Source organism: Calliphora vicina, chromosome 5, assembly GCF_958450345.1.
Source record: "Calliphora vicina chromosome 5, idCalVici1.1, whole genome shotgun sequence".
Classification (NCBI taxonomy): Eukaryota; Metazoa; Arthropoda; class Insecta; order Diptera; family Calliphoridae; genus Calliphora; species Calliphora vicina.
Window position 1 is genome coordinate 82752628 of NC_088784.1, and position 72089 is coordinate 82824716.

The 72089-nt window shown below is 29.0% G+C and overlaps 3 protein-coding genes and 1 pseudogene across 3 annotated transcripts; all 4 read left to right on the forward strand.

Annotated features, from left to right (window-relative positions):
* The first annotated feature begins 23757 nt into the window (after positions 1 to 23757).
* Positions 23758 to 25481, forward strand: LOC135960544 (UDP-glucosyltransferase 2-like). The gene is made up of 2 exons (XM_065511853.1): positions 23758 to 24048; positions 24109 to 25481. The coding sequence occupies exons 1-2, from the start codon at positions 23811 to 23813 to the stop codon at positions 25410 to 25412; spliced, it is 1542 nt and encodes a 513-aa protein (XP_065367925.1). The 5' UTR covers positions 23758 to 23810; the 3' UTR covers positions 25413 to 25481.
* Positions 25482 to 29634: 4153 nt separating this feature from the next.
* LOC135960819 (UDP-glucosyltransferase 2-like) lies at positions 29635 to 31343 on the forward strand. The gene is made up of 2 exons (XM_065512216.1): positions 29635 to 29928; positions 29991 to 31343. Exons 1-2 carry the CDS (start codon positions 29691 to 29693, stop codon positions 31292 to 31294), a joined length of 1542 nt encoding a protein of 513 aa, XP_065368288.1. The 5' UTR covers positions 29635 to 29690; the 3' UTR covers positions 31295 to 31343.
* A 3329-nt stretch (positions 31344 to 34672) lies between these two features.
* On the forward strand, positions 34673 to 36423 carry LOC135960552 (UDP-glucosyltransferase 2-like; annotated as a pseudogene).
* Positions 36424 to 39487: 3064 nt separating this feature from the next.
* LOC135961424 (UDP-glucosyltransferase 2-like) lies at positions 39488 to 41139 on the forward strand. The gene is made up of 2 exons (XM_065512923.1): positions 39488 to 39781; positions 39836 to 41139. Exons 1-2 carry the CDS (start codon positions 39544 to 39546, stop codon positions 41137 to 41139), a joined length of 1542 nt encoding a protein of 513 aa, XP_065368995.1. The 5' UTR covers positions 39488 to 39543.
* The last annotated feature ends 30950 nt before the right edge of the window (positions 41140 to 72089 follow it).

Sequence of the window (72089 nt, forward strand, 5' to 3'; positions counted from 1 at the left end):
GAATAATTGGCTACTTTTTATTTTGAAATTTTAAGTGGGCGTGGCACTACCCATACAAATTAGATAGTTATTATAGAATATCTGTAGAATTATAAGTGTGAAAGCCGCAAAACTTCGCGGAATTTGCTTTGGTACCATTGTGCGCATCTTGGCTGAAAATGGACGGAAATAGATAAATGGACGTGGTACCACCCATACAAAGTTAATAGTTATTTTCGATTTCAATTTTTTATCACTGCATGAAAAATGGGAAAGATCGGAACAGGGGGCGTGGCACCACCCACACAAAGCAAATAGTTATTTTCGAATATATGGAGACCTATAATCGTCAAAGTATCTAAACTTTGTATGAATCAATTTCTTGACACTTTACGAAGTTTTGCTGAAAATGGTTGGGATTGGATTAGTGGGCGTGGCACCAATCATACAAAGTAAATAGTTATTTTCGAATATCTAGAGTGTGTGAATTGTGAATGTCTTCAAACTTTAGATGAATCAATTTCATATCACGATATGAAGTTTAACCAAAAATGGGAAGGATGGGAACTACTGGTGAGTCACCTACCATACAAAGAAAATAGTTGTTTCTAAATATCTTGAGAACTATAATTGCAAGATTCTACAAACTTTGTACGAATAGCTGTTTTATCATTTTACATAGTTTGGCGAAAAATGTTCTTCATCTGGCTATAGATAATACGTATTTCGGGTGATAAGTCAGGTCGATGGAGTCCGACACTGTATATCCAGATCGAGATGCAATATAAAATAGATGTTTTCTAAGTGCCAGCAACGCGGGCCAGGTTTAGCTGGTAAACCTATAAGAGATAACTTAGTGAAATAAATAGCAAATACTTAACCTTTCTTTATAACAAGTTTCGCTCACCGTATTTCTCAGTCTATCTAAATTTCATAAAGCCTATGTCCTCCCATACGATTCGTTCATATATCATTTTACAATCTCAATGGTAGTTTAGAAGATTCAGATTTATTAGACCTTCGCTGTTAGTTTCATCACAGACACTTTAAATCTGTCTTTAATTCATTTTAAAGTTTTTACTACAAACTTTTTTCTCTTTCAAAAAATTGTACCACTGCTACTGACAGGACACATGCAAAGGATTTAAAATAACTTCATAAACATATTAACGATTTAGAAAAAAGTAAAATTGACATTTCAAAAGGAATATTCGGCCGTTTTAAGGCAGCCAGCAATGACAGTTTGATTGTGTATGTGTCAACAAACACACTCATCTCCTTATGCACACCACTACGTATATTCACACGTAAGTACACACAACAACCGACAAATTTATTTAAAAAAGGATTAGCTACAGCTAAATACTTTATTATTTCAAAATAAGCCAGGCATACCATAATGTGGGACATTAAAACACAACTGAACTTAAAGAAGGCACAAACAAATCCAAGGAGTGAAAGGAAGCCCTCAGAACACATGACAAAATATGATTGACAGTATTAACACACTTGATGAAATGTTTTTGTGTTCATCCTTGAACGCAAAAGTGCGTGAATGTGAGTATGTGTCAAAAATTATGCACACATATTCATTCATTCACAAACAAACAAACAGTTCTTTACTTGGAAATAAATGAAGATGGAGACCAAGATGATGAGAGGATGATGGAGATAAGGCAAAGTTTGTGAGTGAATGTCTGTCAGCAATGTACGTGTTTGTGTGTGTTATGTAGGAATATGAATGTAACTGACAATGACATTTAATACATATTTTAAAAGAAGAGCGAAAAAATCTTATTTTGTTTTCCCAGCATGAACACAATATGTGCCACTAAACATGAGCAAGATTTCGGTAAAATAAGTGTAGGCAACTAAATAATTTCTCAATATTGAAAAATTCAATTTCTCTGCTTGTCCTTCATTGCAAAGAAACATGTGTAGGAATTGATAAAGGATTTTATGAATTTTATAAAGAATTTTTATTCAATTAAATTTAAAGTGCTTTAAAATAAAGCTAGCATTTATAGACATAATTTGTGTTGAAAATAATGTTTACTAAAACAAGTAGGAGAGATATATTCAGCTATGCCGAATCTTATATACCCTTCTCTAAATTATATCTTAAAATAGAAATTTTAAATATTTTTATGGTAAACAAAATTATTTTTTTTTGTCAAAATAGTTTTTAATTTTTTTTTTCGAAATTGTTTTTTATTTTTTTTTAAATTTATTAGTGAAAAAAAAGTACGAACAAAATTTTTTTTTAATGAAAACACATTCGGGTAAAAAAATATTTTTCCCGATTTTGACCAATTGTAGATCCAACCCTATATACATGGTAGTAGAGGACTTTGAAATATCTGTCAATATATATCTATATTTTCTATATTAATGACTTAGTAATTCAGATATAATCAAAAATAAGCCAAAAATCGAGGTTGTCTCGGTTTTTTCCTTATATCTCAACTATTTGTGGGTTCATTTTCTCGGACAGACCAGAATATATATATTTTGTGGGGTCGCAACTGAAAAATGTAGAAATTACAAACGTTATAACAAACTTATACCCTTGCCACTCATGGAGATGGGTTTTATAAGACTTATTTGCGAAAGCATCAACATAACTCCCATATTTTTGGTATTTATAAGCTATTTATAATTAAGGACCGATAGTCACAAAATCTTGTAGTAAGATCTGTGCATGTCTTAAACAAATTTGTTTTAAATTATTTTATCAATATCGATATTTATGAGCCCATAATGTATTTTTGGCTGTGGAGCTACCCAGCAAAAAAATTACAAAGTAATGACTTACAAATAGGGGCTTAAATAAGTAATCTATTACAAATTTTATTTAACCCTGCTGTTAGGTTAAGCCCATTGCACTCTCCCACTGAAAAAGTAGCATGTAAATCAAATTCGCGTAAAACGAGGTTCTACTTTAGAACGAAATGCTTTTGTGGGACCAGTAATTTTTTATTTCGCGTAAAACAATACATCACACAGTGGGAGAAAACCCTAATTTAGTGGAATTAAATTCGTATCTTCTAAACGCTTGGCCAAATTAATCTCATTTATATGGAAATATTGCAGGCAAGGGGGTAAGCTAATAAAGTAAAGCAAAATGGGTACTGCTACTTCAGTAGAATGAGCGGGAGAGGCTGCTAAACTGCACTACCTCGGAAGAAATTCTATACTATTTTCAATTGTAAGAAATTATTTTAATATATCTTTCAAAAAATTTAAATTTTATAAGTAATTTTATTTATAGCAAGTAACTATTTAAATCTATAGATTTTGAACATTTACCCTATTGTCGGCATGGGTCGAAATATTCATATAAAATTAAACTTTTTTTAGTTTTATTAATAAGTTTATTTTTAAAAACGAATAACAATTACACTGTGCAACAACCAAAATTGGAATGGAGAAAATCGGGATATATTTGGACCCGCCGTCATCAAAAAACTGGAGTCTGATGAAGTAATGGATCCAACAAAAGTTGCATAACATCTTTCGATAACGGTTCCACTTTTTTATAGCTTGCAGATGAAGTTCGGGACAATGTGGATATAACACAGCGTTAAAACAAATATATTAATATTGACATAAAACGCTTTGCAAATGTTATATTTTTAATCTAAATAAAGCACTACCATATTTAAAAAGACTCATAATTTTATGTCAAATTTGGTATATGGGCATTTGTTTTTAGCAACTTGTAAGTAGTTAGAATTACATAAATTTCATTTTTATATAATGTAATTACCAATAGCACTTCTTATATACAATCTTAAAAAATAAGGAACAAATTTAGAACGAGATTTTACATCTTCCCAACGATAATAATTTCTTAAAAAAATTATATAAATTCACCTCGCACTTTTTCGCTGCTGAATTATTCACCATATGTAGTACATAATATAGCTTTGATAGTGGTAGAAAAATTAGGACTGCATCTCACAGCATTAGTAACTGGCAACCTTCCGAAAATTCAAAAAGTATCTGAAATATCGGAGTCACTTTCTGCTTTAAGCAGTTCTTGTACTTCATCTTTTTTCAAGTTCGCCATGTCGTAAGTAAAACATGTATGTTTTATTAAAAAAACTGCACACAAAGTGAACCAAGCATTTGCAAATATTTGTGTTTCTTTAAAACAAAAATCAAAAAAGGGGAATCCCACAATTATCTATTACATATTTAATCTATGTTTATTAAAAAAAATATTTTTGATCGGATTACTAAGTCATTAATATAGATAATATGGATATCTAATAGGGTATTCAATTAATCGGGTTTCTGGATTAATCGGTTAATCGAGCAAATAATTAATCGGGGTTTAGATTTAATCGGTTAATAATCGGTTAATATTAAATTATTCGATTAACCGAATAATTTCTATTTTAATTTTAAATTGAAAAGAAAAACGCGAATTTTTTATACTTATATAAGCATTTTCTTACTAAAAAGAACAAAAACATAAAAAACAAACAAAACATAATAATTCAACGAAACAATAAATAAAAATATACACATGTGAGTTCCTTTTTTAGATTTTAAGGAGATCTTCTAAAATAATCTTTTAAAAAAGGAATGTAATTTAAATGCTTAAATATTAAACGATTTTTTTTAGTTTTAATTAAACTTGACCTGTAAAAACTACCTCACTGATTGTAGATTTGGAAAAATAGAAAATAGTTTTTTCTAAGCATATTTTTTTAGATTTTGAATACTTTAATAGTATTAAGTTAAGTTCTGATTAAAGACTCGGATTTCCAAAATCCCTTAGTTTCAGTTTCCGTACTATACTTCAAATAACTATTGCTAGAAGGGAATGTTCACGAGTTAAGAAATTAAATTTTAAAAAATAATTCTGTATAAAGTGCAAAAAAAGAGACATTTCGGTTAATCGGTTAATCGACAGAAATTAATCGGTTTATTCGTTATTTGAAAATCGTCAATTTTAAATTATTCGAACAGTTAACCGACAAAAATTAATCGGTTAACCGATTAACGGTTAATCGATTGAATAACCTAATATCTAATGATAGATATTTTAAAGTCCATTGCAACGATGTATATAAAGCTATAGTAAGTTGGACAATTGGTCCATATCGGGAAAAATATTTTTTAACTCATTTTTTTTTTCATCAAAAATTTGTTTGTCATAAATTATTTTTCAAAAAAAAAAAAAATTTTAAAATTTGAAAAAAAATTTGAAAAAATTTGCAAAAAACATTTTAAAAAAAAATTAAAAAACTATTTCGAAAAGAAAAAATTTTAAATAAGTTTCGAAAAAAAATTAAAATTTTGATAACCTAAAAATATTTAACAAAAAATTATTTTTGAAGTGTATCTAATATTCGGCCATTAACCTAACAATCGTAAGTTTTTTCTAACCTAACAGCAGGGTAAAAAAGAAATTAAATTAAAAAAAATATATTTTAAATAAATTTGAGTCAACAGAAATGTAATCATTCAAAGGTATAATGAATTTTAAAATGAATTAATTACGAATTTGGTATAAAAGTACTATATATCAGATTATAAGTCAGGCATTACCAAACTACTTCTAAGTAGTGCTGACGGTATGATGTAGTAATCGAAAAGTAAGTTGTTTAGTAATTGCAAGTCATTTCCAAGTTTTTGCAGGTTACCTTTAAGGGGTGAACGTCATAAAATATTGTGCGTTGCGATCTATGTACTTGGTTGAATTTTGAACCTATAACGATAATTACAAAAGTTTTAAATTTTTATAGTTATTCTCGGAAGTGGATATTATGTTAGAGAAATGTTCAATTATGATCAGATCACAAAATATTGTAGTATAATTGCATACATACAACTGATCGGTGTCAAATTTTAATTCGATATGGATATTTCTAGAATATTTATGTATGTTAATATGTTTTTCATATTATGCGTAGATCTACATAATTTAGTTACGGCCATTTCTGCGGACATGAGAATTATTGAAGTTGAATTACAAAATGATTACGAGGCTTATAAGAGATTTATGCGTATTTAAGTGATTTCAGGAAGTGGACTTTTTATGTGGGGCTATTGTTAAATATGGACCGATGACCGAATTTTTATATACATTATGATTATTTATGTAGAATTTTAACCTGGCAACGATATTTATAAGTATTTAAGTGACTTTATAGTCCACTTCGACTATATATTCTAAAGACATTGATGTTCATAGAGCCATATTACAGGAAGAAATTTTTATGGCTGAGAGAAATGATGGACCGAATTATTTAATTATCACCTCGAAAAAAAGTGGTAAATAAATAGGTAAATTCCAAACTGTTAGTCCGGATAGAATGAAACTTCACATGCTAAAAGATGAAGAATTGTCGAATTTAAATTTTGAACTTGGACCTCATGAATCCACAAAGGGAGCGGCCAGGAGTCCCCAAATTAGGACACATCGGCTACAATGAATATAATATGAAAATGAAAAAAATTCTTGGAATACTTTTGAAAAATATGAAAAAAAAGCTTTTTATTTTTTCTCTATGAATATTTTTTAAATAAGTTTTTCAGTTATATAGATTTTTCTATTGAAAATGGAAAAATAAAAACGAATTTTTAAATTTGTAATCAGTAATCAGTAATCCCACAATTCTCACAAAAGTTTTGAAAAATCCCAAAAATGGAATTTTTTAGTTTTTTGGCTATAATATCCATTCCAGTGGCGGAGTTATCGGAACCATTTACAAAATAATTGAAAACATATTAGGCCATCTAAAGTAGGTTACTTAATTTTTATATCGACTTTGCGCTTTGAGAATTTTTGTCCTAAATTTTAATTTTACATAAAAAATACATGTTTTTTTCAATATTTTATGTAAAGCTGGCTTTTCAAAAGCTGTAAATTCCTTTTACATCTACTTAGAGGTTTTTTAACTTAAAAAAGGAATTTTTTTCCAAAAAAAAAAACTAGCGAAAAATCACAATTTTTAAATTCAAATAAATATTTGGACTCAGTCATTATTTTCCAACAATTATTTTTTTTGTTGACACATTAGTTGTTCGGCCAATAAAGAAAAAGTAAATCAGAAGATATTTGGACCCGTTGTTATCAAAAGATGGGAGTATGTAGCGTAGGAAAAACAGTTGAACATTTAAGAAATGGGATCGTTTAAAAAAAAAACGTTTAGATGTTACAGATTTCCCTATTTTTTTCTATACCACTGTGTGGTGCTGCGTTATCCTTTTGAGGGCAACTTTATTGGCAATAGAGATTAAATAAATAAAAATATGAACATGAAAATGTCTTATAAGAAAATGAGCTAAGCCCGCCTAAAAAAATAATGAATAGAAAATGCGTCTCAAAAAGGACTTATAAGCCGACAATGGACTTTTTCTAAACTCTGTTTAATTATAATATTTCATTATATATAAAAAACTGCATTATCAGATTTCAAAAATGTTTGAAACAAAAATCTTTAGAACGTTGTTTTTTTTGTCTCCTGTGAAATTTGTGAAATTTGACTTGGCACACTTAACTAACAATATGAACAAAGTTAACTGTCAACAACTTTTAAAGAGTCTTCTACAAAATAAGTACTTTAAAAGGCAATACCTTTTAAACATCTTAAATTATTATTCAAAATAACTCAACATTTAAGACATACTTTTATAAAAAAAACATTACATTAAAAAAGTTAATTTAAATAGACAAATTAAACAAGATTTTCGTTGTCCATAAAAATATGAGACTAATCCTAAGTAAAGGTTAGAAAATGTTGGTTTTTATATTGGATGTAAACTAAAATGAAACAAATTACTTTTAAATAACTACTCATCAAAATAATTTCTTAATGCGGTATCATGTGCCCTCGTACTTAAAGGACCTTCACTACAAGAAATGGGTGGTTGATTGTACATGTTTTAAATTCTACACTTTAAAAGGTTTTTCTTCACTTCTTTTGCATTTTCATTTCAATTTGTTGTGTTGCTGCTGCTTTAAATCCATTTAAACATGAAATTAATATAAACTGAAAGAAATGTGTAAAATGTTCAACGAACAGTGGCACGAAAATAAAGGGGGTAGAGCTTTTAAAATAACAAAATGTATTAGTGTCAAATCAGCGTAAATTATAACAAATATTACTTTGAACATTAAGCCATTTACAAGCAAAAAATGGAGATATTTTGCTAATGTGGGCAACAGAGTGTAGAAGGGTATGATGCTTATTATATTTTAAATAATTTGAGAAGAATGAAAGATCTTTCATAGTTGTCTTTATTGGTTGTTGAAAGTATTGCAAATATACAGTAAAATTAACGAGGGTTTTTTAAGAAGGTTTTATTTCTATTAGCGAATTAGAAAAAAATTGTGCCCATTTTCAACACTTGTCAATAGAGACTATTTGTGGTATGTTTAAGCTAGCTAGCTCCTTTCCTTTGGGCCCAGTTTTCAACAGATAAACGGATGGACTTATCTGCTTCATCTTAGAATTTCATAAGCACCCAGAATATATATACTAATGTGTTACAAATGGAATGAAAAAGTCAATATACGCCCATCTTTTGTGATGGTGGATATCAAAAGAACTTGAATATCCCAATAAAATTTGCACCTCTACAATTTATGCGATTTTATTTAAATATTGAGCTAATGTTTTTGAGCATCGACAATCGAAAAAAAATACAAAATAAGGCTGCTTACAATATAAGCAACAGTTAATCAAAATGAAACAGATTTTCTTTTTAAGGTATTTTCTAAGTTTTTGCTCGATTTTTTTTTATTTTGGGGACACATTTTCGTTTCTGGAGATTTGTTTTTTTACATACCTACCTACTTCTATTAAAAATTTATAATAAAATTTAAAATTCCCCAAATTAAATCTTTACAATTTTACAACCCTCGTTTTCCTTTTTTCTGCATCAGCAAAATCAATTTGATTTCCTCTCGATAACATTGTTGTTTTGCTGGGTAAAATGTTGCCATAATTGCTTAAGCATGTCTAAAATTTTCTTTAAACTAAATTATATAAAATTTACCTTTTTTTTTGTTTTATAGTTTATGTTCATAAGAATTTTCTTTGTCCCCCTCACGTAGTTGAATTATTTAAAGTAAAATTACTCCCAATACATGTGTTGGTTTTCACACAAAGTCGGAAAAAATGACTTAATCAACAATACAACATCATGTGTTACATATTATTCTCTGTAACATTATTGAAACATTAGATATTCGTTGAATGGAAACACATGGATTTTATCACATCATAGCGCTACCAATAATAGAAATGAAAAGTAAAGGAAACTATTAGAGACTTGCCAGCCTGCTGTTGCTACTTTAGACACACTATTTAGTGGTAGTTTCTAAATGTGTCCTAATATTTGCTTCTAAGTGCGATTGTATGTTTATGTCTTTATATAATATTTGCTCTAAATATTTGTTAAAATATTAAACGTTTTCATTTCTATTACCACTCTTTTTTTTTGTAACTATTTTTAAAATCCCCCTTTATATTTGTAAGAAAATTTCATTTATACGTTTAAATGTGTAGCTTGTATTTTATAGTAGTTATAATACATAGTAAAATACACCTTTTATTCACAGTGATTTGGAAAAATCTCAGCTGAAGGTTTTTTCACTTCGTTTCCTTTTTTTGGGTTTGTTATTTAAATATTAAAAAGTTAGAGTAGTTAAATTGGGAATTATGCTAAAATAAATAAAGTCATTAAAAAAACTTTAAAACAACAGTATTTTTGTTCTTATCAACAAACATTTTTTAATTAAAAATTTTACATTTTCAAAAATTTTTTAACGAAATTTCAGAAATTTAAAATACATATCTACGTGTTTTTGATTCTAATAAACGCTGAATGAGGATCAAAACTGTAAAATTAAACGGTAGTATCTACTATCAACGCGATTTGAAAAATTTTGTTTTTATTTAATTTAAAATTTCTAGAGTCTTGTTAACCATTTTACATTTGGGATCAAAACTGTCCGAAACAGAACCGTCTACTAAAAATTATTAAATTATAAAATAGATGAGATTAGTTTGTTGGTAACTTGTCTTCCAATTGGGATTCCCGAACTCTGACAGTAGATAGCGGCCATATTGTTCAAAATACATCTGGCGGTCGTTTATTCAGTTCATTTTGTCAAATCACCATAGATGAACATAGCGTTCAGCAGCACGTGCAAATGATAAAATTGTTCTATCCAAGTTTCGTTCGTTTTTCATCAAAAAATCATCTTCAGTGATGAGGAACATCTCAGGATAAATGGGAACTTCTATATACATAATTGGGACAATACCAATTCACATGAGATCTGAGAGTGTCCAATGCATCCCGAGAAAGTCAATATTAGGTGTGGACTTTCAGCTGGGGGCGTCATCGGTCCACAATTCTTTGGGAACTACATTGGCCAAGTCATCACCGTGCTATAGGTCGATGATTACCAACTTTTTTAGATGATATGGATCAAAGACATATTGTTTTAGCATCATGGACATTATGCTCGAGCAATTTTAGGGCATTGTCATCTCACGTGGAGGCGATATGAACTGGCCAACGAGATCATGTGATTTCACACCATTAGACTATTTCTAGTGGGATTTTCATAAGACGCACACCTATGCGAATAAGACACAAAAACTAGCGACCCGCAAATCCAAAACAACCCTTGCCATCGGTCGAATTAGGCGTGAAGGAGCGGGTGTCAAGCAAGTCAAATCTGTCATTAATTCTCACTTAGTTATTGAACATTATAGCGTAAACAGCAAAGTTCTTTTGCTTCCAAAATGTAAAATTTTGTACCAATAAAGCGTCATTTGGGAAGTTTTGCTTTAGTTCTTTAATTCTTTAAGCGGGTACAGTGAAATAACTCCCAAAATGAAATAAATCCCCACGAAAGAATTAAATAACACCCAAACCATTTTTCATACAACTTAGGACTTATTTCATTATGAAACAACTCCTAACGCATTGGGATTTATTTCATAATTTTTGTTGGGTTTTATTTCATTTTATATTGGAAATTTGGAGTTATTTCACTGTATTGGAAGTTATTTCATTTTTGAAGGCCGGCAATGCAAGAAACTTTTCTGAGCGAAGCTAGTTTTTGATACACCCCAGAGGAGAAAGCCTTAGCGCTCGGCCGAAGGCCGGCAATGCAAGACTAATTTTCTGAGTGAAGCCAGTTTTTGACACATCCCAGAGGAGTTCTGAGCGAAGCTAGTTTTTGATACACCCCAGAGGAGAAAGCCTTAGCGCCCGCCCGAAGGCCGTCAATGCAAAACTAATTTTCTGAGTGAAGCCAGTTTTTGACACATCCCAGAGGAGTACATTGCGCTACGCCATAGGCCCGCAACGCAAAAAATGTTTGGTAAGCGAGGAATAATTTCACTTTCGTAGTTCCTTTTTTTAGATTACATAAATAAATTGCTTCTGATTAGGAATTATTTAATTTTTTTTTGGAATTGATTTCATTAGGATTTATTTCGCTTTTTTGGGAATAATATTTTTAAAATTATGAAACCGCCGATTATTGGGAGTAATTTAATTTTACCCTTTGGTAGTTATTTGATTTTTCAAGTTTGGGAATTATTTAATTTTTGATGGGAATTATTTAATTTGGGAGCTATTTCACGGTACCGAAAAAACGTTTGAGCTGCACCTACTACACACCAAATCATATGGTGAATGCATTGCATCGGTATCAACGAGCGAGAGATGGTTTATGGGGTTTAGGAGTGATTATTTTGACACGTAATAAAAAAATCGCCCAGGACCACCAAAAAAATTTAAAGACCAATAATTGGAGGTATTACTACATGAAGATTGTTGTAAGACTAGTGTTTATAAACCGGTTAACCGAAAACCTGGGTTTTCTTCGAAATCTCGGTTTTTTGCGAACCGGTTAATTTAAAATGTTGATTTTCGGTTAACCGTTTATCTGGTTTTTATCACTCGGTTAAATGGTTTTATTGGTCTGATTTGAAACCTAAACTGCTGATTTACAATACAAGTCTCTTTAGATTAATATTTTTAAGAATTACAATGATTCTAAATAGTAGAAAAACTTTTCCGGAATAAATTATACATAATGAAACTATTAAAAATTAAATACCGCATAATTCTAGAAGCTAAGCTAAATCTTAATAATGATTCATTATAAACTTAGTGATGATTTACCAAACGTTAAATTGAATTTGATGTACCTTCCTTCAATAAATTTGATTTCATTAGTGTGTTTTGTTCTTAAAATTTTATTTTATTATTCATTTCGTTAGATTAGTGTACAAAATCCTTCTCAGAAATATTACAGGAGATACAAAAAACGTTCTAAAATCCATGATTTGAAATATTTTTGAAATCTGGTAATGGAGTTTTATTACTTACATATTTGGTATGATTTATAATGACAAATAATCACAGCTAAGAAGTGCGTTTGCATCTTATATGTCGTTTTTTGGGACTTGTAACATTTTCTGTTTCATATCAGAAAGTCGAGGTGATAATAAATATTAAAATTATCAAATATTTAATTAAAAAGTTGATTTAAGACCCAACAAATTCTTGCAAAATCATTGGTGGCAACACAAGCAGCCATTTCAAAACATTTGCGAGCAGCAGGATTCATCCAATTGCATACCATACGCATTGAAGCCGAGATACGATTTTGCATGTCCGAAATGATGCTTGACGCTATAAAAGAAAATAATTTTAGCACCGAATCATCACTTGAGATGAAAAATTTATCCATTGCAATAACACGAAGCGTAAGAGACCGTACGTGAAGCCCGACCAACCAACCGAATCGACACCAAAGCCAAATATCCATTGCGCTAAGGTAATTCTATATATTTGGTGAGAACAAAAGTGTCCTATCTATTATGAGCTGCTGAAATCTAACCAGACCATCACAAGGAACCTGTACCGAATGCAACTCATTTGTTGCCCAGAATATCCTGCCATCATCATACGACAAGCTGTTAAAAAGTTTTTAGAATAAAGTGGTTGGGAAGTTTTGCCTCACCCACTTTATAATCCAGACCGTGCCCCGTCCGACTCCTATTTCTTTGTGCAGAACGCTCTCTCTGGTATACGTTTCACTTTGGAACAGAGTATCCCATATTGGTTTGATTCGTTCTTGACTTTAATAGATAAGCACTTCTTTTAGTTCGGGATCCATATGTTGCCAAAATGATGAAAAAAGGTCATAGCAAACAGTGGTCAATAACACTAGTTTACAAATCAAACATTTTTGTTTGCTCATGGAATGAAACTTATATTTTTGAGAAGAGCTACGGACGCTAGTTAATTGACCATTTTTTGTTTCCCACCTATACGTCAAAATTTTGAGATATATGGGTTTTTATTTTTCACCTGCCCTGAGTACTACTAATGCATACTGTAGTGTACCTAATTGTGGTAATTAAGTATTTACATCGTTTTTGGGTACTCAACACTCTGGAGAAGCTACCAGATACTTTCAGAGTTGTATTATTTGGACAAATTCCAACAAAAATTAACGAGAAAAAAATAAATACTGTTTAAAAGGACATCTTTCCTGTAGATAAACGTTAATAAATCGCTATTAAGTACAAAACTCTAAAGTAAAAATTATTTTAAAATATCTTATAGAAAATGTAAAATAAACCCAGACCATTTTTGTTTTATTTTCGGAAAAATTATTCAGTCAAATCGAGGTTTTCCTATAACACAAACACTGCAAAATGCTTATTTACTTTAAAAAATTTCGTAAAAGCTTTAGATAAGACAAAACCAGCATTTCAATATTTATGCAGTGTGTTCCCGAGTCTTTCTTTGGCTAAATTAAAAGAAGGGATATTTGTGGGTCCTCAAATAAGAAAAATTTTGGGTGATACCAAATTTGAGTGTCTATTAACCGATGTTGAAAAAGCAGCATGGAATTCTTTTAAACCTGTTGTTCAAGCATATTTGGGGAATAATAAAAGTCAAAATTACAGAGATATTGTTGCGAATTTATTACATAATTTTGAACTGATGGGCGTAAATATGTCCCTCAAAATTAACTATTTACATTCTCATGTGGATTTTTTCCCGGAAAACCTCGGACACTGAGTGACGAACATGGAGAGCATTCCCATCAAGATTTGAAGTTTTTCGATGTTAATTATCAAGGTTTTTGGAACCAGAATATGCTAGGAGACTACTGTTGGAGTGTCGTGAGGGAGACAAATGAAAATAATTATAAAAAAAAAGACTAAACACTTCACTTTTAATTTTTTTGTCCTAATTTAATGTACATTTTTATATGTTTAGTTTTTAAGAAATATCTCAAAAGTTTGACGTCCAGGATTTTTTAAAATATTTTTTCCGAATTTGGAAGACCTAAATACATACATCCCCATATGTTTCAATTCATGAGCAAAAACTAGTGTAATTTGAATAAATTTATATTCAAAATATATTTTTTTAAACACAAATTTAAATCTGTGTCAATCAACTATAGAAAAGAAAAGACACTTGTCAAACAAACCACTTTATAATATTTTACTGTAAAATGTAAACTCTCATATAAATAGAAAATAATGTAATATGAATTAGGCTGACACCGTTTTTCCAACTCAAAAATTAAAGTTTAAGTAGTTTGTTCGAGGATACTATTTCTCAAAATGTTAGTCTTGAAGTCAATATGTGGTGAATTGGATCAAAGAATAAAAATGTGCTTTTCCGATTTTTATGATTATTTCATATATCTCGCAAAGGAAACATTTGAAATACTGGTATCAAGTGAAAGGTCTTTGAAAGGTGCTTACAACTCTGTATCAGAAAAGATCTTGTTACTACAAAATGATTAGATTTTTTATAATTTTTTAACAAAACATTAAATTTTTTCATATATTTCGAATTTTTTTGGACGTAGCGATTATTTCAGATTCAAAATTGAAGCACCTTTCAATATTTCATATGTTTCCTTGGCTAAAAATTTGAAACAAATCATAAAACCCTTAAATTTGAGCAAGGTCACCAAATACTGAACCCATCGCTAAAATGTTGAGAAATTTTGAAAAATTAAAATGAATTAAACCCTAATTTTAGATAGGAACATCCACAACATTTTTTTTAGGACCTCCCTACTTTTCAACCCAGCAGTTAAGCAAGTAGCCAATGTATCCCTTATAGAAATTAATTGTCACTAATATCAAATCACTTGGTTTATTATTATTTATATATTTTGGGTTATTTGACACGAATTTGCTCTTTGTAGTGCAGAGAGAATTCAATTGGTTACTTTATACATCCCATGTAATCTAGCGTATAGCAATTTTCACCTAAGTGTCTCTAAGTAATCTAGAGTGTAGTCACTTTAAATGGTTATATTGTGTTGCATTTTAGCTGACTTATTGAGGTCAATTAGCACCCTTACATGTTAAAATAACTTGTTATGTAGGTGATCAAGTAACTAGTTAGGTACATAGTAAGGTAACCGATATGTAACCGATATGATAATCTAATTCGTTGACTATTTTGAACCACGTACCAGAGAGTTTTATTGGAATTATAAAGGGTCAAGACAATTACGTGTTAAAATAACTAGTCACTTAGTTATTTCTGTAAGTAGTTGTCACTCTAAATGATAAGTAAAATCACTAATTCGGGCCACTCTACTAGAACTGCTGGAATGTATATCATTTCCCAAATACATAAGTAAGTTTTTTAAAATTTTGTATAATGTATGTAACTATTTCCAACAAAAGTCTGTAACATTAGTTATTTATGAATTTAATGTTTAACATTAATTTTCAATTTTCCCATACTTTTCATTTCTGTGATTAAGAAATTCTCAGACAGTAAATGTTCATATTCAAAACACGTGGCTGTACAAGTCTTTATAGAATTTCCTATGCTCTCGAACTCCTTTCATAAACAAAGTCAAACATTTGGGTAAAAGATTAATTGAAAATTCAAATTTTACAAAAGCAAAAAAATAAAAAAAATTAAATTTAACCACAAATGATGTTTAAGTCAATTTTGCATGAAAATTTCTAAACTATGAAATGAAATTACCTAAAACTAGTTTGCTTTATCAATTAGAGACTTTAAAAATTGATGGGTATTTAAATTAGTTGTTAAAATTTTAAATAAATGTAGAACTTAGTTTTTAATTCATTTAGTAAATGTATGAGTTTGTGTGTTTATAATATATTAAATTATATATGGTTTGGTATGGATATATTTATTGAGTATTTTATTTTTTGTATATATTAACATATATATTTTTTTATAGTTGCACTTACCTTAAAATAAACATTTTAATGTAATTAAAGTGAACTTAAAGACTGAAATGAAAGAAAAATTTATATTATTTGCATTAGTTTCAAGAATTATGTATAGCATTTCATTAAATCTATATTTGTGTTTATTCGGAAGATTTAATGAATTTTTTTAATAAGAATAATAACAACTATGTGGCGGATTTATATGCAAATGCATGTTTTTTCTCGAGCTTCAAAACTACCATGTAGATTAATTATACAGGGCAACAAAATCGAAAAAATTTTAGACAATTTTTAAACCACTACACAATTTTGATGTATTATGGTTCCAGTAGTACAAATATGGTCCAAAGTTTAAATTCTATAGAGAATTTTTTTTCAAAATTTTAAATGGTCCAAATTTTAAATTCTATAGAGAAGTTTTTCATTAAATTTTTTTTTGTAAAATTGTGAAATAACATAAATTAATATAACTCCAAAAGGGTTAGTCGATATTCTTAAAGTAAACTTAGACAATTTTAAATATACATAGCCTTTAATCCGTTTATATCTTGCGTTTTAATCGACTCATTATTTTCGAAGTTTTATTAACAAATTTAAGCAACAAATACATTTTTTTCGTGAAAATAGCTAATTTTTTCACAATATTGTATTTACTTACAAGCGTGTACTTTGAGTGTAAATTTTACATGTGTTTTGTTATTGTAACAGAAACACTCTTGTAAACTCTTGTAAGCATATACAATTTGCTGAACATGAGCGAATTCACTTAATTGTGAAGAAATTCGAAAAGAATCCATCGATTTTTATGATCGATATTGCTTTGCGACAAAGCAATAAATTTAAACTATTTCAACCGATTTCGATTTTTCATGATTTTTTTAAAACAAAAAAATTTATATTTTTTTCAATTTGTTATTATAACCCCGAAACTACACCATTTCCAATTGTATTTCAGAAGTTTCTAATTGTATTTCAGAAATTTCCAATTGAATTTCAGAAATTTCTAATTATATTTCAGAAAATTCCAATTCAATTTCAGAAATTTCCATTTATATTTCAGAAATTTCCAATTATATTTCAGAAATTTCTAATTATATTTCAGAATTTTCTAATTATATTTCAGAATATTCCAATTATATTTCAGAATTTTCTAATTGTATTTCAGAATTTTCTAATTGTATTTCAGAATTTTCCAATTGTATTTCAGAAATTTCCATTTGTATTTCAGAATTTTTAATTTATATTTAAAATGTTTCTAATTGTATTTCAGAATTTTCCAATTGTATTTCAGAATTTTCTATTTGTATTTCAGAAATATCCATTGGTATTGCTATTAGAATTTTCTGAAATACAAATGGATATTTCTGAAATACAATTGGAAAATTCTGAAATACAATTGGAAACTTTTTAAGTATAAAATAAAAATTCTGAAATACAAACGGAAATTTCTGAAATACAATTGGAAAATTCTGAAATACAATTGGAAATTTCTGAAATACAATTAGAAATTTCTGAAATATAAATGGAAAATTCTGAAATATAATTAGAAAATTCTTAAATATAATTAGAAATTTCTGAAATATAATTGGAAATTTCTGAAATTCAATTGGAAATTTCTGAAATATAAATGGAATTTTCTGAAATTGAATTGGAATTTTCAGAAATATAATTAGAAATTTCTGAAATTCAATTGGAAATTTCTGAAATACAATTAGAAACTTCTGAAATACAATTGGAAATTGTGTAGTGAGCCGATTAAAAATGTGAGCCGATAGGGAAAATGTTTTCAAAATTCAATCATTCAAAAGAAAAACATTAACTGCTCAATTTTCTGTATATCAAACAAAAAACTAAAATTTTGTGAAAATGAGCGAATTCACTTAATTGTGAATAAATTCGAAAAGAATCAATCGATTTTTATGATCGATATATATCCTTAACAATTTCTGCAGTTTTGACTTTTTCATTAGATTTTTAAAACAAAAAAAATTTGATATTTCCACCTAAAAAATATATTTTTTGCTTCAATTATTTTAACTCCGATACTACTGAGCCGATTGAAACGCAATATATAAACGGATTAAAGATTATGTAAGTCTCAACTTTTCCAAGTTTATTTTAATAACATCGGACTAACCTTTTTTGAGTTATCATTAATTATGTGGAGAAATGTCTAACAAAATTTATAATTTTACTTAAACATTTTTTAAAAAAAAATCTATCCATAGAATTAAATTTTTTTTTATCATTTTTGTACTTTTTAGCCATGTGCATCAAATCTATATAATAGTTAGTAAAGCTTTTTTTTGCTGTGGACCTGAGTTATCTATCCGAATTACATATTTTGCTGTAAAATGACATCGATTTGTTAGTGCATATTTTTGCATATTTTATTAATAATGCATTTGCTGTTATATTTTACTATAAAGTATAAAGCATATTATTACAATTTCTAAAACAAATTTTAGTTTTTGTTATTTTTTGTCTTCACAAAATAGAAATAGCATCAAATATTGTTGACAAACTTCTTTAGACATCAAGAGACTGGCAGTAAGTCCTCTTCATTTCTCTCTAAGTAATTGAAAATTACATTTTTTAAAAGGTATTAAAATTTCATTAAAGGACTTATATCTTGATTGATCAATATTTTTAAAATTTATCAAAGCTTTATAAATTAAATTTTGGATAGAAATTTTGTTTTATGAACCATTGATAAATTTAAAAATTGTTTATTAATATGTTGAAAAAACATTAAACAAATTTTCATTTTAATTTCGATTTATAAGAGATTTTGTTACATAAAAGATTTTGTAACTTCACAATAATTTATTAAGAGATGAACATTAAGGTTGAATGCTATTTTATAGCACGATCAACTTTTTCAGGATTTTAAAAGATTAAGGCGTTAAATAAATACTAATCCCAAGACATTATAATTATTATGTAAATCGTTTTCTCAGAAGAACTATTATAATTTTAAAATTTTAACAGTTGGGAATTATGTTGTGTAATTTTTGGACAGTGATCAATCCATAACTAAATCGTATACACCAAAAGCGAAATATATGCATAATTTTCTGCTACATCTTCACTGCTACATTAATTGCATCCTAAAATTATTGCCTTACAAAAATGATTTTGGAAGGCATACATTAAGCTATTCGTATAGGTGGTGAAAAACTTAGAAAAAATCAGCGCTTCTTATTATGCAATCACTGGGTCTGTAAGATTTTATTGCTTCTCAGCAGCTCTAAAATCTATATGCACAATTGTTTGCACATATTTAATTCGATGAAATCAGGTTAATTTTAAAGCTGTGAAATATGCTTATTTTGGATTCCTTATGCAGAGCCTCTACGAGAGGAATCCCATATAAAAATCATGTAATCTTTCATGCGAAGTGGTAGCAGTATACAAGTGCTCTCTGCCTTACAAACCTGCTTCCGAGGAAGCACCATTTTTTGCTGGGTTGAATAAGTTACTTCGTTACCCGAATTCAAATGACTTTGGAAAAAGTATTGTCAATAGAGTCCGACCGAATACAAACATACAAAACTTATGTTTTATTGTAAAATGTGTAAGAATCTTTTAAAACTGTTCCCTCAACAAAACTTTTCAGTTCAAGTTGAGAAAACAACTTTTATAATTTCCGAGTTATAGGCATTTGCAAATTGAAAACTAGTTAGTTAGACAACTAAATTACCAATAATATAAAAAAGATTTCAGAGCAATATCAATTATGGATCCAAAAATAAACGATCTTCAATATAAAAATTAAAAAAACTAGTGGTTTTTTTCTGTTTTTTGGGCGAAAAGGTGACTTAACGGTTTTTATTTTGTTAAAAATAGCTTTCTTAAAGAACATATAGCAAAGATTTTGATTTAAAAAAATTTCCTCTTTTTCGAATACGTCGCACAGTGCTTTGTTCAATGGACAAAGATCAAAAACAAGATTATGTCTTTGATGTTAATGAAATTTATATTTTTCAATAGACAACTAAATAGCTCATTCGCGTAAAAAAGACTTTTTTATAAATATCTCTTTTTGTCGTGACTAGAGGTCGCTAAAGTTAGTACATTTTCAACATAAATTTTATGGAGAAAAATATATTTTTTTTAAGGTTAACTAAAATCATTGTTAAAAGTTCGTTTTAAAAGATATAAACTCGCGATTGACTGTAAATGAAAGAATATGAATGTGGAATTATGGAAAATTACTGTTTTAGTCAAAAAAGGTTTAACAGTTTAATCTGCGCAATTTTTAATAATTAACATATTTTTTTATTGTAAGCCAGAAATTCTAAAACTTTGTTGGAATATTAGTAAAATACGTGTTAATCTATTTTGATTATGTTTTACTATAGAATAGCCATAAGTATTATCTATAACAAAATGTAATCATTTGTTGTCCTTTCGTATGAAAACTATTAAAATTTTGTTTTTGTTTAAATGTATAAATTACCATTTCGTAAATTTTCAATTTGATGGTTTGGGGAAATAGCTCCAGATTTTTGGTTTTTTATAAAATAATACCGTTTTTTCTTTTAAATAACTAAGAAATATTGTGTTATTTAACAAAAATAGTTTAATGGCATAAAGTGTATTAATAGGTCTTTATTTGGTTCTTGATGTTGTATGTTTGTTTGCTGAAATCAAAAAAGAATCCAAAGTTTGATTTAATTTTGAGAAAAAAAAAACATGTTAATCAATTTTAATTTTTCTTTAATTTTATGTAATGCCTATCTCTTATTTATTATAATGTGAAATCATTATTTGTCCGTTTTGAATAGAACTTTAAAAAAAATTTGTTTTTGATAAATAATACATTTTTACCGTAAATGTAAGTAACTCAATAATTGAATATAACCTACATATACTTAGATTGAGATATTCTGCTGATATTATGAACACTTAAAGTATAATCCAACATCGAATTTCTAATATTACAGCTGAACCATAAAGCTATCAACATTTGAAAATGTCCGTCCATCCGTCCTTCCGAATTTAGAAAATATATACAATATTTCAGTATTTTTTTTAAAAAAGGATATATGGCAGTTATGTAAATCCTTTCTAGAATTGAAATGTTAATAACTAAATTAATCTGATATTATAAGAGAACAATAATTTCTGAAAATGAATAATTTTATTCAGGTTTATAGGTTTTTTTAAGAAAAGGATGCACAAAAAACAATAACTTTATTAAAATGATTATAACCAAATTGGTTCCAAAATAAGAAACGATTTTTACGAATTTTTAAAAAAAAAAATTAGATGTTATACAGGATATTGAAATCTTGATGTCTTGGAATTATGAATATCCTTCCGATAAAATTTTCATAACTTTGCATCTAATATTATAAGAGAACAATAATTTCTGAAAATTAATAATTTTATATAGGTTTATAGGTTTTTTAAGGAAAAGGATGTATGGCAGCCACCCGAATCCGTGCTGCGATTGTAATAAAAATTTTCACAAACAACAATAACTTTATTAAAAACACTATAACCAAATTTTAAAATATTAGGAGTATAACTGTGAATTTTATTCAAAATTATATGTTCAGGATATATGGAAGGTACTCGTGTCCTTTCACGGATTTTTTCAAGAATTATATTTTTTCTTAATCTTACCAAAAGTTAATATTCCAATTATTTTTGTCCATTGCCTATATGAAAACAAAGCACTGTGTGTCGCCCCTACCCCCTTCAGAATTTTATCAAAATTTTAAATTTGGAAAGCTGCTTTAGAAACCTTGATGTGATCTAGAGTTTGCAAAAAACCGAAGAATTTCAAAACCGCGGTATGGGTTTTAAAAAATGAAAATCGATCGGTTTCGGTCGGTTTTGTGGTAATTTATTAAATATGAAGTGTTATAGAAACAAAATCATTTGGTAATATAGGAAAATCTAACAATTTTAAAATTCAAACTTGGCGGGTGGGTGTTCAAGAAGATAAAGGAAAATTGGTACATTTTCTTTTAATGGTACTTTTTTAATATATTAAATTAGTTAGCTAATATACATTAAAGTTGGCTAATATGCTACTCAGTAAAGAAATAATCAAGAAAAGGAGAACTACACCAAACTATGAAGATTTTTTTCGTTCTTCAAAATGATACTTTTTGAATTTTCTATAATATTGAACCTATAATCAGGAAATTACTTTGATTTCAAACTTGACCGGGGTTCAATTATGGAAAATTGGTACTTTATCTTCTAATTGTACTTTTTGTTATATTAAATTATTTTAAATTTAGACACACATAATTCTGAATGAATTAGAATTCGCAAAAGGTGACTTTAGAAATATGAAACTAGGCATTCATGAAGATGAGTGGGAATACAAAATGTGGTACTTTTTAATTCTTTATGGTACTTTTTTAATTCTAATAATACGTTTCGAATGAGCTAGAATCCACATTACAATGAACCAATAAACTTGAAGCTAGAGACATGTTATCCTGAATTATTATTAATTCACAAAAGGAGGCTTAATAGTACTATTTCTTCCTTCTAATTGGGATAGCGAAGCACACCGGGTCAAATAAACAGTCATTTGAATTTTAATTGTAGGGAAATACTTGGATGAATCTTTGGATGAAAAAGTTTGTTTTTCATTTATAATTTTTTAATTTTTCTACTAAAAAAAATTAAAAATAAAAATCGAAGAATAATTGTCGGTTTCGGTTTTAGGTCTTGAAAAACCTCGGTTTCGGTTTCGATTAAAACCGAAGACGAAACTCTAATGTGATAACTGTTTATCCCCAAAGTATTTTCCCAGCCCCGATGGAAATGTGGGACCGATCGCAACAAAATTTGGTGGTGCTATTTCGGCTTATATAAAACTTATTTGTGCTGAATTTGGTTTGGATATCGATATAACTAAGATATTTGTGAGAGCTTAACTATTTTCAGAAAAGCAATCGATTGCGAAAATTCTGTTAATTATACTATTTTGTATATAATTAACTAATTAATTTTTTTAATTATTTAACTATTTAAGTAGGAGAGCTACTTTACAAAAATATTTATAATCAGAATGGTGGGGCATCTACTGGTTTTTAATCTATATTTAATAGTTTTCATATTGAATTAGTACTCTGAGATAAAAATAACTGTTTATATAAAATATTCTATCTTCTTGGCATGTGTAGATTATTTTTTTGGACTGTAAATCAAAAAAATAATTACAAGTTTTTGAAAAAAAGTGACCGATAAGATTTTTTTTGCAAAATTAACAAAATGCTTACCTTACCCATAAAGCAACAATATTTTGTTTACATTTTCTATTTGTTTACATACAAGTGGCCATACGATTTGTTTATAAACTTCACATTTCGCTTATCTAAGACATTTACCACAGGCAAACTTTGCTTTTTACACAACAAAATCATTAAAAAAATTATTCGGCTTATCTTGGGGAGATGTCGAATATAAAGTATACTATCAGAATTGTTTATAAATTAATAAAGATAATAAAAACGATAGCGGTAGACTGTAGATCAATTTGTTAGTGCTCAACAAATTGTCTTAGAAGTTAGGTCGTTTGAAGACAAATGTACGAAACTTGAATAAAAATAAATGCATTCTAAATATTTGTTAATAGTATTAAGCATATTGCCGCCTGCATTAAATGCGGCGCATATATTATCATTATTTGGAACGCCCGAACGTGCACAATATGCCTTTATAGAACCGCTACTCAAAGAATTGGCTAGTCGGGGTCATCAAATAACTTCAATAACAAATTTTCCACAAAAAGAAAATGTAACAAATTTTCGTGATGTTGTGGTTGAAAAAAATATAAATTTATTCAATGGTGAGTTACCATTTAGATCATCTACTTCTAAATAAATAAATCTAAAGTTTTTTTAAACAGATTTCCAGAATTTTAGCTTGGAAAATATTGAAACAAATTACTATGAAGTGGTGGATGAAATTTATAATCGAGTTTTCCAAATATGTATAAACATACAAAATGATGCTACCGTACGTCAAATACTTGATAACGAGAAAATTGATTTAATTATTATGGAAGTATATTTTTCGGAATCATTTTTTGGTCTATCGGAATATTTGAAGGCTCCAATGGTGGGTGTATCCACTATAGGTACCATGCTTAATATTGATGAATTGGTGGGTAATATAAGCCCTGTGTCATATATACCACACATGATTTTACCACTAAGTGAAATGAACTTTTTCCAAAGACTTTTAAATGTAATATTGTATTTTGTGGAATTGACGCATTACTACTATAAATATTTGCCGGTACAAAAACAAATCTATAATTTTTACTATCCCAATGCTAAACTAACATTTGAAGAAGCCCAAAAGAATTTATCTTTAGTGCTGTTGAATGATCACTTTTCTCTGTCAACACCAAGGCCTTATGTGCCTAATATGATTGAAGTGGCTGGCTTAAATATCGTAACAAACCCAGATCCTCTAACACCTAGCATCAAACGAATACTCGACAATGCCCACCATGGAGCCATACTTATGTCCCTTGACGTTGTTATGTCTCCCCACATGATAAACATATTTTTGCAACAATTTAAGTCTATGCCTGAAATAATATTATGGAAAACTTCTCAGAAAATCCATAGCATGTCTTCAAATGTGTTTGTAAGTGCCAACTTTAACGAAGCCTCGATTCTAACACACCCCAATATTAAACTATATATAACACCTGGTAATTTTCTAAGTATTATAGAAAGTGTTTACCATGGTTTACCGATTTTGGGAGTGGCATCTACCGAAAAACAGGATGATTATGTGGATTACACCAAAAAGGTTGGCAATGGCTTGTCCATTAAATTAAACACCATCTCAGAGAGAGTTCTGTCTAAAGCTTTCAATGAAGTCCTAAGATCTCCCCATTATGCCAATATTGCCAAAACATTATCGCATAGATTTCGCGATCAACAAAACACTCCCATGGAGAGAGCGGTCTATTGGATTGAATATGTTTTGCGTCATAATGGTGCCGCCCATTTGCATAACATGGGAAAGAATTTATTATGGTGGCAATTTTACAGTATAGATGTAATTATTGCAATACTGTTTTTATTTGCTTTAGTAATATGTTTGGCTTTAGTTATTGTTAAGATTTTAATGGATTTACTTTGGAAATTAAAACTAAGAGATAAAAACAATGTAAATAAGGAAAAGAAATTGTAAGAATGTGTATTGTAATGAAAATTAATATAGTTAAAATAAATTAGGTATATGAAGTTAATTTTAAATTAATCTAAAGTTAATTTAAATATAGAGACGGACTGACAGACATGGATATATTGACTATGGTATCTATGACGATCCAGAATATATATACTTTATTGGGTCACATATGAAAAGTGTGGAAATTAGCCTTGCCACTCATGATGAAGTGTACAATAAGGCAATTCATTTTAATTTTAACACATAACTAAACAAAACAAGTAAGGTTTTGCCGAATCCTATGTACTCTTCACCAAATTATAATTTAAAATACAATTTTTTTTTGGGTTAAAAAATTTTTCTCGATTTCGTCCCATTGTATTAAGCTATTTGTGGGTCTATTTGCTCGATTTTAAATAGCAACCGAACCGATTCTATACCGGATATATTGATGTATGAACCATGTATGTAAATTATTCGGGGACTACGGAAAGTTAATTTCAACATACATATGGACAGACGCAAAGTGGCTCAGGATCAATGTTTATGCTAGTTAAAGTGATTTTCGGAAGCGCGCCTTATATAGGAGCTATGACCAATTATGGATCGATCGCCATGAAATTAAGTTGGGAAATATGGAAGTTAACCGATAACACCATATCGGTTTTATGATCATGTTATAAAGTAGAAGTTTACAATCTAAATTAAGCGTAGAGTTTCTGCCAATAAGCCAATTAATTTGAATTGATTTCAATTTCATTTGAGTCATCTATATGACGTTTCCATTTTTTCCATTCTTCTAATTTAAATATGTGATTTTGTATGTAACGACACGCTTCTTGAGCAGTATCATCAGCAAATGAGTGCGATTGTTAGTTGGCATATCAGACGAATATGTATATCAAATATAAAAGAGGTCCCAGGATACTGCCTTGGGGACTCCAGCTTCAATGGGTTGTGCAGTACTTAAAAAGTTACCCTCTTTAACCTTAAATGTTCGACCAGTTAAATAGCTTTCCAACAGTTTATGTGTGTTTGCGGTTAAATTTTGACTCAATTTGTATATTAATCCAGCATGCCATACCTTATCAAACGCTTGAGAGATGTCGATGAAGAGTGCGGATCAGTATTTCTTTTCTTCAAACGCTTTTCTCACCATAATTACAAGTCTATGGGTTTGTTGATTGTAGTGTGTTTTCTTCTAAATCCAAATTGATGATTCGGAATATAATTGTTTTCAATTAACATCGGGTACAACTTGTTCATAAGTATCTTCTCAAATAGTTTTGATATAATAGAAAATAGGCTGATGGGTCTGTATGATTCCACCTTTGTGTGATCTTTTCACGGCTTGGATATCATGGTAACCAGTGAAACCTTCCATTCTGGAGGATAATATTCAAGTCGTAATATAGCATTAAAAATAAAAAGAATTATTTTTATTGCTATCCGGGGTAGCTCCATAAGCATCTTGTTGCTGATCTTGTACATACCAGGCGCTTTCTTGAGGTTTAAATCAACAATAGCATTTTCGATCTCTCGAATCTCAAAACGTAGGGGTACGGCTGCTCCAAAATTGGGTACAACAGGTGGCAACTCAATTGCTTCGTTTGATGTGTTCGGTGTAAATACTTTTTTTAAATGATTAACAAACAGATTCCCTTTTTCAGTATCATTTCTTGCCCAACCACCACTTGAATTTCGCAAGGGGGACTTATATATAACGGGTCTTTTAAGACTTTTTGTTGCTCGCCATAATGAGTAATCCGATTGCGGGGTTGCGTCCAGGCTTTCTAAATATTTATTCAATGATTCCATTTTTCGAAATTCCAAGAGCTTTTTAAGTCTTTTTATACAATCTTTAAGCTTCTCTTCGAACTCTTCTTTTTTTCATCGACATCTGCAGAATTAATTCTATTATATCTGATTTGTCGGGGGGTTTGGGTAGCATGTTGAGTAGCCAGTTTGAGATTTTTATCGAAATTGATAAGAAAGTGATCAATGTTTTCTGGTGTTCTTAGCGGTAAGTTTTCCGAGCAATGTGTACTGAGGTATTTTTTATATTTGAGCCAATTTATTCTTGTGCCTGCCATCGCTAAATTACCAGTCGGGGATACAATTTTTAGGGGGCTCAATAAAGTAACAAAAGTGGGTGAGTGATCCGAAGGTAGTTCCAGCGAGGATTTAATTTGAATCATTTCTCTAGGGATATTTTTCATCACGCTAAAATCAATAACATCCGGTATTTTTCGTGGGTCAGTAGGCCATTTTAGAAATTGTATCAAACAAAACACGACTTTTAGGGGTAATCAGTCGTGATCCTCATAATGTGTGCTTAGCATTATAATCGCCAGCAGCCAGGAAACGGGGGCCTAGTGATTTAAAAATCTATTATATTGACTTTCTGTAATTGAGAATATAGGGGGTGAGTATATCGATGAAATCACTAAGTTTCGATGAAAATCTTCAAGACAGCGTAGCTTGAAGATAATAAGTTATTTCTGTTGAATTTTATGTTTATACCAGTATTTTTAAGAGATTTATGCTCGTTAAAGTGATTTTTGGAAGCGGGTCTTATATGGGAGATATGACAAATTATGGACAGATCATCATAAAATTAGATGAAATGAATTCAGTTTATATAAAACTTATTTGGAGCAAAATTTGTGTAAATACCTATATAAATAAACCATTTACTACCGATAAAGTCCAATTTCGGGAGAACATTTGTATAGATGTTAGGTAAAATAATAAATAGATTTCAGCCAGTTTAAAAAGGCTTCGTTCTCGGGCAAAAAAAATGTATGTACCAAATTTAATCACAATATCTTCAAAATTGAGACTTGTACTTTGCGCACAAGGTTTACATGGACAGCCAGCCGACCAGCAAGACGGACGGACATCGTTTATTCGACTCAGAAAGTGATTCTATCGGTATACTTTAAGGTGGGCGTTAGATTTTTGGGCGTTACAAACATCTGAACAAACCCATTATACCCTCCCCACTATGGTGGTGTAGGGTATAAAAAGGCTAGAAAAAAGCAAGAAAAAATCCACGAAGCTAAAACCAAAATTTCGAGGCTAAAGAGCAACTAAAAAGGCTTAATTTAGCCTCAAAAATACTAATCTGGCAACACTGGTCAAAATGCATGAAAAAGGCAAAACAAAATACAATTTTGCCTATACGATACATACTAATTTTAAATCGATATATCTCGATTCCTAGACCTGACCCAGCGAAACGCCGGGACACTTTTAACTTTTTTTTACTAACATTTCCCGGTGGGCAGAACCCCCTCCGATCACTGGCCCTATTATTAGTCGCATAGTGTAATTGATAGTGACGACGAGGTTTTTTATAGTGTATTTTTATAGTATTTTTGAAATCGGAACCCAAACAAAGAAATACGATCGTTTTAAAATGTCACATACCCGAGGTGTCCTACTTTGGGGACCCCTAGCCGCGCACGTGTTGGGCACATGAGGTCCAAGCTCTAAACTTAAAGTCGACAACACTTTGCGCATGTAAAATTATTTTAGTGGTGGTTGTGATATAATGTGTGCAGTGGGCCACTTTTGGTAAGCAGAACTGACGCTGTGGGATGAACCAAACGTAATGTTACGGTGTCCAAATAGAGGGAACTCTATTTTGTTTTTCTATACCACTGTGCGACATTTAATTAATTAATTATTTTTTTATAATTATTTAAGTAGCTAACGCAGTTATCTTTACAAAAATATGACAGTGGTTAATAGGTAATAAACAATGGTTGTATATTTATAATCAGTACATTTTCACATCTATATGGTGGCGCATCTGCAAGTTTTAATGAACGTTTAATAGTTTTCATATTAAATTAATATTTGAAGCTAAAAATAACTATTTATACAAAAAATATTTCATCTTCCTGGCATAGTTTTCAGAAAAAAAAATATTTTTTTTTTTTTTTAAATTTTGAGTGATAAGCTATTTCTTTGCAAAATTTACAAAATGCTTACCTTACATATAAAACAACTCCATGTTATCTACATTTTGCATTGTGACCATACGATTTGTTTATACAAAACATTTACCATAGACAAGCATTGCTTTTTACACAAAAAAATCATTAACAATTTTAATCGGCTTATCTTTGCGAGATGTCGAATATAATAGAAACACTATCGGAATTGTTTATAAATTAATAAAGATAATGAAAATGATATCAGTAGACGGTAGAACAAGTTTTTAGTGCTCAACAAATAGTCTCAGCAGTTAGATCGTTTGAATACCAATTTACAAAATTAGAACAAAAATAAATGCATTCTAAATATTTGTTAATAGTATTAAGCATATTGCCTCATGCATCAAATACGGCGCATATATTATCACTATTTGCAACACCCGGGCCTTCACAATATGCCTTTATAGAACCGCTACTCAAAGAATTGGCTAGACGAGGTCATCAAATAACGTCAATAACAAATTTTCCACAAAAAGAAAATATAACGAATTTTCGTGATGTTGTGGTTGAAAAAAATATAAATTTATTCAATGGTGAGTTACAATTTAGATAATCTACTTTTCCATAAATAAATCTAAAGTTTTTTTTCAAACAGATTTTCAGAATTTTACCTTGGAAAATATTGAACCAAATCACTATGAAATGGTTGATGAACTTTACAATCGTGCTTTCCAAATATGCATAAATATTCAAACTGATGCTACCGTACGCCAAATACTCGATAACGAAAAAATTGATTTGATTCTTATGGAGATATTCTTTTCGGAATCATTTTTTGGTTTATCGGAATATCTGAAAGCTCCAATGGTGGGTGTATCCACTATCGGTACCATGCTTACTATTGATGAATTGGTGGGTAATATTAGCCCTTTGTCGTATATACCAAATATGATTCTACCTCTACGTGAAATGAACTTTTTTCAAAGACTTTTAAATGTAATATTGTATTTTGTGGAATTGACGCACTACTACTATAAATATATGCCGGTACAAAAACAAATCTACAATTTTTACTATCCCAATGCTCAACTAACATTTGAAGAGGCTCAAAGGAATTTCTCTTTAGTGCTATTGAATGATCACTTTTCTCTGACAACGCCAAGGCCTTATGTGCCCAATATGATTGAAGTGGCTGGCTTAAATATTGTAACAAACCCAGATCCCATAACACCTACCATCAAACGATTACTCGATAGTGCCCACCATGGAGCTATACTTATGTCCCTTGATGTTGTTATGACTCCCTACATACTAAACGTATTTTTGAAACAATTTAAGTCTATGCCTGAAATAATATTATGGAAAACTTCTCAGAAAATCCATAGCATGTCTTCAAATGTGTTTGTAAGTGCCAACTTTAACGAAGCTTCGATTCTAGCTCACCCCTATGTACAACTATATATAACTTCTGGTAATTTTCTAAGTATTATAGAAAGTGTTTACCATGGTTTACCGATTTTGGGAGTGGCCTCTACTGAAAAACAGGAAGATTATGTGGATTACACCAAAAAGGTTGGCAATGGTTTGTCCATTAAATTAGACACCATATCAGAGAGACTTCTATCTAAAGCTTTCGACGAACTGCTAAGATCTCCCCATTATGCCAATATTGCCAAAACATTATCGCATATATTTCGCGATCAACAAAACACTCCCATGGAGAGAGCGGTCTATTGGATTGAATATGTTTTGCGTCATAATGGTGCCGCTCATTTGCGTAATATGGGACAGAGTTTGTTGTGGTGGCAATTTTACAGTATAGATGTAATTATTGCAATGCTGTTTTTATTTGCTTTAATAATTTGTTTGGCTTTAGTTATTGTTAAGATTTTTATAGATTTTTTGTGGAAATTAAAACTAAGAAATAACAATAATATAAAAAAGGAAAAGAAATTGTAAGAAAGTGTATTGTAATGAAAAGTAATATAGTTGAAATAAATTAAATATATGAAGTTTATTTTAATCGGATATCACTTCTATTTATACTGAAGGTTTTATGATTAGAAGAGCTCGAAAACATACTTCGGTCATAGAGGGCCAGTAGAGAAGATACCTTGCAAGACTTATATATACTGTACTCATCTCACCTAATTTTATGATGATCGGCCCATAATTAATAATAGCTTCCATATAATGCCCTCTTCAGAAAATCATTCACGAAAATAAATTATAGTGTAGGGTATTATATGGTAGGGCTAGACCGAACATACTTTCTTACTTCCTTTTATCAGCATATAACAAAAATCCGCATTTTCATACTAAATGCTATAAAAAACAAGTAAGAGAGCTATATTCGGTTGTGCCGAATCTTATATACCTTTCACCAAATTATACTTTAAAATAAATTTTTTTAAATATTTTTAGGTAAACAAAATTTAATTATTTTTTTTTTGTAATTGTTTTTTAATTTTGTTTAAAAAAAAGTTGTTTCCAAATTTTTTAAAAAAAATTTTTTAAATTTTTTTTTTAGTTTTTAATTTTTTTTTTTTTTGGGAAAAAAATGTATGACAAAAAGAATTTTTTGATGAAAAAAAATTCGGGTTAAAAAATATTTTTCCCGATTTTGATCCATTGTAGGTCCAACTTACTATAGCCTTATCTCTATCGTTGCAATGGACTTTGAAATATCTATCATTAGATATTCATATTGTCTATATTAATGACTTAGTAATCCAGATATAGATCAAAAATAGGTCAAATATCGAGGTTGTCCCGGTTTTTTGCTCATATTTCCGTTATTTATGGACCGATAGCAAACTTCTCGAAAGCATGTCTGACAGAATTATTGAATATTTGGATCCCGAAGATATCTATCTGGGGTCTTTCAGAAAATTGATTTCAACAGACGGACAGGCAGACAGACGGACATGGCTTAATCGACTCCGCTATCTATAAGGATCCAGAATATATATACTTTATAGGGTCGTAAATGGAAAATGTAGAAATTACAAACGGAATGACAAACGTACATATATATAGCCTTCTCACGAAGGTGAAGGGGATAATAAAAGTTCAACTTTAGCTTTAAATTTCTCAACAATTGCTGAAACGATTTCAATGTTTGTCCATCAAAGAAAAAATGTCTAAAATATCTCAATCGGTTCAAAAGTTACAGAGTTTTGGTCGATGAAAATTAACCAGAGCCACTGTGCGCCACAACCATGCGGCAAATGCGCCAACAAATTATTAATATATAACCAAATATTATTTATTTAATACTTCAAATCTTTAAACAATCTTAAACACAAGTCAGAGTGCTGTATTCGATTGTGCCGAATCTTACATTCCCTTCACCAAAGTTTACTTTAAGCTAAAAAAATTTTTTGTACAAAAACAAAATTTGGTGAAAACAAAAATTGATGGAACAAAATTTTTATGAAACCAAATATTTAATGAAAATAATTGTTGGTGAAAAAATGGAGGTAGCCTCTGTTTTTTGCTTACAATACAACTCAGACAATTGTTGGCCGAGATTTTAAATTGCAAGCTAAGGTGGACGATAGCGGATATATTGATGTACCAATAACACTGTGCTACAAAACTAAATTTCTTGCAATAACTTGGCAAATCACCTAGTGTAGGTTGTAGCAAATTGAGTCCCAAATAGTTTAGATAGCTATTTTTTCAATCCTTCGAAAAAAATTAAAAACAGCTATATTCGGCTGTAACGAATCTTATATACCCTTCACCAAATTATACTTTAAAATAAAATTTTTAAATATTTTTTGCCTAAATATTTTAGGTACGCATAATTTAAAATTTGTGTGTATCAAATTTTTTTATTTTTTTTTTATTTTAAAATTGTTTTTTAATTTATTTTAAAAAAGTCTTTTCGAAATTTTTTTTTAAATTTATTGAATAAAAAATCTTAAGTTAAAACAATTTATTTTGATATATATCGCACTCGCATCCCACTAAGCAACCAAAAACCTCTTAAAGGAATGGACCGAAGCTTTCTTTTGAGCTACAAAAAAAAAATGACAAAAATGTTATGTTTTTAGTTAAAAAATATTTATTTTGATAGATAACCCACTCGTATCCCATTAAGCGACCAAATAAGTCTTCAAGGAAAATTTATATGCTTTTATTAAAAAAAAGATCCATTTTAAAAAAAAGTTTTTGATTTCGGAAAAAAATATTAAATTTTTTTTATGTATTTTTTTTCGAAAGATTGAAGAAAGAGCTATCTATACTATTTGGGACACATTTTGCTAAGAATAATAGGCAATAAGTTACATGGATAAGAAAAATCACCTGCTTGGCCAAAATTTCAAATTTTGACGCCTAACTCAGAGAGTTCTCGAAGGATTTTGTTGATCAAATAGGCCTGCATTACTATTTAATAGAAACATCCCGATCGGAAGAAATCGATTTCAAAAGTTGGTTCAATTGACATGAATACCCCTTAAATATGTAGAGATTTTTCGAATAAAACCCCACACTTTTAATATTTTCAACTACTACGAATGTTTTTCAGATCTTCGTTTTAAACAACAATAATTTTAAAGCCAGTGTTCTTCTGAGAAAAACAAACATTCATTGGTTTAAAGCGGTTCAAAATTGACACAGTTATTTGCCAAGTTGTTTTTGAGTGAAGAACAGTGATAGTTATTTGGGGATTTCAGAAACTTGATTTCAACAGACTACTCTGTTTTCAAGTTCATCGAAATTGGCATTTGTCCCCCTTTTACCCTAATCTGTTTAAAACGTAACTTTTTACGTTTTACAACAAAAAAATCATTAACAAATTTAGTTGGCTTATCTTTAGGTGGCGAATTAGGGTTCCTATGCGGGAATATTTTCCCTGGAATAATTTTTTAGGAAGATTTTTGTTGGGAATTTTTGAAAATTTGTTTATACGTTTTCCTTCTAAAGTTACAATATTCAGATTCGTTCTAATGACCAAATTTGTTGCTAATCGAATGCTTTCAATAGATTTTTTGGGGTTCCAGCAATAGATAGGCCATTGGCAAATAAGCATTATAGTTGGAATAATCAAGCAAGATGGACGGACATAGTTTAATCGACTCAGACATTGATTCTATGTCGATATACTTTAAAGTGGGTGTTAGACTAATATATTTGGGCTTTACAAACATCTGCACAATATACCCTCCCTACTATGGTGTTGTAGGGTATAAAAATTCCCGGGAATGAAAAATGCGAAATTAGGAACCCTAATCGAACATATAAACATTATCAAAATTGTTTATTAATTATAAGATAATGAAATGATAGGGGTGAACTGTAACACAATTATTTAGTGTTCAACAAATAGGCAAAGCAATAAGGTCTTTTGAGTACAAATGTAGAAAAGTTTTAAAAATAAATAAATGAATTTCAAATATTTAATTATAGTATTGTGTATATTTCCCAGTACATTAAATGCGGCGCACATATTATCGGTATTTGGAATGCCCATGCATTCACAATATGCCTTTATAGAACCGCTACTCAAAGAATTGGCTAGACGGGGTCATCAAATAACTTCAATAACAAATTTTCCACAAAAAGAAAATGTAACGAATTTTCGTGATGTTGTGGTTGAAAAAAATATAAATTTATTCAATGGTGAGTTACAATTTAGATAATCTTTTTTTCCATAAATAAATCTGAATTTTTTTTCAAAAAGATTTCCAGAATTTTACCTTGGAAAATATTGAAACAAATCACTATGAAATGGTTGATGAATTTTACAATCGTGCTTTCCAAATATGCATAAATATTCAAACTGATGCTACCGTACGTCAAATACTTGATATCGAGAATATTGATTTGATTATTATGGAGGTATTCTATTCGGAATCATTTTTTGGTTTATCGGAATATCTGAAAGCTCCAATTGTGGGTGTTTCCACTTTAGGAGCCACGCTTACCATTGATGAATTGGTGGGTAATGTAAGCCCTTTGCGTATATACCACACGTAATTTTAACCCTACGTGAAATGAACTTTTTTCAAAGACTTTTAAATGTAATATTGTATTTTGTGGAATTGACGCATTACTACTGTAAATATATGCCGGTACAAAAACAAATCTATAATTTTTACTATCCCAATGCTCAACTAACATTTGAAGAAGCTCAAAAGAATTTCTCTTTGGTGCTATTGAATGATCACTTTTCTCTGACAACACCAAGGCCTTATGTGCCCAATATGATTGAAGTGGCTGGCTTAAATATCGTAACAAACCCAGATCCCATAACACCTACCATCAAACGATTACTCGACAGAGCCCACCATGGAGCTATACTTATGTCCCTCGATGTTATTATGACTCCCAACATAATAAACGTATTTTTGAAACAATTTAAGACTATGCCGGAAATAATATTATGGAAGACTTCTCAGAAAATCCAAAGCATGTCTTCAAATGTGTTTGTAAGTGCAAACTTTAACGAAGCCTCGATTCTAACGCACCCCAATATTAAACTATATATAACTCCTGGTAATTTTCTAAGTATAATAGAAAGTGTTTACCATGGTTTTCCGATTTTGGGAGTGGCCTCTACTGAAAAACAGGAAGATTATGTGGATTACACCAAAAAGGTTGGCAATGGTTTGTCCATTAAATTACACACCATCTCAGAGAGAGTTCTATCTAAAGCTTTCAATGAAGTCCTAAGATCTCCCCATTATTCCAATAGTGCCAAAACATTATCGCATAGATTTCGCGATCAACAAAACACTCCCATGGAGAGAGCGGTCTATTGGATTGAATATGTTTTGCGTCATAATGGTGCCGCCCATTTGCGTAATATGGGACAGAATTTGTTGTGGTGGCAATTTTACAGTATAGATGTAATTATTGCAATGCTGTTTTTATTTGCTTTAATAATTTGTTTGGCTTTAGTTATTGTTAAGATATTTATAGATTTTTTGTGGAAATTAAAACTAAGAAATAACAAAAATGTAAATAAGGAAAAGAAATTGTAAAAATGTGTATTATAATGAAAATTAATATAGTTAAAATAAATGAAATATATGAAGTTAATTTTAAATTAACTTGTAAAACTCGGTAATTTTAAGTTCTTAATATATTACATCCATTTCATGTCTCATTATACCCTTCACCTATATATGAGGAGCCGCAGAACAAAAAGTACTTTTTCTATTTGATTTTTTGGTATTTTTATAATATTTGGGTTGAAATCTTATAGAAAAAATCTATTTCCCAAAATTTTTAAACTTTCATAAAAAGTACCTTTTGTTCTGCGGCTCCTCATATATGTATATATAAGTTTGTCATTCCGTTTGTAATTTCTACATTTTTCATCGACCGCACAAAGTATGTATTTTCTGGATCATTATATAAAGCGAAGTGGATATAGCCATGTCCGCCAGTATGTTCAAATCAACTTTCCGTAGCTCACAAATAACTCAATACATACATACATCATACATACATCAATATAAAGTCTTCCGGCTCGGTTGGAATTTAAAATCGACAAAATCGGTCCACAAATGGCTGACATACAGTTACGGACAATACAATAGAATCACTACATATGAATTCGATTAAAGCGGTAAAACTACAAAATTTCATTTCAAAATTTAAAATTTGTTCATTATATATTAATGCTCATAACATAAACAATAAAAAGAAAAAAAGAAAATAAAAAAAAAAAAAATAACACATTCTTATGTTAAAAACGATGTCAAATCTAAAAGACTAAATAGAATATGTGACATTCAAATAGAATCAGTCTTAAAATGATTAAAAATAAAAAATCATCATAAGAATTCGTTGTTTTCTTAATATTTTGTTGCATATCAATTATTTCTAATAACAGCATCAAATCTTTTGGGGATTGAATTTAACAAACTTTCGCATGTAGATCGGGAAATTGCATACCATATTTCCTGAATTTTCTGCCAAAGTTCTTCCTTGTTTTCAGTTTTTTCAGGTCCGAGTTTGTCTTTTACTATTTTCCATAGGATTTAAGTCTGGTTATTGAGACGGTTATTTACATACAAGTGCTTATCCATATTTTCTTTAATCCAATAAATTGGACCAACGCAATACCAAGAAAAGCATCCCCATAAAATAATATTTCCCCAACCATGTTTAAACGTTTTTGGTTTTTGCCATTTTTTGAACGTCTAACCCATGTCTTATCATCACTACCAATTAAATTAATGGTCGTTTCGTCCGTCCACTACACATTTTGCCACTTTTTTATATTTTCTGGCCCACACCAATCCTTATGATTGCTCCTGGTTTTAAATGAAATATTGGTAGTGATTATATTGTAATGTCCGTCACTGTATAAGAAAAAAACCAGGACAACCTCGATTTTTGACCTATTTGTTTACTTATATCTGGATTACTAAGTCATTAATATAGACAATATGGATATCTAATGATAGATATTTCAAAGACCTTTGCAATGACGTATATAAGACCGTAGTAAGTTGGACCTACAATGGGTCAAAATCGGAAAAAATATTTTTTAATCTGATTTTTTTTTCACCAAAACTTTTCTTTTGCTAAAGATTAAAAAAAAATTAAAAAAAAAAATTAAATTTAAAAAAAAACCGAAAATTTTTTTTTCCAAAATATGAAAAAAAAATATTTTGGAAAAAAAATTAATTTTGTTTACCTAGTTCAGCTAATAATATATAAAAGGATGCCCATAGTGGGAGTTATTGAGTAATATTTTCGTTAAATGAAAACAAAAGTTGGTAATGTAAAAAAAATCGATTATTCTGCTTTCAAATTAAATTTAAGTATTTGGCAGATGTGTCCCTATGGCGAATTGTCCCCCTTCTATCCTAATCTTTTTAAAATGTGTTTTTTTAATTATTGCAACAAAAAATTGGCTTATCTTTAGGTGGTGAAATAGGGTTCCTACGTGTGAATATTTTCCCAGCAATAATTTTTCAGAAATTTTAGGAACATTTTTGTCGGGAATTTCCGAAAACTTCTTTATACGTTTTCGTTCTGATGACCAAATTTGTTGCTAATCGAATCCATAATTTCGTTTCCAGCAACCGACAGACATTGGCAAATAATATAAAAAAAATATAATTTTCATAAATAAAGAATCAAATTGAAATTTAAAGTTCTTAAAGAAGTGATTAAGGTTCCTAACATTACATTACGGAATTGATTTTAAACATATTTAAACTACCATTATGAAAATACCGTTTTATACTCCTTTCCCAACTCTGATGAAAATTACTTATCCGAAAAAAAACCGTAACTGGGTTTTGGTCTAATTTAGTATTAACAAGTAAGAGAGCTATATTTGGCTGTGCCGAATCTTATATATCAAATTATACTTCAAAATAAAAATTTTAAATATTTTTAGGTAAACAATTTTTTTTTTGCAGTTTTTTTAATTTTTTGGAAAAAAAAATGTTTCGAATTGTTTTTTTTTAAATTTAAAAAAATATGTTTTTTGTTTTTTCACTTTTTTTTTAATATTTAGCGAAAAAAAAAACTTTTGGTGAAAAAAAATTCGGGTTATAAAATATTTTTCCTATTTTGACCCATTGTAGGTCCAACTTACTATGGTTTTATATACATTATTGCAAAGGTCTTTGGAATTTATATCATTAGATATCCATATTGTATATATTAATGACTTAGTAATCCAGATATAGGTCAAAAATAGGTAAAACATCGAGGTTGTCCTGGTTTTTTCCTCATATCTCAGCCATTTGTGGACCGATTTTGCTGATTTTAAATAGGAAACTTTTCGAAAGCATGTCTGACAGAATTATTGATGATCTGGATCCCGAAGATATCTGGGGTCTTCAGAAAATTGATTTGAACAGACAGACATACATATATACAGACAGACGGACATGGCTGAATCGACTCCTTTATCTATAAGTATCCAGAATATATATACTTTATAGGGTCGGAAATGAAAAACGTAGAAATTACCCTTCTCACGAAGGTGAAGGGTATAAAAATTTCCAGGGAATGAAAAATTTATAAATTTCTTCCTGGGAAGGGAAAAATCTGAGAAAGCACGGGAACCCTATGTTGAACATACAAACACTATCAAAATTGTTTATTAATTATGAGATAATGAAATGATAGGGGTGGACTGTAAAATAATTGTTTAGTTGTCAACAAATAGGCAAAGCAGTAAGGTCTTTTAAGTACAAATGTAAACGAGTTTTAAGAATAAAGAAATGCATTTCAAATATTTAATTACAGTATTGTGTATATTTCCCAGTGCATTAAATGCGGCGCACATATTATCAGTATTTGGAGTACCCATGCATTCACAATATGCCTTTATAGAACCGCTACTCAAAGAATTGGCTAGACGGGGTCATCAAATAACTTCAATAACAAATTTTCCCCAAAAAGAAAATATAACGAATTTTCGTGATGTTGTGGTTGAAAAAAATACAAATTTATTCAATGGTGAGTTATAGTTATCCTCTTCCATAAAATAGATTTAAAGTTTTTTTCTAACAGATTTCCAGAATTTTACATCGGAAAACATTGAGGCAAATTACTATGAAATGGTGGATGAAATTTACAATCGTGCTTTCCAAATATGCATAAATATTCAAAATGATGCTACCGTACGCCAAATACTTGATAACGAGAAAATTGATTTGATTTTGTTGCAGGTATTTTTTTCGGAATCATTTTTTGGTTTATCGGAATATTTGAAGGCCCCAATGGTGGGAATATCTAATGCTGGTACCATGGTTTCGATTGATGAATTGGTGGGTAATATAAGCCCATTGTCGTATATACCAAACATGATTTTACCTCTACGTGAAATGGACTTTTGGCAAAGATTTTTAAATGTAATATTGTATTTTGTGGAATTGACGCATTACTACTATAAATATATGCCGGTACAAAAACAAATCTATAAGTTTTACTATCCCAATGCTCAACTAACATTTGAAGAAGCTCAAAAGAATTTCTCTTTGGTGCTATTGAATGATCACTTTTCTCTGACAACACCAAGGCCTTATGTGCCCAATATGATTGAAGTGGCTGGCTTAAATATCGTAACAAACCCAGATCCTATAACACCTAACATCAAACGATTACTCGATAGTGCCCACCATGGAGCTATACTTATGTCTCTAGATGTAGCTATGACTCCATACACGGTAGACATATTTCTGCAACAATTTAAGGCTATGCCTGAAATAATATTATGGAAAACTTCTCAGAAAATCCAAAGCATGTCTTCAAATGTGTTTATAAGTGCCAACTTTAACGAAGCCTCAATTCTAACGCACCCCAATCTAAAACTATATATAACTTGTGGTGATTTTCTAAGTATAATAGAAAGTGTTTACCATGGTTTACCGATTTTGGGAGTGGCCTCTACTGAAAAACAGGAAGATTATGTGGATTACACCAAAAAGGTTGGCAATGGTTTGTCCATTAAATTACACACCATCTCAGAGAGAGTTCTGTTTAAAGCTTTCAATGAAGTCCTAAGATCTCCCCATTATGCAAATATTGCCAAAACATTATCGCATAGATTTCGCGATCAACAAAACACTCCCATGGAGAGAGCGGTCTATTGGATTGAATATGTTTTGCGTCATAATGGTGCCTCCCATTTGCGTAATATGGGACAGAGTTTGTTGTGGTGGCAATTTTACAGTATAGATGTAATTATTGCAATGCTGTTTTTATTTGCTTTAATAATTTGTTTGGCTTTAGTTATTGTTAAGATTTTTATAGATTTTTTGTGGAAATTAAAACTAAGAGATAACAATAATGTAAGTAAGGAAAAGAAAGTTTAAGAATATGTATTATAATCAAATTGAATATAGTTAAAATAAATAAAAAATTATGAAGCTTATTTTAATCGAATATTACTTTTATTTATAATCTCGGGTATAGAGGACCAAGTAGAAAAGAAACCTTACAAGACTACTACTAGAGAGCTTTACTTTATATTTATAAAACAGAATATTTTATTTTAAATAACAAACACAAACTTAGAAACTTTTTGCTTGTCTGCAGATACACCCAGAGTCGCTGGCGGGAATCGAACCCGCAACCCTCAGATTGATAGCCCAGCACACTATCGCTTAATCTCTCGGGGCGCCCATAGCCTTGATATAGTAAATGATACTGAGCATATTGGGAGCAGTAGGATCATTAACTATAAACATAAGTACATAATTTTCCATTCTGTAATATATAGAAAACTACTTATGTAGAGAGAGACATTTGGAAAATTAATGAACAAAATCAAAGTTAATGCATTATTCTGGCAATTAGATAAAATAACAATTAATCTTTTTAAAAATAAAACCTTCAAGTACATACGCATGCATGTAGTTTCTATGTTACTTCGAAATCAAATAACATACATCAAACTATACTTGTATATTTGCCTATAAATATAAAAAAGGTAAAATACCTTGTCAATAAAAAGGGTTAATTACAAACTTCTGGGTGTAATACGATGCATAATAAATGTTGGTAATAAATTACATGTTTGCATACATATGCTTGTAGTTTTACATATGTATATAACCACCAGTGTTGCCAGGGGCTGGCGAAAAAAGAAGCTATATTGGCTTCAAAAAAAGGCCAGAAAAAGCTAAACCGCTTTAGAAAAAAAGCCAAAAAAAAGCTATAATATTATAAATTAAGAATTTTGGTTTATATTTATTTTTAAATAAAAAACAAGTAAGAAAGTATGGTCGGTCAAGCTCGACCATATAATACCCTACACCAAGTAAATGAGTAAAAATATTTTTCTTTTAAAATATCAATAATTTATATTTTTGAGTGATTTTTGGAAGTGGGCCTTATATGGGAGCTATGACCAATTATGGACCGATCACCATGAAATTAGGTCGTGTGATTTATGTCTATATTAAAGTTAACTATGTTGAATTTTGTGTGTATACCAACATTTTTAAGCGATTTATGCACGATAAAGTGATTTTCGGAAGCGGGTCTTATATGGGAGCTATGACTAATTATGCACCGATCGTAATAAAATTTGGTGACATGAATTTCGTATGTATAAAAGTTATTTGGAGCGAAATTTGTGTAGATACATATATAAATAAACATTTATGACCGATAAAGTCCAATTTCGGGAGGACATTTGTATGGGGGCTATATGAAATAATGGACCGATTTCAGCCAGTTTCAATAGGGTTCGTCCTTGGGCCGAAAAAATTATATGTACCAAATTTTATCGAAATATATTCAAAATTGCGACCTGTACTTTGCGCACAAGGTTTACATGGACAGCCAGCCAGCCAACCAGACGGACGGACGGACGGACGGACGGACATCGTTTAATCGACTCAGAAAGTGATTCTAAGTCGATCGGTATACTTTAAGGTTGGTGCTAGACTAATATTTTTGGACGTTACAAACATCTGCACAAACGCATAATACCCTCCCCACTATGGTGGTGTAGGGTATAATTAGAAAATATGTTCATAAAATTCATCAGCTTTACTTAAAGGAAGTACTAAAAAGTTAAATACTAGATTAACCATGTCAGAAAATGGACATTGTTGGTTCTATATTTGTCCATTTGTAGTTTAATATATTCTGCCCCTGAGCCTTAAGCTTCGTAATTTTATTAGCACTTTAATTTTTCACTATCAATATGACATAATATATTTTTTTTGGTTTTACTACTTTATTATCAACGGGAAAAAAATTGATTTTGCGTAGAGTTTTCATATGGTAATCTTTGTCGCAATTGCTCAATTAGTTTAATTTATCGTATTATTTTTGTCATAATCTTCACTAATTAAAACGTTCTTTATTTTATCTCTCATTCATCAAACTAGTATGAAAAATGTGTCAAAAACATTAAACAATTTTCAATTGGCGACGATAATGGATCAAATTCCTTGAATTTTAAATCAGAAAACAGCAAATGATTTATTTACTTTTTGTACTTTGTGCAATACTGGTTTTAAAAAAAGATGGTACGCCAAATTATAATCAGTGTATTAATTACTTAAAAGTTTGGCTTTTTAGAATTGCTGGTTTGACGAAATTAAAACAAAATGGGTTTTAACTCGAAGCATAGATCCACAAGACGTTTAACGGCTATTGATCGCCATCGAGTATCACAAGCCTTCAAGAGTTTGTGGGGCTCTTGTCCATTATATAATGATGAATATAATGTGTAATAACAATTTTGTCTTGAAAGAGAATTTGCTAGACATTTAAGCTATCAGATATAAAATACTCTATTTCATTTTGAACCACTTGATATTGGCAATTGTTATTTGTTCTTTTAATACTGCACAATTCTTGAGTATGTTGAAAAGCTAAATGAAAATCAGTAATGAATTAAAATGAAAATGGTTCACAAATATAAATTTAGCCTTTTTATTTACTCTTTAGTCTCGAAATTTAAAAAGGCTATTTTGAAATTAAGAAAAGGCTAGAAAAAAGCCACGAAGCTAAAACCAAAATTTCGAGGCTAAAGAGTAAATAGAAGGGCTAAATTTAGCCTCAAAAAGCTAAACTGGCAACACTGATAACCACTTATGTCAATCAGATGAAAATTAGACCTGTCTTTAAAATATAAATATATTATGGATAAGCCTAATTTCTTTATAATTAAACAAACACAAACTGCGAAGCTTTGTGCTTGTCTGCAAATACACCCATTCTCTGGTGGGCATTGAACCCGCAAACTTCATATTGATATGCCAGCACATGTAATAATATTCATTAGCATATTAATTTAGTTAAGACAAAATTTAGAGCCAATAACTTTAGATACTATAGATTAAAATTAGAAATATTTTTTTGGAGCTGGTCTATTATACATACTTAAAAGATTTAGTATTTTATCATTCTTATATTGTAATTATTTTTATTTCAATTGTTCCAAATAATTTGTATGTACCCTATACAATAATATTAAAATATATATTACATGTTGTAGCTGAAGTTTGTAACTTCAAATATTACTTTACCAGCTTAAAGAGTCCGTATAAAGAGAACATAGATTATGCTATTTCTTACTCTTTTGTTATCTGGCAGATAAATAAACGACCATATAGGGCTATGAGCGCCAATCACTGATCTAAATTACTGGTAGTAGAGTTTGAATTCAGGGTGCCAAATATGACCAATCAAAAGGTGGAAGATTGTGTTAAATTTTCCATACATTTTACTTGAACTGCACTATAAATAAAAGATGTCCCAAAATTTACGCAAGAATTGCATTGTATAGAACACACTATCTCTGATCATCCAATTTAGACAGACAGAAATCTGTTATCGCGATATCAAGTTCCAGTAACAGTCACTGCTTCTTCACTTCCTCAATTCTTGTGTCAATAGAATCCTCAAACATTCTTGTATCAATTGAACTTAGTAAGTAGATTTTCAGAGAGTGCAAACTAGGCTGGACCTTATTTTGAAATTTTTCATACTCGCAAGGTATAAATTTGTTTTCCATCATCTAGAAGCCAAATTATGAAATAACGTTTAAAAGTTTCATATTTTATTTGACATTTCAATTTTTAGACCAACGTAAAATATTAAAAAAAATTCCAATTAAAAAAACCAATTAAAAATTATTATATTCCATTTATTAAAAAAAATTTTGGTGAAAAATAATTTTCGAGAAAAAAATTGTGGTCAAAATTCGGGTTAAAAATATTTGTTCCGATATTGACACATTGAAGCTCCGAATTTTTATGACATTTTATCGAGCACTTAGCGCCAAATTATCGTAAGCGATAAAACACAAATTTTACAGTAGAAGGTTTTTTTGATTATATTGAAATACATAGAATCAAAAACTTTATGATGCTATATAATATAAATTCGTTCAAGCATTTGTCTATTTTTCAAAAACATTCATAACTTCTGATAATTAAAAATTCATGGAATACTTTATAGAAAAATATGACAAAAAATGTTTTTTATTGAATTTTTGCATAGATAAAAATTTTTCGAATTGAAATCAAATTTTTATTTATAAATAGTTTTTAATGAAATTTCACAGTTATGTAGACTTTTCTATTTAAAATGGAAAATAAAAACGAATTTTGAAATTTATTATCAGCAATCCGGCAATTCCCAAAAAAGTGTCGAAAAATTCCAATAATGGTAATTTTTAGTTTTTTGGCTATAATATCCATACCAGGGTCGGGGTTATCGGGACCCTTTACAAAATAATTAGAAACATATTGAGCCACCTATAATCGGTTATTATATTTTGATATCGGATACGCGATTTGAGAATTTTTGGCCTAAAATTTTATATTACATAAAAAAATAGGTGTTTTTTGAAAGGACCTGGTCCCCTTGGTAACAACAATTTTGAAATTAGTTTTCCTTTAAAATATTTTATGAGAACATAGCTTAAACTTAAATTCGACAACACATCTTCTTTGCACATGTGAAATTTAATTCAAACTAATCTAACCATTTAGAAATTACAGATTTATTTTATTTAAAATTAGTTTACTGTGAAAAATAAGCATTGACTTACGATAAAATCTTACCCCCTATATTTTTGATGTTATTAACAATTTTGATATTCTGAGAACGCTAAAACATCAGTCGGTCCATAAAATGTTAATTTATGCAATAAAACAAAAATTTTAAAAATGTAGCTTACGATAATTTGGCGCTAAGGGCTCGATATATAGCCATTTCAAATTTCAAATATGTTACTCTTCTTGCAACCCGTTTTTTGGTTCAGAAGATATAGCCCATCAAAGTAGACTGATTTTCAGTTTTCAAAATAACTGACCATTTTTAAGTAATTTGGTTCGCTTTCAGATACAGTATTTCGAAAACTAGATAACGTATCGTCATTATTTTTAATTCTGTTGTTGAACCTATTTATTAAGAAAAGAATAAAAAGAAAATTGTACTGCTTTCCAGAGCTGTAAATGAATCATTCATTTTTGAATTAATTCGCGAATCATTCACAAAAAAAAATTAATTGAATGCAATTTGAATCATTTCAAATGAATTTGTTAAAAATGAATTGCAATTCGTTTTCAATTCATTTGAATTGAATTGATTTTGAATTAATTCTAAAAACTGTAGGTATGTTCTGTACTTTTCTTCTACTATTCAATATCTACAACTTTGCTTCAGCCACAAAAGAGATATTCCTTACGGTATACAAGATATAGCCGTGCTAAAATATAGAAAAAGTGATAAAAATCCACCTTGAGGAAAAAATTCGTATGGCCATTAAATTATTACGGCAGCCAACTTGACAAAACTAATGATGCAGAAGTTCTTATTTTTGGGGCTACTTTCACGTGCAATTGTCAGAATTGAGTCCCAAAGCAATGAACTGAAAATTGTTGTACTGTGTAGTGCATAACTTGAGGCACTCTTACGCGTTAAATTTGTTTGAAATTTTGAAGCACAAATATGAACAGAGATTTGATAAACTTTTCGTGTATCTCTCATAAAAACCAAACGGACCAATTATGAGGATTCATATTTTTATAATTTTGTCCAGCTAATCATGGGGTGGGAATCACAGTGTTACTCCGAAAATTATGGTAATATTGGATTATATAGAAGAGCTTTGCCAGAGGAACGATTTGGAGTAAGGTGCTGAACAAATTTCAAAAGTTGAAATCCAATTTTTGGTTGGAAAAAAATCGAGTAATCGATTAAATTATCGCAAAAAGTCGATTTATTCTTAATTTTTATTGTAAACAAAATAAATTTTATCATTAATAAATCTTGTAGAAGTCGACAAAAGTAGATCTTTTATAAATAAAAAAAATCGAAAAGTCGACTAATTAAAAATAGATCTATGGAACCCTATTTTGTAGTAATAAACTCAAAAATCACAAATTATGAGCATGTTAATCGTATCTTGCAAACGAGTGATATGATTTCTATTTATTTACCACCAGCTGTGCTTTCTCATTTACTCATTTGTAGGGGCATTTCGTATTCTCTGTAACTGTTTATGTCATACTTATTCCTACTTATTTTAATTCGTATGCTTTTTATTACATTTATTCATATCCTTTTGTTTTTCTTATTATTGTTGTTTCATTAGGGCATTTTTCCTGTTTCTGTACCATAAACCCTATGACAAGGCGTCAGCAATTAATGGTACAATTAAAAAGGCATTAACAACAATTAAGCTCTTATACAAGCATTTTTCTGCTGCTACTACTACTTACTTTTTTATGATATTTTATTTCGTTGTGTTTTATTTTTATTTTGTGTTTAGTAGTATTACTTATAATTCCATTACATTCCAAATCAGGGAGTCTAGGAAGAAGAATTGAAGTAAAAAAAAGAAAAACAGTAGGCATTTTATATTCTGTTAGTACTTGGATTTTTATGATTTTTTTAGCCTTGCTAGCGGTGACTTGTATTTATTTCTTTTCGGTTGAAAGAAATGATATTTTGTTTTTCTTGTTACTAAATTTTATATGTCCCAGCAGTTCTAGGAGAATATCCCGAACTAGTGATTTAACCTATAATTTAGGGTGACAACTAGTTACTGTACCAGCTACTGCTTACTTGATCAGCTACAAATTGACCTCAAATAGTCTGTTAAGAAGATATCTCATAGACAATCCAATCAATAACCTATTGCTTGTTAGTAAAACTTCATCCGATAACTCTCCAATAGAGTACTTCTGGTGGGTAAAATTAATTTTAAAGCTGAGTACAAAATAATCTTTAAAGTGACTACACTATAGGTTACTTAGAGACAGTAAAGTGACAATTGACATCACGGCAGATTATATGGGATGTATAGGGATACCCATTGACAAGTCTCTGCACTACAAATAGCATATACGTGTAGAATGACCCACAATATATATGAATTGGAGTCAGCCTAGTGAGCAGACATTAGTGACAATTACTGACTACAAAGGATACATTCACTACTTTCATAACTGCTGGGGGCATATGTATTGTATGTACATATGAGTATATTAAGAAGATTTATTAGCTTTAAAGTCATTAAATTTAATTACAAATTTTATTTTGTTTTAAATACATACATAAATGTTATAAAGAAATTATTTAATAAAAATAATTATGCCCTTAGACAGGATTAATAATTAAAAAGTTAGACAAAAGGAAATATTGTTCAAACAGAATTTGTTGCTGGCTGGCTCTTATTTTAACAGCAATTAAAATTTTTCCTAAATTCCTCAACTTAATAATTAAAATTTTAAATTAAGTTACTGTCAATATTTATTGTAATTACGCATTTTTAAGTTATTTTATCAAAAAAAAAAGCTTTAAAAATAAGCATTTTTGCTGGAATTCAAGTTGAAAATTATTTTAATGCCAACCTTGAGTCCAGTGTCAAGCAATTTAAATATAGTTGCAGGCAGAGAAATAATATGGTTATTCCCACAAATAATTTTTAATGAAAATATGATTACTTCGGATCATAATATGATTTCACTATCATTATGTTTGATTATTTTATTGTGTCGTAATATGATTACTTTTGGTTACATTAGGACAGAGGTGTAACTGATCATAATATTATACTAATAATGTCCATAATATCGAGCCCTTAGCACCAAATTATCGTTAACGAAATTTTCTAAATTTTTTTTTTATTAAAAAAATTAAAATTTTATGGACCGACTGATGTTTTAGCGTTCTCAGAATATCAAAATTGTTAATAACTTCAAAATTATAGGGGGAAAGATTTTATCGTAAGTCAATGTTTACATTTTACAGTAACCGAATTCTATAGTAAGCTACACATAGTGGTATAGAAAAAAAAATAAGGAAATAAATCTGTAACTTCTAAATGGTTAGATTGGTTTGAATGAAATTTCACACACGCGAAAAGAAGAAGTGCTGTCGAGTTTAAATTTTGAACGATGACCTCAAGAGTCCTCAAAGTAGGACACCTCGCTTATGTTACATTTTTAAAACGATCCTATTTCTTCGTTTGTGTTCCGATTTCTACCTAGCTACCTAGTCGTAGCTATCAATTACCTCTTATAGCTTAGGAGATATTCGCATTTGAAAATTAAATGTTCAATATTTTTACCCAACCTACTCCAGTTTTTTGATAACAACGTATTCACATATTTTCCGATTTTCTCCAGTTTTTCTTTATTAGACTAAAGAAAAATAATGACTAAGTCCAAAGTCATATGCATTTGAATTTAAAAAATTTTAAAAACCCGATTTTTCGCAAATTTTTTGGGAAAAAATAACTGTTTTTCTTTTTAAGTTATCACAAAAAATTTCTAAGAGAATGTATAAGAAATTTATACTTTCTGAAAGCTAAGTTTTCATAAAATATTTTAAATGAAAAAAACAATTAAACATTTTTGTTACCGAAGGGACCAGGTCCATTAAAAAAACACCTATTTTTTATGTAAAATTAAACTTTAGGGAAAAAATTCTCAAATCGCATATTCGATATCAAAATATGGTAACCGATTATTTTGTAAAGGGTTCCAATAACCCCGACTCTAGTTTGGGATTTTTTAACACTTTTTTGGGAATTGCGGGTTTCCTGATTACAAATTTTAAAATTTGTTTTTATTTTTCCATTTTCAATAAAAAAATCTATATAAGTGTAAAATTTCATTAAAAAACATTCATAAATAAAAAATTTATTTCAATTTGAAAAACTTGTATCTATGCAAAAACTCAATAAAAAGCATTTTTTGTCATATTTTTCAAAAAAGTATTCCATGAATTTTTTAATTGTCAAAAGCTATATACATTATTTGAAAGTAGACAAAATCTTCTATCCATTGATATATAACATGTCCACCTTATGTTTTTAAATGTGGCAAATTAATTAGGGAAAACTTAACAACTCGCTGAGAATTTACCTAGCACTGTTATTTACATTCATAAAAATGTTGTTATGTAGGCAACATGTTTTTTTTATGAATTTCTATGTTAGGTAAATTATCTGCGAGTTCTTAAGTTTTCCCTAATTAATTTGTCACGTAAAAAACATAAGGTAGACATGTTATATATCAATGGATAGAGGATTTTGTCTACTTTCCAATAATGTATATAACTTTTAACAATTAACAAATTCATGGAATACTTTTCGAAAAATATGACAAAAAATGCTTTTTATTGAGTTTTTGCATAGATAGACATTTATTTAATTGAAATAAAATTTTTATTTATGAATATTTTGTAACGAAATTTTACACTTATATAGATTTTTTTAATTGAAAATGGAAAAAGGCAAACAAATTTGGAAATTTGTGATCAGGAATCCCGCAATTCCCAACAAAATATTGAAAAATTCCAAAAATGGGATTTTATCTTTTTTTTGGCTATAATATCCATACTAGGGGCGGGGTTATCGGAACCCTTTACAAAATAATTAAAAACATATTGGGCCATCTAAAATAGATTATTATAATTTGATATCGACTATGCGATTTGAGAATTTTTACTCTAAAGTTGAATTTTACATAAAAAATAGGCATTTTTTGAATGGACCTGGTCCCCTCGGTATCAAAAATTATTGTTACGAAATTGTACTTGAATTCAAATATAACGATTTTAAGGGCTGATTTAAAAGTAGCATAATGCTTTCAAATAATAATGCTGTAATAGCAAACTGTAACATATCTGTGGGCATTATTAAATAAAAGCTTTAAATTGACCATTGATCTTAATTTGACAACGCTGTTTGCTGCGACCGTATATTCGAATTCGAATATTCAGTTAAAGAACATTGTAGAAATAGAGCTTTCTAGATGGTAATGCAGTGTTATAAATAGTGGCAGAGGTTGCAGTCATGAGTCAGTTTATCAGAGACGCTATTCGAATAAACATCAACTGAGTGCCTTAAAGTGTGCTGTATTTTTCAAGTGAATTCGTGTACATTATAAAGTGTCTGTATTTCTAAGAATTTATAAACGTGTATAAAATAAAACATTGAGTGACTATTTAATTCTGTTGTTGTTGTACATTTGAATAAATAAAGATTTGTTACCATTTTCAAACTACTAAACGGCTTTTATTTGCAGTCAAGAGTATCCGTTTTAAAAAGATTAAAACGTAACATTATAATTTTTTTTATTTAAAATATTTGATATAAAGTTGGCTTTTCAAAAAGAAGAAATTCATTATACATCCTTTTAGAAATTTTTTAGGTATCTTAAAAAGAATAAAAGTACTTTTTTCCCCAAAAAAAAAACGAAAAAAAACCTTTTTTAATTTCAAATGCATGTAACTTTGGACTCAGTCATGACTTTTAAACAATTCTTTCTTTATTTCGCAATTTTTTTGGGAAAAAAGTACTTTTATTCTTTTTGAGTTATCTAAAAAATTTCTAAGAGGATGTATAATGAATTTGTACTTTTTGAAAAGCTATCTTTACGCCAAATATTTTAAATGTCAAAAACATTTATAATTTTTGATACCGACGGGATGAGGTCCATTCAAAAAATGCCTATTTTTTATGTAAAATTCAACATTAGGGCAAAAATTCTCAAATCGCATACTTGATATCAAAATATAGTAACCTATTTTAAATGGCCCAATAAGTTCTTAATTATCTTATAAAGAGTTCCGATAATCCCTCCCCTAGTATGGATATTATAGCCAAAAAACGAAAAAATCCCATTTTTGGGATTTTTCAAGATTTTTTTAGGAATTGCGGGATACTTGATAACAAATTTCAAAATTTCAAATTGAAAATTTTATTTCAATTTGAAAAATTTGTATCTATGCAAAATTCAATAAAAAGCATTTTTTGTCATATTTTTCAAAAAAGTATTCCATGAATTTTTTAACTGTCAAAAGTTATATACATTTTTTAAAAATAGACAAAATCCTCTAACATGTCTACCTTATGTTTTTTACGTGTCAAATAAATTAGGGAAAACTAAACAACTCGCTGAGAATTTACCTAACATAGAAATTCATAAAAAAGCATGTTGCCTACATAACAACATTTTTATTAATGTAAATAACAGTGCTAGGTAAATTCTCAGCGAGTTGTTTAGTTTTCCCTAAATCGTAACACAAACGAAGAAATAGGATCATTTTAAAAATTGAACATACCCGAGGTGTCCTACTTTGGGAATCCCTGGTCCCGCTCCTGGTGGGCTCATGAGGTCCAAATTCAAAACTTGAATTCGACTACACTACCTCTTTGCGCATGTGAAATTTGATTCAAATCGGCGTAAGGGTTTAGAAGTTACAGATTTATTTCCATCTTTTTTTATTCTCATACCACTGCGTTGTCCATCCGTCTGGTTGGCTGGCTGTCCATATAAACCTTGTGCGCAGAGTACAGGTCGCAATTTTGAAAGTATTTCGATCAAATTTTGGCCCAAGGACCAAGCCTAATGAAATTGGCTGAAATCGGTCCATTATTTCACCTAGCCCCCATACAAATTTCCTTCCGAAATTGGACTTTATCGTTCATAAATATTTATTTAATAAATGTATCTCTACAAATTCGCTCCAAATAAGTTTTATATATACAAAATTCATGTCACCAAATTTTGTAACGATCGGTCCATAATTAGTCATAGCTCCCATATAGACCCGCTTCCGAAAATCACTTTAACGTGCATAAATCGCTTAAAATATTTTTAGTATTAAAAAAAATCATGAAAAATCGAAAAATGTATGTTTTTGAATTTTATTAGTAATTTCTGAATTTAAAATTCAATTCTTTTCTATTTCAATTTGAAATTCTCAATTTTATTTGGAATTTTCTTAATTTCAATGAAAAGTGGCGGAGTAATAGACAATATAAAACAATTTAAATTAAAAGATTTAATTTAATTATTAACAAAAATCAAAAATGTATTATTTGTTATTATTTGTTGTTACATTGTAGAATATTGTGATCGCCACTTTAAAATCTTTGCAATTGAATTTATAATTCTTGGCTATTTTATTATCTACTTTCAATGACAGTAAGATCATCTAACAGTTATTTAAGCTCTATCTAAATCTATCTAAAAATTTAAGCTTTACTAAATTTGCCTTTATAAACCAAGTAACTTTATGCATTAACGTTAAGAAACAAAGTTTAAAATTCGGTTACATGTAAAATAAATAATAAAAAAATCGTCTATCAGCATAAAAAACCTGCATTGCCTGCTTTTTGACTGCGAGCACTGGCTATTTTTTATTCCTCTGCTTTACTTTTTTACAATTCCCATTTATTTTTACTGCTTTGTTGCAACATACAAAGGTAATTTGTCTTGCAGACGACTTTAGTTGATGTACGACTGACTACTTGTATTTTGTATTTTTTTTTTTATTTATTCATTCAGCTGATATTTTCCCTTTTAAACGTTGCGATAATGGTGATTGCTGTTGGTTAGATGGGGTTTTTTTCTGTTTCATCATCAAAAACACTTTTATTTAGCTCTGAAAGAAAAACCCAGACAACTCTAAAGAACTGTGTCCTTCTCTATGAACTACACGACTACAAAAACATACATACAAGTTTTTTTTTTTTTGTTTAAACCAGACTTTTGCCGTTCTACTTTCGTGCGTTGTTTTAGGTTGTTAAAAGGATGTTGTTAATACGTTAGATACATCTTTTACTTTTATGCATTTTCAATTATATAAAGTTGCTTACAGGCTACAAAAATTGAAAATTTACTAGAAAAATGTGTTTTTTTTTCATCTTTGGCAAAAAAATATTGAATGTTTCAGTGTTAAGTCATCCATCCGTCCATCTATTCGTTTATGTTTTTAGTTTTTTTCTTCTTTTAACACATTCGTACATAGTTAACATTTCCTTTAGTTATTTGAGTAAGTTTGTGTGGATATGTGTCCATTTTATGTGGTCAATGTTATTGCCACTTTTAATTTTTATTTGCTTATCGTCTTATATTTGTTTGTAGTCGAGTTTGCTTTTATCTACTTATTATATGGTTTTTTGTTCTCGATCTTGATTTGCCATTGTGAAACAGTGGTTCAGATATACATTTTACTGAAACTAATTTAGAAGTTGCTAGCACTTTTGACTGCAAATCTATGCAAATTCATAAATTCTTTAATCAGATTTTTTTTAAAAAAATCTTTGATGTTTGTTGAAAAAAAATGTTTGATGAAAATTGTTCCACAATTTAAAATCCTTTCTAGTTATTAATTTTTTCTTAAGACATTATATAGCCGAATACAGTTCTCTAACATGTTTATGATTTATTTTGAATATTTCTAAATTTTTAACAAACGAATTATTAGAGGTTTTGTGGGATTGTTAAATAAAGAAAAATTTATTTTAAATTTTTCTTTTTCTATATTAAAAGTTTACAGTTTGGTTGTGGGGAATTTATTTTTTTCAACCCCCTTGGAATCGAAATTTAAGCTTGGGATTTTGTGTTAACAGTATTTAAGATATATTTTGTAGTGGCTGATATTTTTGTGTTAGTCAAACTGTTTGTGCAGCTATCTTGTGATATTTTGGTAACTGAAAGATTTTTTGTAAAATTTCAATGAAATATTGTATAAATTCATAATAATTTTATAAAGAACAGTTTTACGGAAGAATAAATTACTTTAAGCAAGTACCTATCCTCATAAAAACCAGAACTTAAACCTTTTTTAAAATAAGTTAATTTGTTTTAATGTTTTCTAGTTTTTTGCTTAAAATTATTCCATGCTTTAATAACTATTCAAATTTTCAAAAACTACACTTCATTACCTATCCAGTGATATATAATATGTGGTACATTATGCTTTACAATACTCTACAATTACGCATGCAAAACCCATACCTCTTGAAAAAGTCCATATTAAATTTGTTGACATCAAGCAGTGCTTACTATTCACTTCTCATTTTTATAAGTACCAAATAAGATGAGATTTATACTGCTTTGTTGTTGTTTTTTGGCAGTGCTCATGCCTTAAGTGAGCTTAGGTAAACTTTGTTGACCAGAAATTCAGCTGAATTGAAAAACCTGTTCGAGTTTAATACAATGGTGAATTAGGTAAATTAGTACTTATACGAAAAATTTTTGTTAATGAAAAAAAATTTTATTAAAAATTGAAAATTTTATTAAAATTGAAAATTTTATTAAAAATTGAAAATTTTATTAAAAATTGAAAATTTTATTAAAAATTGAAAATTTTATTAAAAATTGAAAATTTTATTAAAAATTTAATATATCATTAAAAATTTTATTTATATTGAACATTTTTTTAAAAAATTTAAAATTTTATTAAAAATTTTCAATGTTATTAAAAACTGGATATTTTATTAACAATTCGAAATTTTATTAAATTTAATTTTTTTATTAAAAATTGAATTTTTTATTAAAAAATAAATAAAATTTCCAATTTTCAATTTATAATAAAATTTTATTATAAATTGGAAATTTTATTTATTTTTTAATAAAAAATTAAATTTTTAATAAAAAAATTTAATTTCCAATTTTTAATAAAATTTCGAATTATTAATAGAATATCCAATTTTTAATAAAATTTCCAGTTTTTAATAACATTGAAAATTTTTTATAAAATTTTCAATATTTAATAAAATTTTCAATTTATAATAAAATTTTCAATTTTTAATAAAATTTTCAATTATTAATAAAATTTTCAATTTTTAATAAAATTTTCAATTTTTAATAAAATTTTCAATTTTTAATAAAATTTTCAATTTTTAATAAAATTTTTAATAAAATTTTCAATTTTTAATAAAATTTTCAATTATTAATAAAATTTTAAATTTTTAATAAAATTTTAAATTTTTAATAAATTTTTTTTAACAAAATTTTTTTTTTTCATTAGCAATAATTTTTCATATAAATACTAATTTATGAACGTAGCATTCACCATTGTATTGACCTCGAACAGGTTTTTCAATTCAGCTGAATTTCTGGTCAATAAAGTTTACCTAAGCTCACTTAAGGCATGCACACTAGAGTGACAATCAGTTGTATGGAAAAAAAATTTTGTTAAAATTTTGAAGAGTGCCGGGTGGAATATTGTGACACTAGGCCTAAATGTTAAGTGCTGAAAATTTGAGCCAAATCGGGCAACGATTTCTGGACGCGCATCGAGGTCAAAGTTCAGATATATGCAAAATTTTACTGTTAATATGGAATAAATAGGTGAAACTCGTTAACTTTCTGCATTGTTTTCTAGAAATATGTAGATTTATTTATACTAATGAATATTACATTAAAAAAAAAGTTTTGGAAATTAACCCTGTATCTCCTTTGGTTCAAAATGACCCAATACTGTATTATCGCCAAAATTAGAGAAAAATGCAAATTTTTCAGTTTTTGAAAAAATGTTGCTACTAAATAAATACTTTTGCAATTGAATGCAAAAGAATCGAAATATGTACGTAATTATCGTTGTAATGAAATATAAATGACAAAATTTGATTAAAAAATGTTAAAGTTATTACAAATTCGCCAGACCATTACCGTGTTTCAGGCCAATTGAACAAAAAATTTAGATATTTCGAGAAAAATTAAAATAAAAGCTCATTTTTACTTAAAATATGTCCATATTTACTTGTATATAAGTTTTTGTCTTCGTAGGATACCGTTAACCTATTCGCAGGTATGGCCAAAAAAAATAATTTTTTTTAACGGCTGTTTCAAAATTCCATTTTCAAATTTTTAAAAATTTTGTTAAACAACTTTCAAATTTTTCGATCATCACATTGGGGTTTATTGAGATCAAAATAGGGAATAAAAATATGAAAAAATTATGTCAATACCTCTTACAGTTTTTCCGTACCTGTGATTTAAATTTTGCATTTTTCAAGAAAAACTAATTTTTTGTCCATATTTAGGCGAATGAGTCCAATTTCCTTACTGTTATAAATTTTAAGTAAAACCTATTCATAATATTATAGTCCTTATAATTTTAAATATGTTCTGAAAGTTTTACTGAAATCGGAAAACGATAACCTTTGAATCGTGAAGGTCAAAGGTCAAATTTTTCAATATTTGGAATTTCTAATGAAAAGATAGCGAAATGTTACATATTTTTCGGTCGATTTTCATGAAACTTGAGGAAAATATATATTGGGGTCTAGCATTTACAACATCAGTGCAAAAATGAATTTTAACCTTTAAGAGGACTTGGGGTCAAAATGGTTGTGTTTTTCTTGATTTTAAAAGTTGAGAATAATTTGGACCCCAAGTGCTGCTAAGGGTTAATTTCCATTTTTGTGCTGTTATTTTAAATTCTGGACTTTATGTTATATTTTCCTCAAGTTTCATGAAAATCGGCCCATAAATATGTAACATTTCGCTATCTTTTCATTAGAAATTCCAAATATTGAAAAATTTGACCTTTGACCTTCACGATTCAAAGGTAATCGTTTTCCGATTTTAGTAAAACTTTCAGAACATATTTAAAATTATAAGGACTATAATCTTATGAATAGGTTTTACTTAAAATTTATAACAGTAAGGAAATTGGACTCATTCGCCTAAATATGGACAAAAAATTAGTTTTTCTTGAAAAACGCAAAATTTCAATCGCAGGTACGGAAAAACTGTAAGAGGTATTGACATAATTTTTTCATATTTTTATTCCCTATTTTGATCTCAATAAACCCCAATGTGATGGTCGAAAAAATCTGAAATTTGTTTAACAAAATTTTTAAAAATTTGAAAATGGAGTTTTGAAACAGCCGTTAAAAAAAATTATTTTTTTTGGCCATACCTGCGAATAGGTTAACGGTATCCTACGAAGACAAAAACTTATATACAAGTAAATATGGGCATATTTTAAGTAAAAATGAGCTTTTATTTTAATTTTTCTCGAAATATATTAATTTTGTTTCCTAAATTTTTTGTTCAAGTGGCCTGAAACACGTTAATGGTCTGGCGAATTTGTAATAACTTTAACATTTTTTAACCAAATTTTGTCACTTATATCTCATTACAACGATAATTACGTACACATTTCGATTCTTTTGCATTCAATTGCAAAAGTATTTATTTAGTAGCAAAATTTTTAAAATATCTGAAAAATTTGCATTTTTTCCGAATTTTGGCGATAATACAGTTTTTGGGTCATTTTGACACAAAGGAGATGCAGGGTTAACTTCCAAAAAAAATTTTTTAATGTAATATTCATTAATATAAATAAATCTATACATTTCTAGAAAACAATGCAGAAATTTAACGAGTTTCACCTATTTATCCCATATAAATAGTATAATTTTGCATATATCTGAACTTTGACCTCGATGCGCGTCCAGAAATCGTTGCCCGATTTGGCTCAAATTTTCAGCACTTAACATTTAGGCCTAGTGTCACAATATTCCACCCGGCACTCTTTGAAATCTAAAAAAAAAAATCGGCTGTCACTCTAATGCACACTGACAAAAAACAACAACAAAGCAGTACAAATCTAATCTTATTTGGTACTTATAAAAATGAGAAGTGAATAGTAAGCACTGCTTGATGTCAATGGTCTGTTTGAAGAGGTATGGATTTTGCATGCGTAATTGTAGAGTATGGTGAAGCACAATGTACCACTTATTATACATCAATGGATAGGTAATGAAGTCTAGTTTTTGAAAATTTAAATAGTTATTAAACTATGGAATAATTTTAAGCAAAAAATAGAAAACATTAAAACAACATAATAATGAATTAACGTATTTTAAAAAGGTTTATGTTCTGGTTTTTATGAGGATAGGTACTTGTTTAAAGTGATTTATTCTTCTGTAAAACTGTTCTTTATAAAATTATTATGAATTTATAAGATGTTTAATAGTAGTTTTACAAAAAATCAATCAGTTTCCAAAAGATCGCTGCACAAACAGTTTGACTAACAAAAAAATATCAGTCACTACAAAAAATATGGAAATATCTTAAGTACTGTTAACACAACAATCCAAGATTAAATTTCAACTTTGTTTTTATGAGTGTAAGTATTTGTATATTTGTTTCTTCCCGCCCAGCTCTTATTCAAACTTCCACTATGATATCGATTTTCAAAACATGGTCACTATATAACAAAAAACTTGAAATAAAAATGTATGTATGTAGTAATATTGAACACTCTAGCCAGTTTAGCCTTTTTGATTCTAAATTCGGCATTTTTATTTACCCTTTAGCCTCGAAATTTTGGTTTTAGCTTCGTTACTTCTTTTTAGCATTTTTTTAATTTCAAAATATCCTTTAAATGTTAAATTTTGATTTGTGAAACATTTTAATTCATTACTGTTTTTCATTCAGCTTTTCATGAGAACATACTCAAGAAAATGATTATTGTGCAGTATTAAAAGAACAAACAACAATTGCCAATATCAAGTGCTTTTAAAGTTAGCTAACCAAAGGATGATGGAAGTGAAAAATTTAACAGTTTACTAAATGTCAAACTGCTTCCATTTAAACATAAATATAAAATTAATTTTTATGAAAATCGCCGTAAATAATATATAATTTGTTCTGGATCTAATGATTTTAGAATATGCTCTAAACATTTCACTGTGCGCCAATTAGCACTAACAGTGTTGAAATTGTATATTCGTAGAAATATCCTTATATCCTGTTCGCTTTTAATGGTCCGTTTCATTTGTTCTATTGAGTGTCTAGACGTTATTGTTGTCTAATATACAGATGTGTTTTTAACATTATGACAATTTGGTTTTTGTTGAAATTTTCTGCCTTTTAACGGTATGTTTTCAATGAATTTTACTTTTTACACATACAGACCTACGTGCATATATGAGTACAAGAGATTTCTATTGTTAATATTTGATTTTAAACACATACATATGCAAAGTGTATTAGGATGGCCCCATTTAAAAAAAAAAATTCGGTCAAATGTTATATGCCATGGATTTCCAAATGCTTTACTTTGTATTAAGGTATTTAAGCGGTAACGGTAATTGCAGTTATTTCGGTAATGACAGCTTGACGGTAACGATTGTCCAGCTGATTGGATATTTTAGGGATAACGGTAGCTTAGCGGTAACGGCTTTGTAGTCCTAATCTTTTATCCCAGTTTCAACCTTTATATTTTGTAATTATCTCTATTGAAAGTCGAAGTTTTATACCAATCGGACCTGTAGTTAAAATAATTCCTTACCGAATTAATAGCAATTACAATTAATGGTAAATTGCCGTTACCGAAATAAACCAAATAAACGTTAACGTTACCTTTTTATCGTTTCGAATAAACTTTTATTTTAAAGAAAATATAGAATATTTTATTATAGGCTTTCCTAATAAATAATATGTTTGTGTAACCGTAAGAGTATGCTTTTGTATTGTTTTCTGTCTTTATTTCCATCATTTAGTATTTGTGACTTTTGTTGTTATTTTAGAGCGTTAGAAATACACACAAATAAACATAGATTTGTTGTGTCTATGTGTGACATTTAGTCCTTGTATTACGTTTAGTTTTTCTGTTCTGCAACGCTCTGTTTTCAAATCATTTTCAGCTGTTAAAATGATTATTTGTATTTAGTATTTGTACATCAACATTTTCTGTGCTTTTACTGATGGGATTTTAATAGTTTTGACCTTAGATTAAGAGTGTATTACCATTAGAATTAAATGTTATTTGCGGATGATTCTACTTTTTTTTTGCTGTCATGGTTTTTATGTTGCTAGTTTACTTTGTTTTTAGAGTGATTGCGGTAAATAGGCTGGTTTGTTTAGGAATTTAATATGGTTTTGTAATATTGATTTTATTTTTACATTCTCTATTGTTTTTAATTGATTGTATCATTTTTTTTATTATGGACATGTGGTAAAGGGAGGGATGTAAGTAAAAGTAAATAGAATGTTTGTTTAAATTAAGACTAAACCGTGGTAATCTACAGTAAGTCAAATTTAAAATGACAATTTAAATTTTAAAGTCAGAATAGAATTAATGCTCTCAACATGTTTCTTTATTCACTACAAGAGAAAGAAAATATTATAAAAAAATATATTTAGACAATAGGGTATTCAATCGATTAACCGTTAATCAGTTAACCGATTAATTTTGGTCGGTTAACTGTTCGAATAATTCAAAATTGCCGATTTTCAAATAACGAATAAACCGATTAATTTGTGTCGGTTAACCGATTAACCGAAATTTCTTTTTTTTTGCACTTTAACATATTTTTGTTTGTTTTTAATTTTCCATTTTAATTCAAATACAAATGTCAAAGTAAAATTTCATATTTTTTCGAACATTCAAGAAATATGTTTAGTGAGTATAATAACTGATATATTTAATTTACATGTAATTGTCGGATGAGAACATGATAATAGACGAAACTGGAGACACTACTGAAACGAGTTTTTATCAGAACTTATCGAAATTATTAAAAGTATTTAAAATCTAAAAAGTTAAAAAAGGACTCCAATGGTGGATTTTATATGCTTAGAAAAAACTAAAAAAATAACTGACAAATTGACTATTCTTTATCTTGTTTTACTTTCGATTTCTCCAATATCTACAATCAGCGTGGGAGTTTTTCCAAATAGAGTTTTATTAAAACTAAAGAAAATTATTTACTTTTTGGTTGAATTGTTGTTTTGTTTATTTTTTATGTTTTTGTTCGTTTTTTTAATAAAATACTTCAATTCACAAAATTTGTGATTTAGTTTCAGTTTAACATTTAAATAGAAAATATTCGGTTAATCGAATAATTTAAAATTAACCGATTATTAACCGATTAAATCTAAACCCCGATTAATTATTTGCTCGATTAACCGATTAAACCAGAAACCCGATTAATTGAATACCCTATTAGACAAGCATCAATCGTAAAGTTTTCGATAGTTCAGAATTAATATTGAAAATGGAAATGAGAATAGAGTATCCTTTTCTAAAGGTTTGAGCTGAGCTGAATCCGAATCTGACCTCAGACTTTGCCTGCTCGACTTATCCGTATCTTAGGCGTTCGGAGCAGGTCTCTGCTAGTTTTTTACGACAGCACAATAAACATAGCATACAGAGTAATATTATTTTAGGACATTTTTGGCTTCAAAATCGAAAAAAATTTTAAAGATTTTTTAAACCACTACACAATTTTAATGAATTGTGATTCCAGTAGTACAAATAAGCCCCAAACTTTAAATTTTTTGGAGAGATTTATTTAAAAAAAAAATGTTAAGTAAAATTATAATTTTTTTTAGACGTTTCCCCATATAATTAATAATAACTTAAAAAGGGTTAGTCCGATGTTATTAATAACATCGAAAATTTTACATTTAAACAACCTTTAATGCGTTTATATATTGCGTTTCAATAGCCTCAGTTGTTTCGGAGTTATAATAACAAATTGAAGCAAAAAAAATATTTTTTACATGAAAATAGCAATTTTTTTTAAAAAAAATCATGAACAATCGAAAACGACAGAAATTGTTCCAATTTATTACTTTATCACAAAGCCACATGTAATAGCAACAAAATGAGATATCGGCCATAATATTCGATAGAGTCTTTTCGTATTTATTCACAATTAAGTGAATTAGCTCATTTTCACAAGATTTTAGTTTTTTTTCGTTTGATATACATAAAATTGAGTAGTTAATAATCATCTTTCGAATAACTAAATTTTAAAAAACATTTTCCCCCCTGCTATATACAAATGTTCACATATATATTGCGTCTCAATCGGCTCAGCAGTTTCGGAGTTATAATAACAAATTGAAGCAAAAAACATATTTTTTATATGAAAATAGCAAATTTTTTTGCTTTAAAAAAATCATGAAATCAGAAATTGTTGCCATTTATTGCCTTATCGGAAAGCCACATATAATAGGAACAAAATGAGATATCGGCCATAAAAATCGCTAGAATTTTTTCAAAATTTATTCACAATTTAGTGAATTAGTTCATTTTCACAAAGTTTTTGTTTTTGTTTGATATACAATAAAATAGAGTAGTTAATGTTCTTCTTTTGAATGATTGAAAAACGTTTTCCCCGTGCTATGCACAAATTTTCATATATATATTGCGTTTCAATCAGCTCAGTAGTTTCGTAGTTATTATAAAAAAATTTAAGCAAAAAAAATATTTTTTACGTGAAAATAGTAAATTTTTTTTTATTTAAACAAATAATGAAAAATAGAAATAAAAAAAAATTTAAAAAATCTCTCCATAGAATTGAAAATTTTTACAATTTTAGTACTTAGGTAGCCATGGTGCGTGCATCAAATCTATATAGTGGTTATTCAAGTCCTTTTTGCTATATGATAGGATACCCTGTGAATCCACAAATATCTTCATGTGTCGCTATAATAATTATAATCAAACCTCACTATTTAGTTACCATATTCGCCTAACTGTTTTTGTATGAATATAACAATCCTTATGTTCCAATATAATTTCTATTGCTAATTATCTTTTAATACTTTTACATTATTCGCTACCGATATTAATTTAATTAATTAATTATGTAACTAACCTTATTTGTTTACTATTCAATTAACATTTAATTAGTTCGTTGTTGCACTCAAATGATGTTGAAATTCCACAGCCAACAAAGAAATAGTTTTACAATTTTTCTCAATTCCAGAATTATTCAAATAGAAGCTAAAGTATAAGAAAATAATAAAAAAAAATATATATAATAGTATATAGCAAAAAACATGTTGTCGTCGTCGTTGTCTTATTCCAGCAACATTGCAACCTGCCTGCCAGCTAGTCAGCAACGAACAAACAGACAAAAAAAAAAACAGGCTGTTGCTGTCATTGTCATCTGTTGATGTTGTTGACTCATGTTCGCACAGCGGCAGGTTTATTATTTTTTGTTGTTTGTGTGTGTTTTATTATTATGCCGGTTTATAACTATTTTTGTTGCTCTTTTTGGCATCAAGAATAAAATGCAAGAAAATAACAAGTAAATAAATGAAGACAACAAGTAGGAAAAGGAATGATAATTGGTAATGGCAGGTTGTAGTTGATACCCTATACTATATGCTATGCTATGATTTTTGATTACAACAATTTCATATTTTTATTTTTCAAGACAGTTTTTTTTATTAAATAAAAAACCTCACAAAACAACAGCAGACTGTAAAAGAAATTCTATTCCGTTGTTATTTATTCTAAATAATCTGCAGAAATTTTGGAGCAATTTGTCGTACTCGTCTTGTAGCTTTAGAAAATATAAATACTACAAAGAGTTACGGATCGAACTTGGTGGAAAAGCTGTGATTAACTAGTTTAAATGATAGGTCCCTTGTTTCATTTAGTTTTGTGTCACTTCCCTTCACTCTACGACACATAAAGTGGAAAAAAGTGAATTTCGTCTGCTCATTAAGCATTATTTTTTTTCGGAAAAAAACATCACTTAAAGCAAGGCTAAGCTTGATGAATACAGTGGAACTATGCAATTCGTTATGGCGAGAGATTGTGGATGCCAAAGACATCTCACATGGCTTAGTATGAGAAAGCTTTCCACAAGATGGGTGCCACATTTGATCACAATCGACTGCGTATGAGCAATCCTGTGGAAACGTCGCATAGTGGTTCCTGTAGACAATTGATGTTGCAAAAATTAAAAATTTCACTTCAAAGTTGACTGATTTTCAGTGTTAAAAAACAGACCACTTTTAGGTAATTTGTCTGTTTTCAGATACAGTATATCGAAAACTAGGTAACGGATCGTCATTCTATTTAATACTATTGCTAGATCCATGTATTAAGAAAAGAATAAAAAAAATTTAATTTTTGCGTTGTGTTTGTCCAGGTAAATCGACTTTGATGGAAAATAAAAAAAGACTATAAATTTCTATATTTGTCATATTTACAGAATAAGTTCTTTGATTATTCCTTTACCTAATACAAACAATTTTGAAAAAACAAATGGTTCCAAAAATGTGTTGCATGTCTTTTTAGGCAATTTATGACATATAACAGTGAAACCCCATTACGGATTATGAGCAATATTTTACAAAAAGTTAAAAGAAATAAAAAATTTCAAATCTTTTCTGGAATAACTCTATATTATAAACGCATTTAAAAAGAACCATAAGAAATAAAAATTTTTAATAAATTTTTATTTTACTTCCCATAAAATTGATTTTTCCACAAATTTTAACTTTGCTAACCCATACTTATGGCACCTAAAAGGATATGAACCCTTTTTAAAACACTCATTTCATAGTATGATCAATTTTCTATGATATGCTTTTCAAATTTTTTGATTATCTTATTCAAAAGTTAAGATTTTTTAACAAGAAATCTCAAATAGCGCTAATGTGCGTCGGAGGACGTTTTGCGCCATTTCGTGGACCACAACAACAGTGTGTTTCATGGAATAAATCGATTATCAAATACCTTTCTTGATGACCCCGACAAATCTTATTTTTTGGAAGAGATAAAAAAATTTGAGAAACTTTGGAAAAAATTAAATTTTTTTGATCAAGCTCAATAACAAAACCTTTCTCTCGTGTATTCCCCAAAGACTACGAGCCGGTTACTCTGTTGGACAAACAATCGCCCATTTCATTCCTACCAAGTACTCACCATAATGGCATCCTATAGTGCATATTGAGTTCATTTAGAGAAGTAACGCGGCACCTGAACTTACCACATAAAAAAGAATAAAATCCTAAATCCAGCCTAACTCCTCCTTAAACTACGTTTTGGCACCGAAATTCCATACATTTGCACCGAAAAAAAGTTCTTTTCAGAAATCGACAACGAAAATTGGGAACGAAACGGCACCGATCAGTAACGAAAAACCTGTCATTTGGGGCCGGAACGTAAACAACTTTAAGTAGGTTGTTTTCGGTGCTGTAGGAACGAAATTATTTTAATTATTTTTTATTTCAAATTTTTAGAAAATCAAAATGAATAAAAAAAATTTATTTTCTTTATTGGAAGAAGAAAAAATAAAAGATTTTGTCAAAAATAATGAAATTCTATTTAATGTGCGACATCCAAAATTAAAAAAAATAATTTCGTTTCTGTTTTATGCCGCAACGCACCCAACTGAAACGAAAACAATTCAGAAACGAGACGGTGACGGTGTATGCGGAAACCCAACATTAAACACTTACCAACACTAGTTGAAATATTACGATTATTCCCTTAAAAAAATTGGTGGCATCGGTATCAACATTGTTCAGTTTCGAACCTTCGATAAAACTAATTTAATCAATATTTTCGTGCCAACAAGCCCGATCAGATCACTTATCGATCGAAACAAACAGTAGTCGGACTGGGAACGGTCTTGACTATAAAGCAAAGCTTCCCAACCACTTTCTTCTAAATACTTCCAAACAGGTATAGCAACATGTGGCCGAGCGTTTTCATGATGGAATATTACGGTATCTTGTCTGGCCGCATATTCTTGGCTCGCTTCAAACGAAACAATTGGTCAGATTTCGTAATAGATTAGACCCTTTAGCTCCCACTAAATACAGTTAAAACAATTACTTCAGCGCCATGAATATTTGACTTTGATGTGGATTTAATGATTTTATTTTATAGCGTTCAAGCATCACGTTGGACATTCAAAATCGTATTTCAAGGTCTCTCGGCTTCAGTTCGTACGGTATCCAATTTTTCTGACTTTAGATGAAACCCGAGGCTAGCAAATGTTTTGCAATTGCAGCTTGAGCAGCTCCCAATGACTTTGCGAGCTCAAGTTGAGTTTGACAACAATCTTCATGGAGAAATGCCTCCAATTCTTGGTCTTCAAACTTTTTGGACTGGCTGTGTGGTCTTTGTTTTCCGTGTCAAAATCAAAACTTTTGAACCGAACAAACCAACTTTCTCACAAAGCAAAACCTCCCGCATATGTCTCTTTGTAGGCTCAAAATTCGACATTGTAAATTCCGCATTTTTAAGTCGTACACCAAATAGATTAGACCATCACCAACAATAGATACTAATGCAAAAGCATCATACAGAAGGTGAGAAGAAAATATTATTAAAAGAAAACATTTTTGTTAAACATAAAAATGTTTACAGTAACTACTTAATATGTAGCTGCAATTAAATTAATATAAAAATTTATCATGTACGACAACAATATATTGTTACAAAAACACAGTGCAGTTGTCTTAACAATACCGAACCACGATTTTTCTCTGCGTGTACCAGCTGTAGGATAAGGTAACAAACGATATTTACTTTATTTGTACTTTTCGCTTAAATGTTTTAAAAAAATACAGAAATGCCAGGTTGTTTTATCTCTAACATATCATACTTTTTCATTTTACTCTTTAAGTGCAGTTTAAAAGAAACGAATTTAAGTTAAAATTCTGTAATTTTGATGTAGGTAACCATAGTTGAACTTTTTAGTTTTTTTTTCATCTTTTTTTACAAGTAGATCTTTAGATATTTTTTTGGTCTTTTTTTATTCAATGGGTATCCGTTATAAAATTTATTATAAATGACTTCACTATCTGTTTTTTAAGATATTTTTTATTATCCATTTTTTTTCATTTATTTTTTTTTGCTGAAAAACACAGAAAATGCATTTTGAAGCATGTGTTTTGTGCATGAAATAACCATTGATCAAGGTATATAGAAACAAATATACAAGAAAAACCATAAAAAATACTATATAAAAGCAAACAGCAACCAGTTGTTAAATGTTGTTTTTTATTTTTTTGGTGGAGTTTCAATGCAGACAGTTTACAGTCGGTCAAAAAAGTAAACATTTAGGAAATGTTGGCAAAGGTGTAGTTTTAATATATTTGTAGTTAAAAAAATTGATTTTGTCATTTCGTTGGTAACACATCAAAATATTTGTCGCAGACCTACATTAGTACAAATTCTGGATCATCATAAGATTCTAGTCTGTCTGTTGAAAACGTGATAGGGCCAGCTAGATGATAAGAGATCAATAATTTTACCTAGTCCCCATACAAATATCCCCCGGAATACTTTTGGATGGAATATATGAAAAAAGATTAAAATTTTTGAAAGGGCTAACGCTTGTGGAGTTTCTGAAGAGTAAATATAAGATTTTTATATAAGTATTTGGTATCATTGAAAACCTAGAGACTTAAAAAATTGCATTTTAGTAAAGTTTAATAATTTCATGATTGTTTTGGACGTCATTTACCTTAAAAACTAAAAAAATTGAATTAATGTAAATTTTAACACTAAAAGATATTATAACAAAGTTTAAATCTAATACAGACCCAAATATTTTTAAATGCTTGTAGCCATTCTTGGTTTTAAAATGCCGAAATTTCTAAAACGAGGAAAATGTGTTCCAAAAACTGAGTTTCTTTAGAAAAGTAACCACTGTGACTTTATTTGCAGTGCGATAATAAAAAAACGTTGTATATATGTAGACATCAGATAGGGGTATATAAATATGGATTTTTTTCTAAGATCGGTGTTTTGCATTTTTAGAATTTTTTACTCAAACCTTATTTTTTTTTTTTTTAATTTTCCAAGTTTGGATAGTTCTGAGAGGGACTATGTCCGATTAAATAAGCCCAATTTTACTTCGCCAGCTTTTGCATTAAGTTCTCCATCCGGCTCGTATAAAAATTGTAAATAGTACTGAAGAAAATTTTTTTGTATGAAAGAAAAAATATAGAGACTTTTTTGGTAAGAAACAGTTTTACATATTCCAACTTTGGATGCGTGTACCTTTTTATAGCGAAGAGATAACTTTTAGAAATTTTTCTCTTTTATTCAAAATTTTATCAGAAAACAAGCAAGAAAGTACGGTCGGTCAAGCCCGACCATATAATACCCTACACTAAGTAAAAGAGCAAAAACATTTTTCTTTTAAAATTTCAATAATTTATATTTTTGAGTGATTTTCGGAAGTGGGCCGATCACCATGTCATTATGTCGTGTGATTTATGTCTATATTAAAGTTAGCTATGTCGAATTTTGTGTGTATACCATTTTTAAGCGATTTATGCACGTTAAAGTGATTTTCGGAAGCGGGTCTATATGGGAGCTATGACTAATTATGGACCGATCGTAACAAAATTTAGTGACATGAATTTTGTGTAATTTTGTGGAGCGGAATTTGTGGAGATACATTTATAAATTAAACATTTCTGACCGATAAAGTCCAATTTCGGGAGGACATTTGTATGGGGGCTAGGTGAAATAATGGACCGATTTCAGCCAGTTTCAATAGGCTTGGTCCTTGAGCCGAAAAAATAATATATATCAAATTGTATCAAATATCAAATGCGACCTGTACTCTGCGCACAAGGTTTACATGGACAGCCAGCCGACCAGACCGACAGACGAACGGACGGACATCGTTTAATCGACTCAGAAGGTGACTCTAAAGGTACGGTCACACACAGCTAATATTTGACGTTTATCGTCAAATATTTCATTGCCTGAATCTGACCACAAATAAAATTTAGAGCAAACAACAAAACAGATGATTTTAGTCAAACAAAATTATTTGTCGGCAAACAAAATATTTTCTTAATGTGAACAAAGTGTGACCACTAGCTATATAAATACCTAAAAAATATATAATTTGATCTTGCAAATATTTTTAAGGTTAAAGCACTTATTTCGAATTGTAAAGTAATCATTTTATTAGAGATTTATTGAATTTTGTTATCATATATTGAATTTAATTGTTCACTTTTTGTTTGACCAAACTGCTGCGAAAAAGAATCAGTAAATATATTTGCCGTGTGGTCACACTATATCAAACACTTTCATAAAATAATTGTTTGATCAAATAGAAAAAAACAGAAAATTATTTGCTCAGCATGGCGGAAAAATAAGAGGAGATTATTTAAATATTTTTCGTACTAAATTAAAGACACAAATTCACTATTTTTTTTTTTAAACATAAATACATATTCAATATTTCTTGAATATTTGTTATTTAAATTATTTTCACTAAATAATTGCATCAATAAATGAAGTCTTCTTCTTCACATAAAAGTCATTCAGCCTAGGATGACATACTGGGAGAAAAACTAATTGAAGACATGAAATCTATGTTGCGATTTTTGCAATTTTATGCGATTTATATTTTTATACGTTTAACATAGTCTGATGTTTGATTATGTTTTATTTATACATGGAGTTTGTCTATTTTCAAAATTTAAAATTGCTCATATGTACATATGGAATATTAACTGAAATTTTATACAGATTGAATTTAAAATCAAAGAAAATTTTTTATACATACATAAATAGTATGAATTGATTGTAATTAAAAAATAATTCTTAAACAGTATGATCTGTTTAATTTTTTTTTACTGCAGAAAAAGAATATGTCTAATAGCATTTTTCACTTTTCTGATTTTATAAAAAATAATTCTTAAACAGTATGATCTGTTTAATTTTTTTTTACTGCAGAAGAATATGTCTAATAGCATTTTTCACTTTTCTGATTTTAGTATCACTCAAAAATTTTTATTATAAATTTTTAGATAATGCGATTGAATTGGAATTAATTAAAAATTAATGTAAAAAAGGTAAACTTTTCCATAAAATTTAACAATATTTGTGAACATGTTCTTATTCTGAATGAAAAAAGTTTGGAAAAAGTCGTGTTCGATTAATAATATGTATTAAAAAACCAATAAGCATTTTTACTGGAATTCAAGTTGATAGCAAGTGTAATTCAAGCCTTGAGTTATAGTCAAGCAATTGAATTACAGTTGCATTACACTTTATTTCAATAGCATTCTCCAGTAAAAAGGAAACATAAATTCAAGCCATATGTTTTTTGTTTGAAAAATATTTAATATTTCAAATATTTTTCAATTATAAAACATGATTACATTTCCATTCAATTTCAATTATGAATTGTGATAGTAATATAATTTAATAAATAAACATTTAATAATTATATTATTAAATTGTTCAAGCTTGTGTTCTTTTCGCGATTTGTTTTCATTATTTAGCGATTTTTAATTTAAGATATAGCAACACTACTTTTGCGATAACACATGATGCAACAGCTGTTATTTGACGCTGTTTGATCTTGCAAATGAATTGCAAGATCAAATAAAAAAATACCCAAAATGCAGGAAAATATTTGCTGTTTAGTGGTCACACATTGGTCACATTACAAGAATGTTTTGATATTGGCAAATAAATTTGTTTGACCAAATTCAGCTGTTTTCTTGTTTGCAGTGCAAAAATATTTTGTGTTCAAACTAGAAACATAAAATATTTGACGCTTAAATAAAAGTACTGAAATTTCATAATTCTTTCAAATGTAAAGCAAAATCTGGTAATCTTTTACTTTCTAGAAATGCCTTTTTTATTGACGAAAGAAATTAAAGTTGTTTTGCAGCTTTATTTAATAATTATTTAGAACAAATATTACCATAAATGTGACCACAAGTCAAATATATTTTCCCCTTTGTGTGTTTGATAGTATTTCGGTGTAGTTTGATAAAACAAATATGGCAAATAAATGTGTACAGTGTGAACACAAAATCAACCCATGAATTCATTTGATGTAGTTTTGATCAAACACATGAAACATCTTGTGTCAAATAATTTGCGTAGTCTGACCCTACCTTAAGTCGATCGGTATACTTTAAGGTGGGTGCTAGACTAATATTTTTGGGCGTTACAAACATCTGCACAAACGCATTATACCCTCCCCACTATGGTGGTGTAGGGTATAAATAGCTGATATTTTAGAAATAATGTAATGTCCCTTTGTAGGCCCGTCAAGTCTAAAAATCGAAAAAAAGATCGAGCAAAACAAAAAAAATAAACCTAAATATCTCTTGAACTAAAAGAGATAACTTAGAAATGTTAACGTATTTTTTCTTTAATAGTAAATTAAAAGTATAACATGAAATATTTTCCCATAAAAATGGTTGATTTATATACCCTGTGAAAACGCAAGAGGTGTGGGAATTTTCGGCAAATTCCAAATAAAAAGCAAGGAAGA

What these genes read in the sequence shown, in the direction of transcription:
- LOC135960544 (XM_065511853.1), top strand. Translation starts at nt 23,811, where the DNA reads ATGCATTCTAAATATTTGTTAATAGTATTAAGCATATTGCCGCCTGCA. An exon ending in AAATATAAATTTATTCAATG is followed by an intron (nt 24,049 to 24,108) that starts GTGAGTTACCAT and finishes TTTTTTAAACAG; the next exon opens with ATTTCCAGAATTTTAGCTTG.
- LOC135960819 (XM_065512216.1), top strand. Translation starts at nt 29,691, where the DNA reads ATGCATTCTAAATATTTGTTAATAGTATTAAGCATATTGCCTCATGCA. An exon ending in AAATATAAATTTATTCAATG is followed by an intron (nt 29,929 to 29,990) that starts GTGAGTTACAAT and finishes TTTTTCAAACAG; the next exon opens with ATTTTCAGAATTTTACCTTG.
- LOC135961424 (XM_065512923.1), top strand. Translation starts at nt 39,544, where the DNA reads ATGCATTTCAAATATTTAATTACAGTATTGTGTATATTTCCCAGTGCA. An exon ending in AAATACAAATTTATTCAATG is followed by an intron (nt 39,782 to 39,835) that starts GTGAGTTATAGT and finishes TTTTTCTAACAG; the next exon opens with ATTTCCAGAATTTTACATCG.